At 49.3% G+C, this 70,638-nt stretch overlaps 2 protein-coding genes and 1 long non-coding RNA gene across 3 annotated transcripts in view; 1 reads left to right on the forward strand and 2 right to left on the reverse strand.

Moving 5' to 3' along the window:
- LOC148147435 (uncharacterized) overlaps window positions 1–3,785 on the reverse strand; it is a 6,858-nt gene extending 3,073 nt beyond the window's left edge. Inside the window, exon 1 of the long non-coding RNA XR_015760007.1 lies at window positions 2,636–3,785. This is a non-coding gene — a long non-coding RNA (uncharacterized LOC148147435). The remainder of the gene's footprint in view (window positions 1–2,635) is intronic.
- Window positions 3,786–11,688: 7,903 nt separating this feature from the next.
- LOC122558620 (C-C motif chemokine 7-like) lies at window positions 11,689–14,764 on the reverse strand. Its single transcript, XM_043707409.2, has 3 exons — window positions 14,348–14,764; window positions 13,460–13,568; window positions 11,689–13,357 (listed from the first exon to the last, which is right to left on the reverse strand). Exons 1-3 carry the CDS (start codon window positions 14,430–14,432, stop codon window positions 13,144–13,146), a joined length of 408 nt encoding a protein of 135 aa, XP_043563344.2. The 5' UTR covers window positions 14,433–14,764; the 3' UTR covers window positions 11,689–13,143.
- A 25,236-nt stretch (window positions 14,765–40,000) lies between these two features.
- On the forward strand, window positions 40,001–42,196 carry LOC148147436 (C-C motif chemokine 7-like). The gene is made up of 3 exons (XM_087995586.1): window positions 40,001–40,388; window positions 41,155–41,263; window positions 41,366–42,196. Exons 1-3 carry the CDS (start codon window positions 40,304–40,306, stop codon window positions 41,577–41,579), a joined length of 408 nt encoding a protein of 135 aa, XP_087851712.1. The 5' UTR covers window positions 40,001–40,303; the 3' UTR covers window positions 41,580–42,196.
- Window positions 42,197–70,638: the final 28,442 nt, after the last annotated feature.

Genomic DNA, 70,638 nt, shown 5'->3' on the forward strand with positions numbered 1-70,638 from the left:
AGGTAATTCAAATAAGATTTCATAGGGGGATAGTCCCAAATCTTTCCTCTGCCAAGGGACAAGCCCAAAAGGCATCCTTTAAATCTATCACACTAAACCATTTGTGATCATGAGGGATCTTACTTAATAATGTGTAGGGGTTTGGCACCGCTGGGTGCCTGACCTGTACTATCCGATTTAATGTTCTCAAATCCTGCACCAATCGATAAGTTCCATCAGATTTCCGCACTGGTAGAATTGGGGTATTATAAGGAGACATACATGGCTCCAACAGTCCATCTCTAATCAGTCCCTCAATTACTGGCTGCAGTCCTCGTTTACCTTCTATGGGAATAGGATATTGTCGTTCACAGATAACGTCTCCTTTTCGTTTTAAATTTATTGTAAGGGGAGGGATCTGTAGTTTTCCACGATTCCCTTCTCTAGCCCATACAATAGGGTCTATCTTTCTCTCAGCATCCTCTGTCAACATCGCCAGTTGTACAACTAATTCTTTTTCCTGAACTCCAATCTCCAGTCCTAAAAGGATAATTAAATCTCTCCCCAGTAAGTTACTTCCTATATCAGGGATATACAGCAGTTCCCCTGTGATCCTATCCTTAGGACCTTCTATCATCATAGGTTCAAATACTGGAACAGTAAATCCTTCCCCTTTTACCCCTGAAACAATAATTGACCGTGTTAACATTTCTACTTTCTTTGTTTTAAAATTCAGCGATGACTGTGCTGCCCCCGTATCTACTAGGAAGACTACCTCCTCCCTACACGGTCCCACCTTCAAGTTTATCAAGGGTTCCTGGTGGGCCCCCGAGGGCAGGAACCCCTGACACCCCTATTCTTCATCATAATTCATAAGCGGAATTGCCTTTTCTTCCCTTTGTAGATCAGGACACTCCCGCTTAAAATGCCCTATCTTTCCACAATAATAGCATCCTGCCTATAGCGACTTCCATCTCTGCCCCTGTCGCTCAAACCCTCTATCAAATGTTCCCCCTTGTCCTCTCCCTCTTCCTCTTCCTCTCTGTCCTACATGCTGCCACCCGCCACTCCGGTTGCTCACTATTGGTTCCATTCTCCCCTTAATTACCTCATCAACCGTAGCTACCATCATTTTCACCTTCTGTTTTTGTCTCTCATCCTCCCTCTTTACAAATACTTTCTGTGCCTCTCTCAACAATTCACCTAATGGTTTTTCGCTCCATCCTTCTATCTTCTGTATCTTTCTCTGTATGTCTGGCCATGCTTTTGTCACAAAATGTACTTTCAAAAGACCCTGTGCCACTGGGTCCTCAGGGTTCATTCCAGAGTAGTTCCGCATTGAGTCCCTTAATCTTTGCAAGAAAGCTGAGGGAGTCTCATCTTTCTCCTGTCTAATTTCAAAGGCTTTAATCAAATTCTGTGACTTCGGAACTGCCTCTCTTATTCCTTTTAGAATCAGGTCTTTCAATTCCCTCATTTCTTCTCTATGCTCCGGGTTTTGGTTTTCCCACTGGGGGTCTCTGAGGGGAATCTTCACCTCTCCCTGTCCAGCATCCCCATCTCCAATCGGATGTTCCCTGTCCCATATTTTAATGGCAGCTCCTCATATAAGTCCCCTTTCCTCCCCAGTAAATAGTATATTCAAAATAGACATTAATTCAGCCCAGGTATACAGACTGGGCCCCAAAAATTGATCAATTTGTTCAGACAACCCCACCGGATCCTCAACCAGGACCTTCATTTCCTTTTTAAATGTTCTGACCTCCCCACTGGTGAGGGGGGCACTTACAAACCCAATCTCTTTGTCCCCTATGGGTACCTCCCAAAGGGGATAAGTTGTTACGTTTTTCCCCTTTATCTTTTTTTTTAAAGAAATATTGCAATATTTCTAGCTCTCCATAACTTCAAACACCAATTCATCAATTCATGCTTGACTAACCTTCAAAGCCTGTTCCTAACTTATAAATATATTTATATATATTTACGTTCATTTCTTCAGTATTTAATAGTCAAAATGCAAAATGCATACAGTTCCCAATTTTGCAATTCACTGTAATTACCCAGTTTTAGTCCTTTAATTTAGATCCAAAATTAGTTTCCTTAAATAGTCCTGACCAATCATTGCTCAATTACAATACTATAAGTCGTAAAATAATCAGAGCTTGCCTTAAAAGAATTTGTCTACTCAAGTTTTTTTTAAAAAAAACTTCTAATGCATGAACAATGGCTGAATCCAAGGTCACAGATATTAACCATAGAATTTTGCTTTTACCACAATCTAATGTTGAACTGAAACTTCAACTGTCCTCCATAAATCGCTGTTATGTAAGGATAAAAGAGATTAGTTAGAAACTGATAGTAAGGCAGTCATGATCTGTAAAAAGAACAGGAGTTATCATTCCTTTTTTTTTAAATCTCAATAGAATCCTTAACCTTAAAAGAAATCATGTTAAGTTTCCATAATAAAAATCAGATTCAAAACAGTCCTGGAACTCAAGCTCCAGGGAATAAAACACAAACATTCAATCACCAACAAACAAATGTTCACTCAAACCAAATCACAAAGGGTTAAACTTCCTACCAGCTGTACAGCTCTTTACATTCTCTCTCTCTCTCTCTCTCGCACATTGACATATAAACTCAGATATTCACGAACCCAGTCTTCGTCCGATCTGTACTTTGGCCAGAAGACAGCGGGACGAAGAATGGAGTCCTTAGTCCATACAAAGCAACAATATTTAATCATCTTTCTCCCTCGTACAAGTATTATTTTGCCAATTTCCACAACATCCTGCCCAAAGGACTTTCCGGAGGAATGTTGTAAGGGACCCCGCCTCCATTTCCATTGCCGTGTCCTTACTTTGTTTCCCCGGAGGCTTTTTTCTTACCCAAAGCGCAAACCATAGTGAGTTCCTTCGTTAGTCCCTTATTAACTACTAAAACTCAATCCCGGCCACCAAGGCAATACTTAAAAGTCAATTTTCTTACCTTGGTCTGTGCACAGAGTTGCCTGGCCCCTTTTGTCACCGTATTTTCTATCGAGCTCCTATCACTGTCTGATTCAGATGTCTCTCTTATAGGATTCACATCAGTCACCCAAGGGAGCAGACCAAACCGGGACACGAGACCGCTCCTCAATGGGGAACGGGACGCGTCTTCCCAGTGTCCAAGGCCAGCCAGTCCCCCCGGGAATGGAAGAAAATCCCGGACATGAGCCCCCAATTGTGAGAAACAAAAGCTCACTCACTTTAATAATTTCAGTCCGAGACGAATATCTGAATCAGCCGTTTAATTGTACACCTATAGATGGGTGCTTTGTCTAATTACCTGGTAAGGCAATGACAAAATGCACACCAAATCCAACAAACTCTCGAAATTTATACAGTTTGAATCCCCATATTTTTCCTTATTCCATTGTTTGTTCCCTGCTTCGCTTACGTCACAGATTTCCTTAAGACTGATCCCACAACTTCTGTTTATCCTGTCTTGTCCGTGACAAACTCTTATCTCTGACTCCCATAAGGGTGTTTGACGTCAGTCTATTGTAGATTATTGATTAGGCATATCTTTTCTTCTATCAGCATCTATTTCCATCCAGAGGCCACTTTGACCTCTTTGATTAGGGTTTGTTCCTGTGTCCCCGTGTAAGGGGGAAACAGATGCTTTCCTGTTTGCCCATATATCCACCATTGTTCTGTATTCACGTCTCATGCTAACATATCCTTTCTTTTTGCTGAATATGTATTTTCTCATTCCTATTCTGTATCAGAATTTATACTTGCAGAAATAACATTAATTCATTTATATCCCACAAGGGGAATGGGACCTGGTGCAGTGTGAGGGGAATGGGACCTGATAAAGTGTGAGGGGAATGGGGCCTGGTGCAGTGTGAGGGGAATGGGGCCTGGTGCAGTGTGAGGGGAATGAGACCTGGTGCAGTGAGAGGGGAATGGGGCCTGGTGCAGTGTGAGGGGAATGAGACCTGGTGCAGTGTGAGGGGAATGAGACCTGGTGCAGTGTGAGGGGAATGAGACCGGGTGCAGTGTGAGGGGAATGAGACCTGGTGCAGTGTGAGGGGAATGAGACCTGGTGCAGTGTGATGGGAATGAGACCTGGTGCAGTGTGAGGGGAATGGGACCTGGTGCAGTATGAGGGGAATGAGACCTGGTGCAGTGTGAGGGGAATGGGACCTGGTGCAGTGAGAGGGGAATGGGGCCTGGTGCAGTGTGAGGGGAATGAGACCTGGTGCAGTGTGAGGGGAATGGGGCCTGGTGCAGTGTGAGGGGAATGAGACCTGGTGCAGTGTGATGGGAATGAGACCTGGTGCAGTGTGAGGGGAATGGGACCTGGTGCAGTGTGAGGGGAATGAGACCTGGTGCAGTGTGAGGGGAATGAGACCTGGTGCAGTGTGAGGGGAATGGGACCTGGTACAGTGCGAGGGGGAATGAGACTTGGTGCAGTGTGAGGGGAATGGGGCCTGGTGCAGTGTGTGGGGACTGAGACCTGGTGCAATGTGTGGGGAATGAGACCTGGTGCAGTGAGAGGGGAATGGGACCTGATAAAGTGTGAGGGGAATGGGACCTGGTGCAGTGTGAGGGGAATGGGACCTGGTGCAGTGTGAGGGGAATGGGGCCTGGTGCAGTGTGAGAGGAATGAGACCTGGTGCAGTGTGAGGGGAATGGGGCCTGGTGCAGTGTGAGTGGAATGAGACCTGGTGCAGTGTGAGGGGAATGGGACCTGATAAAGTGTGAGGGGAATGGGGCCTGGTGCAGTATGAAGGGAATGAGACTTGGTGTAGTGTGAGGGGAATGGGGCCTGGTGCAGTGTGAGGGGAATGAGACCTGGTGCAGTGTGAGGGGAATGGGACCTGGTGCAGTGTGAGGGGAATGAGACCTGGTGCAGTGTGAGGGGAATGGGACCTGATAAAGTGTGAGGGGAATGGGGCCTGGTGCAGTGTGAGGGGAATGGGACCTGGTACAGTGCGAGGGGGATTGAGACTTGGTGCAGTGTGAGGGGAATGAGACCTGGTGCAGTGTGAGGGGAATGGGGCCTGGTGCAGTGTGAGGGGAATGGGACCTGGTACAGTGCGAGGGGGATTGAGACTTGGTGCAGTGTGAGGGGAATGAGACTTGGTGCAGTGTGAGGGGAATGGGGCCTGGTGCAGTGTGAGGGGAATGAGACCTGGTGCAGTGTGAGGGGAATGGGGCCTGGTGCAGGAACAGGCCCTTTCACTGTCCAAGCCTGCACTGACACCATTTTCCCTTCTATACTAAACTGTCCTCACATACAGGTTCAATATCCCTTTATTCCCTTCCTATCTGCGTATTTCTCCAGGTGCTTCTTGAATGCTACTATTGCGTCTGCTTCCATCTCCTCTGGCAGTCACCACCCTTTGTGTGAAAAACCTGTTTCACACATTTCTTTAAACTTTCCCTCCTGCACCTTGAAACGTACTAATCCACGCCTCTATCCTGGGAAAAGGCCACATACCTTTTCCTCTTTCCATACCATTCACAATCTTATAAATACCTTTCAGGTCACCCCTCAATGTCCTGTGGTCCAGTGAAAACCAACCCAGTCTGTCCGACCTTTCTTCATCGCTAAAGTCCACCAGACCCGGTAACATTCTGATAAACGTTTTCTGAACCCTCTCCAAAGCAGTCACAGCCTTCTGGTAGTTTGGTGACCAGAACTGTGCGCAATATTCCAAGTGTGGCCCAACTAAAGTTCTATAAAGCTATAGCGCAACTTGTCTACCCTTATACTCAATGTCTTTCCTTCTTGAACGAGGGGTTACATGTGCAATTTCTAGTCCCCTGGGATCCTCCCTGACTCCAGTGATAACAGAGAGATCACTACTAAAAGCTCCACTATCTCTTCAACTAATGTTGTAATTGTAACCACCTCTACCATTTCCTGTGGCTGCTTGTACCATATATGTACCACATTCTGTGTGAAAAAGTTGCCTCTCAGGTCCCTTTTAAATCTTTCCCCTCACACCTTAAACCTACACCTTCTAGTTTTGGACTCCCCTACCCTGGGGAATCGACCTTGGCTATTCACCTTATCTATGCTCTGCATGAGTTTATAAATAATTATTAGGGGCCCCTTAGCCTCCTACGATCCAGGGATAATAAGCCCTTGCCTACCCAGTCTCTTCTGATAACTCGAACCCTTCAGTCTCAGTAACATCCATGTAAATCTTCTTCGGGCAAATCCCTCTGCTCACCTGCCTGTACTTTTGATGGGACATGTATCCCTTCCATCCATGATCCCCTTGCAACCATGTCCCAGTGACGCATATAACATCATACCCACCAATTTCAATCTGAGATACAAGCTCATTTCTCTTTCTAGTTTAATGACATCTTCCCTATAGCAGAGTGACCAGAATTGTACACAGTACTCTAAATGTACTCCGGGTTTGAGGCAGAACATAGAAATGGCAGGTAGGAATATCACTATGGCAATAATTACAAGGGATTTCAATATGCAGGTGGACTGGAAGAATTAGGTTGGCAGCGGATCTCAAGAAAAGGAATTTGTGAATTGTCTTCAGGATGGTGTTTTTGGAGCAGTTTGTAGTAGAGCCCACTAGGACACAGGCAATTCTGGATTTGGTGATGTGTGGTGAAGCAGACTCGATTAGGGAGCTTAAGGTGAAGGAATCCCTTGGTGCCAGTGACGGTAAAATGATAGAATTCACCCTGCAGTTTGAGATGGAGAAGATTGAATCAGATATTACAGTTGAGTAAAAATAACTGCAAAGACATGAGGGAGAGCAGGCCGGAGTTGGAAGAAGAGCCTAGCAGGGAAGATGGTGGAGCTGCAAGGCAGGAGTTTCTGGGATTAATTCAGGAAGCACAGCAGAAATTCATCCCGAGGAAGAAGAATGGGCTGAGAAGTGGCAGCTGGAGGTTAATTCAGATAAATGCGAGGTGCTGCATTTTGGGAAAGCAAATCAAAGGAGGACTTACACACTTAATGGTAAGGTCCTAGGGAGTGTGGCTGAACAAAGAGACCTTGGTTCATAGCTCCTTGAAAGTGGAGTTGCAGGTAGATACGATAATGAGGAAGGTGCTTGAAATGCTTTCTTTTGTTGGTCAAGAGTATTGAGTACAGGAGTCGTGTTGCAACTGTCCAGGGCATTGGTTAGGCCACTTTTGTAATATTGTGTGCAATTCTGGTCTCCTTCCTATCAGAAGGATGTTGTGAAACTTGAAAGGGTTCAGAAAAGATTTACAGGGATGTTGCCAGGGTTTGAGGATTTGAGCTATGGGGAGAGGCTGAACAGGCTGGGGCTGTTTTCCCTGGAGCGTCGGAGGCTGAGAGTTGACCATTTTGGGGTTTATAAAATCATGAGGGGCATGGATAGGATAAATAGACAAAGTCTTTTCCCTGGGTTGGTGGAGTCCAGAACTAGAGGGCATAGGTTTAGGGTGAGAGGGGAAAGATATAAAAGAGACCTAAGGAGCAACGTTTTCACACAGAGGGTGGTACATGTATGGAATGAGCTGCCAGAGGAAGTAGTGGAGGCTGGTACAATTGCAACATTTAAAAGGTATCTGGATTGGTATATGAAGAGGGAGGGTTTGGAGGGATATAGGCCGGGTGCTGGCAGGTGGGACTAGATTGGGTTGGGATATCTGGTCAGCATGGACGGGTTGGACCGAAGGGTCTGTTTCCGTGCTGTACATCTCCATGACTCTCTAACTCTAACAGACATCTGCAACCAAGGGCTAATGCCCGAAACGTCGATTCTCCTGTTCCCTAGATGCTGCCTGACCTGCTGCGCTTTTCCAGCAACACATTTCCATATCTGCAACCATGACTGACAAGGGACAGCATCAATGCAAAAGGAAAAGCATATAATGTGGTGAAGATTAGTGGGAAGGCAAGGGATTTGGAAGCCTTTAAAAGCTAGCAAAGGACATCTAGAAAAGCAATGAGCAGGGAGAAGATGAAAAATTGAGTGTAAGCCAGCTAGTGAGGAGGCAGGGAAGCTGCAGAACCTCAGGCTAGGAGCGTGGGCAAAGAAATGGTGGATGGAACTCACTCTGGGAAAGTGTGAGAGTATACACTTTGGCAGGAAGAACAGAGACATAAACTGTTTTCTAAATGGGGAAAGGCTTCAGAAATCTGGAGCACAAAGAGTCTTGGTATTCCTAGCTCAGGATTCTCTTAAGGTTAACATGTAGGTTCAGTTGGTAGCTTGGAAGGTTAGCATTCATTTCGAGAAGGCTAGAAAACAAAAGCGTGCGTGTATCGCTGAGGAGGTACAAGGCTCTGTTTGGACCTTGTGAGTAGTTTTAGGCCCTGTATCTAAGAAAAGATGCGCTGGTTGTGGGCGGCACGGTGGCACAGTGGTTAGCACTGCTGCCTCACAGCGCCAGAGACCCGGGTTCAATTCCCGCCTCAGGCGACTGACTGTGTGGAGTTTGCACGTTCTCCCCGTGTCTGCGTGGGTTTCCTCCGGGTGCTCCGGTTTCCTCCCACAGTCTAAAAGATGTTCCGTTCAGGTGAATTGGCCATGCTAAATTGCCCCTAGTGTTAGGTAAGGGGTAAATGTAGGGGTATGGGTGGGTTGCGCTTCGGCGGGGCGGTGTGGACTTGTTGGGCCAAAGGGCCTGTTTCCACACTGTAAGTAATCTTATCTAATGGTGTTGGGCATGGAAGGCCAGGGGGTGGGTGAGAGGGGCAGAGATGGTTTGCAAGAATGGTTCTGGGGATGAAGGGCTTGTCATTTGGGGAGTGGTTAGAAATCTGTGACTGTACTTGATGGATGAGGGTGTATCTCATTGAAAGTTACAGCATACTCAGAGAACAAAAACTGTAATTACTGGAAAAGCTCAGCAGCATATGTGGAGAGAAAGCAGCAGTAACGTTTTGAGTCCAGTGACCCTGTTTTAGTTGTTGATTTACAGCTTCCACGGTTCTTTGGCTTTTCTTTAGAGCCTAACAAATGTGGTGGGTAAGTTACTTGAGAAGATTCTGAGATAAGACAGCCATGCATTTGGAAAGACAGGGTTTGATGAGGAGTAGTCAGTATGACTTTGTGCGTGGGAGATCATGCCTCAAATGTTTGTTAGAGTTCTTTGATGAAGTGATCAGGAAGGTTGACAAGGGTTAGATGTAGTCTATATGGATTTCAGTAAGGCCTTTGATAAGGTTCCACATGGTAGGCTGCTCTGGAAGGTTAGATCACACGGAATCTGCGGGGTGGGGGGGGGGGAAGCTGGTAATTTGGTTCCACAATTGTCTTGATGCTAGGAAGCAGAGGGTATTGGTGGAAGGAGGCTTGTCAGACTGGAGACCTGTGACTTGTGGAGTGCCTCAGGAGGAGGTGCTGAGCCCATGACCTTTTGTTTTCTATATCAATTCTGTGGATGAGAATGTACAAGGCATGATTAGTAAGTTTGCTGATGACACTAAAATAGGTGATATCATGGGCAGTGAGGAATGTTCTCAGAAATTGCAGCAGGACTTTGATCAGCTGGGGAAGGGGGCCAAGAAATGGCAACTGGAGTTTAATGTAGATGAGTGTGAGGTGTTGTACTTTGGAAAGTCAAATTAAGGTAGAACTTTCATGGTGAATGGTAGGGCATTAAGGAGTATAGTGGAACAGAGGGATCTTGGAGTTGAGGTGCACGGTTCTCTGAGAGTGGAGTCCCAGGTAGACAGGGCAGTGAAGGAGGCTTTTGGCACACTGGCCCTCATCAGTCAGGGCACTGAGTATAGAAGTTGAGAAGTTATGTTGCAGTTTTACAAGACATTTGTGAGGCTGCACTTGGAGTATTGTGTTCAGTTTTGCTCACCTTGCTATAGGAAGGATGTTATTAAACTGGAAAGAGTGCAGAACAAATTTATAAGGATGTTGCCAGGACTCAAGGGTCTGAGTAATAGGGAGAGGTGGACAAGCTCGGACTTTTTTCTTTAGAGCATAGGAGACTGAGGGGGGCCCTTATAGAGGTGTATAAGATCATGAGAGGGTGGAAATGCTCAGTCTTTTACCCAGGGTTGGGGAATTGGGGACTGGAGGGCATCAGTTTAAGATTAGAGGGGAAAGAATAAAAGGGAACCTGAGGGGCAACTTTTTTATGCAGAGGGTAGTACGCATATGGAATGAGCTGCCAGAGGATGTGGCTGAGACGGTACATTAACAACATTTCAAAGGCATTTGGATGAATACTTGGATAGGAAAGGACTAGAAGAATATGGGCCAAGTGCAGGGAAATAGGGTTAGAGTGGATGGATGGGATTGGCTGGCACGGACCAATTTGGGTCAAAGGGCCTGTGTCCGTGCTGTCGGACTCTATGACTCTATGACACTGAGAGGCCTGGATATAGTGGAACTGTTTCTACACCCCTGATATACTTAGGTAAGGTATGATTTGTCTGGTTATCATGTAATACAATACATTTCATTGTAAGTCAGTACATGTGACAATAATAAATCAAATCAAATTGTACCCTCTATTTTATAATCTCTTCCAATGTTCTTCTGATCAAAGTGCACCATCTCTTTTCCTCTGCATTGAACCTTATCTTCCACTTTGAGAAGATTGTCAGTGTCTTGGTAATTCACACTCTCCCTTCCTTCAATCGGTTCGTTTGTTTGCTCCTTCTTTGTACCTCAGTTCCATCCATGTGCAGTCATAAGGTTCTCTGCTGAGCTGAACCCAACTCTCCTCACAGCTGGGACTGTTCATTTAGCCAATATTGTAATCACAGCTCTGTCAGCCAGCTCCTTCTCCACCCACTCTGTCCCATCCGAAATCCTGAAGCAAGAATTCAGGAGCTAATTTCAGCTGCCTTTCAGAATCTCTATATTATTAGATTGCCAAGTGTCTCTCAATATTCCCAGCTCATCAACCTGACTCACTTAACCTTCGGATTGGACAGTCCCTTCAAACTGAGGATGACTCTGTTCTGTTCTGGAGATTGGGGCCCTGAAGTCAGAGCAGACTTTGAGAAGGATTATTATATTGATCTTCTCTGTGGTAGACAGTCAGGAGGCCCTTTTGTAGTTACCAAATTAGTCTATCAAGACATGGAGGAAGAGATGGGAGAATCCAACTGGGCAGAGAGGGATAACAGGACACTTTGGTGATTGAGTTGAGGAGGGCAGTTTCTTGTAGATAGACACGTGCACACTCACAGTTTGGGTCAAATGGCCTGCTCCCATGGACTCAATGTGATGTAACTACAATGTAAATAAATACAAATAATATCTAATTTATATAAATGCAAATGAGCAGACTCTCCTCTGACTGTCCCTCCCAATTCTCGGCCAATCGGCTGACAGTATTTTACCCTCTGAATAGATCGTGACCAATGGAAGGTGATGGTGAAAACTGGTTGGAAATTCAAAGCAGTTTCTTTTGTGCAGAAAACTGAAAGTTCAAAAATGAAGATGCTCAGAGACTGGAAAACCAGAGAGAAACTTTCTTCAGAAACAACATTTATTTTATTGTCACAGTTTCAATGCATAAAGATCAAAAGCTCAGAATTCAGTGAGGTAATGAGGGAAAGGAAGGGGAAATATCACAACCATTCCGAGATTACCAATGGAATGAGAATGGCTTTTCAGGGAGTCCAAGAGAGAGTCCCAAACCCCAGATAAATCCCCACCTTAATTGTCTAACCTACAAACACTCCCACCCCCCTCCTCATAGATAGACCCACATACCACCCTCGGAGACTCTCCCACCCCACCCATATTGCCTGACTTACCCCCAGGAGGAGAAAGTGAGGTCTGCAGATGCTGGAGATCAAAGTTGAAACTTTATTGCTGGAACAGCACAGCAGGTCAGGCAGCATCCAGGGAACAGGAGATTCGACGTTTCGGGCACAGGCCCTTCTTCAGGACTTACCCCCAGCCCAGCCCAGCCACAGAGTCGTGCACCTCCCCAATACACAGACCTACACATGACCCCCAGAGACTGACACATCCCCACCAGGGATGGTAGCATGGTGGCTCAGTCTGTTCAATTTTTAAAAAAATATTTTAATATTTAATATTTTTCAGGCAGTCTGTTTACATGCACTACTGCCTCACAGTGCCAGGGACCTGGGTTCAATTCCAGCCTCGGGTGACTGTCTGTGTGGAGTTTGCACATTCTCCCAGTGTGTGCGTGGGTTTCCCCCAAATGCTCCAGTTTCCTCCCATGGTCCAAAGATGTGCAGGCTAGGTGGATTGGCCATGCTAAATTGTCCTTACTGTCCAGGGATGTGAAAATTAGGTGGATTAGCTGTGGGAAATGCAATGTTACAGGGATAGGATAGGGGGCTGAGTGTGGGTGGGATGTTCTTCAGAGAGTCAGTATGAACTTTAGATTAGATTACAGATTAGATTACAGTGTGGAAACAGGCCCTTCGGCCCAACAAGTCCACACCGACCCGCCGAAGCGCAACCCACCCATACCCCTACATTTGCCCCTTATCTAACACTACGGGCAATTTAGCAAGGCCAATTCACCTGACCTGCACATCTTTGGATTGTGGGAGGAAACCGGAGCACCCGGAGGAAACCCACGCAGACACGGGGAGAACGTGCAAACTCCACACAGTCAGTCGCCTGAGGCAGGAATTGAACCCGGGTCTCTGGCGCTGCGAGGCAGCAGTGCTAACCACTGTGCCACCGTGCCGCCCACAAACTTGTTGGGCTGAATGGCCTGTTTCCACACTGTAGGGACTCTTTACTGGCCCAACTCAAATTCCCTGGACACTGATCCACGCCAGCCTCCAGAGACCCATCTATAATCCCCACCCCCAATGTTTGACTCACAACCACATTCCCAGAGTCAGACTTATATCCTGCCATAAGACATCTACCTACTCCCAGTGTATGTCCACATCCCCAGCATAAAACACTGACCCCTACTGCCACCTCCAGTGACTGACCCACACACCCGCCCCTGTGCTGAGATCCACACTCTGGGATGATCCTGGGATCAGCCAGACAGTTGCTGGAATCTTGTCCAGTGTCAGACTGACTATTCCCTCTATCTGTCCCACTGGTGTCCAGTCATATTTCCCCTGTTCCATTAGCAATCTTCACTAGTTTGATGATTGGGCCACACACAGGGAAAGTGAGTTAGTTACCATTCACAGTCTTTCATGTTAATGAGCACAGCAACAGGAATATTGCAAGTGATCAGGGAATCAGGTTGTGGATCCACCTTCTCCATTCTGCCTGTCCCCCAGTGTAACACCAGTCAGTCCAACACTCCATGTGTTTCCAGTGGATTGAAAGATTGTGCTTTCAAAGGGTTCTTCTCTTCCAATCCCCAGTTTCTTCTCCAGAAATGCCACTGCATCTTGAACCCATTTCTCACTCGCTCTCGTACAAATTCTCATCTTCCTCCTATTTGTGAAGCTGAAAGAGTGAGATGAGATTATGATTATCAGAGAATCACAGGCACCAGCTCCAACCCTTTCATTTCCTCCGACTGTGATAAAAACACCTTGAAACACTCACATGATGGAGGGGGTGGAGCAGCCAACTGTCCTGGTGAAGCTTACGAGCCGTTTATGAGGAATGCGAGTGGTCTTAAAGTTCTCACAGCAATCGATAATCACAGAGCCAGCTGCAATGTGGAGGAGGAGACAGTGAAACCTTGAACACATTCACGGCACATTCTCACACAGTCACCGTATCCTACACGTCTTCACCTAGAAACACTTTGAGTGCAAACAGACCATTCAGCCCATCTGCTCCCTGCTGCAGTTTCCAGCCCTCTTTGCACAGGCCTTGTTCACCCCATCCACATATCCTACTATTCCTCTCTCCGTTGTGTGTATGTTAAGCTTCTCTTTAAAACATCTCAATGTTATTCAGGTTGACCACTCCTTTTGGTCTCAGAATCGACTGTTGAATCTGCCTCTGAGTGAAGGATATTCTGCTCAGTTCCCAATGGGATTGATTAGAGACTGTTTAAATGGATCATTCCAAGTTCTGCTCTCTGTCGCAAGTGGAAACATATTCCTCAAATCCAGCCTATCAAACCGCATGGGCATCTCCAAACCCTCATCAGGTCTCCTCTTAGACTTCAGCCATTTCCACACTAGGTGAAAATTGACAGGGACTGGACAGATAGAACAGAAAAGATTAACCAGTTGAATCACTCGATTAAAGAGCTAGTAGCAGCTTGATGGGCTGAGTGGTCTCTCTCTTTCTCTCTGTTATGTTTCTATTTGGAAACATTGGCCCACAGTCTCTGAATGGAGTCAGGAGGAATCATTACATTAACTCTAATAAGTAACACAAACAGTCGATGGAAACCAGCATGAGCTCTGGAAACTGTTCCTGTTTTCCTCATTCTCAGGTTCTGAGCAAAGATTGGGAAGAAGGAAGCCTCTCTCTTACCTGGAGCTGCAGCCACACCATCCTGGATCAAGCAGATTGCCAGTGCTCCTACCACAACGGCAGTTACACACAGTGCTGTCCTCATCCTGGCCCGGCTCACCTTGGGAGTGTTCAGTGTTGAAGAGGGAGTGTGGCTGATGAGGGAGCTGTCACCTCCTGCTTTATATCCTGGAGTAACTGCACCCAGTCAGCAATATGGACACTCCCTGAAACTTCCCCAGTGCCCCAGCAATGACAGCTCTCCCTGGAATTGGTCCTCCATGGCTGTTCTCCCTGAAATGGGAAGTTCATGTTGTTCTGTGAATGGGATTCTTGGAGACAGGAGCACGAGCAGCTGGATCCTCTGAGGTCAGTGTTTCTCAGCAAACTGTCATCTCGATTCCCTCAGCCCAACCCCAACTTCCCTCTCCGGGTGAGAGAGAGACAATGAGAGCAATCGAGCTTCCTGATTGACTGAATCCCCCTCGGGGAAGCAGCTCAGAGCAGGAAGTGAGATTAACATCAACATAACTCACTGCAGGAGGAAAAGGCAGAGACAGCTGCATTTACATAGCTTTCAATGACCAAGGCCCCAAACACAACTTGCAGATGAAGGTGTGTTCTGTTGTAGTTTAAGTCTTAACCACTATATTCACTGCTCACAGTGCGGTCTCCTTTACTACGGTGAGACCTAACATAAACTCTCCACTCTGTCTGTATGAGTGACCCTGATCTCCCAGTTCTTTACCATTTCAATAAATTATCTTAAACTCAGTTTAATGTTGCAATGTTCTGGAGAATCTCTCCACAAACTAAAGGAACAACCTAATTTTCCAATTAGGCGCTTTACTGCAAGTTTCCTGTTAAAAAGGATTATTGCATGTTAATGACCTCATTAAGACCTCTGCAGACTGTTGCCAAACAGAAAGATTTAGGGATGCAGGTACATAGTTCCTTGAAAGTGGTGTCCCAGGTAGACAAGGTGGTGAAGAAGGCATTTGGTATGCTTGTCTTCACATACTTCAGAGCATTGAGTACATGAGTCAGGACGTCAAGTTACAACTGCACATGGCGTTGGTGAAGCACTTTTGGAGTACTGTGTACAATTCGAGTCACACTGCTGTGGGAAGAGTCGAAATGGGTGGCACTGGAAAAGCACAGCAGGTCAGGCAGCAGGAGAATCAACATTTCAGGGATAAGCCCTTCATCAGGAGAGATAAAAAAGAGAGGGGCTGGGGGCAAGGTAGGTAGGAAGGCACTGGGTGGATGCAGTTAGGGGTAATTGTGATAATCGTTGAGGAGGGTGGAGCGGATAGATGGGAAGGAAGATGGACAGGTAGGACAGGTCAAGAGGGCAGTGCCAAGATTTGGAGGGGGGATTTGGAAACTGGTGATGTCGATGTTGATGCCATGTGGATGAAGGGTCCCAAGGCGGAATATGAAGCATCCTTCTTCTAGTTGGTGGGTGAATATGATTTGGCTGTGAAGGAGGCCCAGGACTTGCATGTCCTTGAAGGAGTAGGAGGTGGTGTGGGAGACAGAGTTGAAATGGTCGGCCACAAGGTGTTGAGGTTGTTTAGTGCATGTGTCCCAGAGATATTCTCTGAAGTGCTCCACAAGTTGGCACCCTGTCTCCCTGATGCAGAGGAGACCATATCAAGAGCAACAAATGCAGTAGACGAGGTGGGTGGATATACAGGAACATCTCTACCGGATGTGAAAAGATACTTTGGGGCCTTGGCCAGAGGTGTAGGGGGACGTGTGGGTGCAGGTTTTATACCTCCTCTGGTGGCAAGGGAAGGTGCTGGATGTAGAAGGTGGTTTGGTATGGGCGGAGGGGGGAAGGTGGACCTAACAAGAGAGTCGTGGAGGGAATGGTCTCTGTGGAATGCAAATAAGGGTGGGAAGGGAAATATTTCCCTGGTGGTGTAGTCTGTCTGTAGTTGGGGTAAATGGCGGAGGATAATGTGCTGTATCCAGAGATTACGGATATTGTGGCTATTACAGAGACATGGGTAGAACAGGGACAGGATTGGCTATTGCAGGTTCCAGGGTTTAAATGTTTTAGTAGGGTCAGAGGTGGGGGTAAAGAGGGGGAGGTGTGGCATTGCTTGTCAAAGATCGTATTACAGCGGTGGAAAGGATGATGGATGAAGACTCGCCATCTGAGGTAGTTTGGGCTGAGGTTAGGAATAGGAAAGGTGAGGTCACCCTGTTAGGAGTTTTTTACAGGCCTCCTAATAGTCCTAGAAACGTAGAAGAAAGGATTGCGAGGATGATTCAGGAGAAGAGTGAAAGTAATAGGGTGGTTGTTATGGGGGACTTTAACTTTCCTGATATTGATTGGGAAAGCTATAGCTCTAGTTCGTTAGATGTGTTGGTGTTTGTCCAATGTGTGCAGGAGGGTTTCCTGACACAATATGTAGACAGGCCAACAAGAGGTGAGGCCATACTGGATTTGGTTCTGGGTAACGAACCAGGCCAGGTGTTAGAATTAGAGGTAGGTGAACACTTTGGGGACAGTGACCACAATTCGGTGACTTTTACTCTAGTGATGGAGAGGGATAAGTGTGCACTGCAGGGCAAGAGTTATAGCTGGGGGTAGGGAAATTATGATGCTGTGAGGCATGACTGAGGATGCGTGGCTTGGAAAAGTAGGCTTCAAGGCAAGGGCGTAATTGATATGTGGAGCTTGTTCAAGGAGCAACTATTGAGTGTCCTTGATAAGTATGTACCCGTCAGGCAGGGAGGAAAGGGTCGTGTGAGGGAGCCATGGTTTAATAAAGAATTGGAATCCCTTGTTAAATGGAAGAGGGCGGCCTATGTAAAGGTGAGGCGTGAAGGTTCAATTGGGGCGATTGAGAGTTATAAGGTAGCCAGGAAGGACCTGAAGAGAGAGCTAAGAGCAGCAAGGAGGGGACATGAAAGGTCCTTAGTTGGTCGGATTAGGGAAAACCCTAAGGCTTTCTATAGGTATGTCAGGAATAAAAGAATGACTAGGGTAGGAATAGATCCAGTCAAGGATAGTAGTGGGAAGTTGCGTATGGAGGCTGAAGAGATTGGGGAGACACTGAATGAATACTTTTCGTCAGTATTCACTCAGGAACAGGACATTGTTGCCGATGTGAATACTGAGTCACAATTAAGTAGAATGAATGGCTTTCAGGTATGGAGGGAAGAGGTGTTGGAAATTCTGGAAAGGGTGAAAATAGATAAGTCCCCTGGGCCTGATGGCATTTATCCTAGGATTCTCTGGGAAGCAAGGGAGGAGATTGCAGAGCCATTGGCCTTGATTTTTATGTCCTCATTGTCGACAGGAGTAGTGCCAGAAGATAGGAGGCTAGCAAATGTGGTTCCCTTGTTCAAGAAGGGGAGTAGGGATAACCCTAGTAACTATAGGCTGGTGAGTCTCACTTCTGTTGTGGGCAAAGTCTTAGAGAGAATTGTAAGGGATAGGATTTATGAACACCTGGATAGGAATAATGTGATCAAGGATAGTCAGCATGGTTTTGTGAAGGGCAGGTCGTGCCTCACAAACCTTATTGAATTCTTTGAGAAGGTGACTAAGGAGGTGGATGAGGGGAAAGCGGTAGATGTGGTGTATATGGATTTTAGTAAGGCGTTTGATAAGGTTCCCCATGGTACGCTACTTCAAAAAATACGGAGGTATGGCATTGAGGGTGAGTTGGAGGTTTGGATTAGGAGTTGGCTGGCTGGAAGAAGACAGAGGGTAGTAGTTGATGGTAAAGGTTCATCTTGGAGTGCCGTTACTAGTGGTGTTCCGCAAGGATCTGTTTTGGGACCATTGCTGTTTGTCATTTTTATAAATGACCTGGAGGAGGGGCTAGAAGGTTGGGTGAGCAAGTTTGCGGATGATACGAAAGTCGGAGGAGTTGTTGACAGTGAGGAAGGATGTGGCAGGTTACAGCGGGATATAAATAAGCTGCAGAACTGGGCAGAAAGGTGGCAAATGGAGTTCAATGTAGCTAAGTGTGAGGTGATTCACTTTGGTAAGAGTAACAAAAAGATGGGGTACTGGGCTAATGGTCGGATACTTGGTAGTGTGGATGAGCAGAGGGATCTTGGCGTCCATCTACACAGATCTTTGAAAGTTGCCACCCAGGTAAATAGTGCGGTGAAGAAGGCATATGGCGTACTGGCTTTTATTGGTAGAGGAATTGAGTTCCGGAGTCCTGAGATCATTTTGCAGTTGTATAAGACTCTGGTGCGGCCGCACCTGGAGTATTGTGTGCAGTTTTGGTCGCCATACTATAGGAAGGATGTGGAGGCACTGGAACGGGTGCAGAGGAGGTTTACCAGGATGTTGCCTGGTATGGTAGGAAGATCGTATGAGGAAAGGCTGAGGCACTTGGGGTTGTTTTCATTGGAGAAAAGAAGGTTTAGGGATGACTTGATAGAGGTGTACAAGATGATTAGGGGGTTAGATAGGGTCGACAGTGAGAATCTTTTTACACGTATGGAGTCAGCTATTACAAGGGGGCATAGCTTTAAATTAAGGGGGGGTAGGTATAGGACAGATGTTAGGGGTAGGTTCTTTACTCAGCGAGTCGTGAGTTCATGGAATGCCCTGCCAGTAGCAGTGGTGGACTCTCCCTCATTATGGGCATTTAAACGGGCATTGTATAGGCATATGGAGGATAGTGGGCTAGTGTAGGTTAGGTGGGCTTGGATCGGCGCAACATTGACGGCCAAAGGGCCTGTACTGCGCTGTATTCTTCTATGTTCTATTAGTGGGGTGGAAGGTGAGGACCAGGGGGAGTTCTATCCTTGTTGGGTTGGCAGTGATGGAGGTGCGGGAAGTGGAAGTGCTGAAGAGCACTGTTGATCACGTGGGAGGGGAAATTACGGTCCCTGAAATAGGAGGCCATCTGGGTTGTCCTGGAGTGGAATTTTTCCTCCTGGGAGCAGATATAGTGGAAGCAAAGCAACTGGGAGCAAGGTGTTTTTCCAGGGAAGCTGTTATCAACTGGAAAGGGTGCAACAAAGATTTCCAGGATGTAACTGAGGGTTTGAGTCATAAGGAAAGGCTGGATAGGCTAGGACTTCTTTCTCTGGAGCATCAGAGGCTGAGGGGTGATTTTATAGAGGTTTGTAAAATCATAAGGGGCATGGATAAGGTGAATAGCCAAGGATTTCTCCCCAGTGTAGGGGAGTCCAAAGCTAGAGGGTGTAGGTTTAAGGTCAGCGAGGCAAGATTTAAAAGGGACCTGAGGGGCAACATTTTCACACAGATGGTCTACGGAAAAAACTGCCAGATGAAGTGGTAGAGGCGAGTCCAGTTATAAAATTGAAAAAAAACATTTGGACAGGTACATGGATAGCTGAGGTTTAGAGGGATATGGGTCAAATGCAGTTTGGGGCGTAGGACTTATTCAGTTTAAGAAATGTGGATGAGTTGGACTGATCTGTTTCTATGCTACGTCTATGACTGGGTGACTCACTAAGTGAACAGCTCACCTCATTAATATATAGCGTCCCATCCTGCTTCCCGTTATGAGCAGTCCCAACGTCGAGAATTCTTGCCATGGATTCCAGGTGGGTGCCCTGTTGACATCAGCTCACTGCTGGCTAGTCAGCACCAAACAGCTCTGGGCATGATCCACAGGCACCAGCCCTAAGCAGATCTCATCCAACAACATTGGTACCTGACATCTGCCAACCTCTCGCGAAAAACAGGGCACCTCCCTTATCCACATGTAGGCTGCTTCGGAAGCTCACAGCTTGATTGCAGGGGCACCAGCATTGAGAGGCTGCAGCAGGAGCTCCCTGTGTAGGGGCATCTACTAGCTCACAGACTAGACCAGGCTGCACCTCAGGGCTGCTCACTTATTCTCTGAGCACTCACTCACTCACTCTCCCTGCACTCTGGCAGCATCCCTGCTTGTCAACGGGGATCTGTCCGGGGAGTGGGAAACAGCTTGGTGAACAGCACACTGGCAACGTCGGCTTAACACTGAAAGCATGCGGCAAACTCACTGCACATTTATTCAAGTGGCCCTCTTACAAAGTGGGTGGACACTAGTCTTTAGCCTATATGGGAAGGAGGTCTACTGCCAGTCAGATGGTCCTGGTACCATCGGTCACAATTGTTTGGCCACGGTCAGTCGTCCATGCGGAGCTGGTCAGGGGATGTGTCTGACGACAGTGAGGGCATTGTGCAGCAGTCAGCCATGTAGATCCAGCAGCAGTCACTGGGAATTGTATCCCATCAGCCAATGAGCTGCAAACATAGCCATCGGAGAGGCGTCTGCTCCTTCATGTCAAGGGGCTGCTTGAAGTCAGCCAGAATCTCGAGCCAGAGTGCAAGGGGGAGCTGTAGGGGCAAGAAGACTCCTTGTCAAAAGTCAATACTGGGCAAAGGAGAAACAGAGGCATCTGTCGGGTTGGGTCAAGGATGATGAGGGGGGTATTGGGGGGTGGTACACTATGGGTGATTTGATTTGATTTATTGTTGCCACACATACCTGAAAAGTACAGTGGAAAATTTTGTTTTGCGTGCAGTACAGGCAGATCATACCAAACAAGGTTTATTAGGACAGTGGAACCGAGTAAAGAATACAACGTTACGTCCGCAGAGAAGGTGTACAAAGAAGAAAATCAACATTAAATTTAACATTTGAGAGGTCCATTAAAAAGTCAAATAATTATGGGGAAGATGTTTTTGAATCTGTTGGTGCGTGTGTTTTGATACATGTGGTGCGTTATTAGCAGTGACCAGCTCTGTCACCTCCATTGGTGGAGTCTGGAGGGCGATGGTGGGCATCATGAAGGTGTAATGTCAGAGTTCAGAGTGCAGGAAGGGCAGCTGGAGGTCAGGTTAAACTGGTGGGACTTTGCATGGGGGCATGGATAGAAATGGGCCGTTAGTCTTGTGCAGTCAAAGGGTACATGGGGGCCCCGGGGAGCAGGGGTGGATGCTGATGTCCCATCACTTTCTATTTTCTACATGTGAAATACAAATGGACAATGGCTATTTGATGAGCAACAGCATAGGCCCCCTGTTTGCTGGACATTGAGACATTGAAGGAGCAAATACAGGTGTTTGAAACACAACTAAGTCTAATTTCCAGGCTGTCCACAGTTTGCAAATGGGTTCATTCTCGAGTCCAAGTCGGAACCCATTACAAGACAATATAAGGTCATAAGTTTTCATAATGGATCTTTAAGATTATACTCCTGCATGGTATTGCAGTCATAGGTACAAGTGCTCATAAGCTGATGTTCATGAATCGGGGACCCGCTGTACAATCATTATATCATCAATTTGTAATGCAGAGTGAAGGTGTTTAAGGATCAGATGCAGGTCAAAGATGATACTGGTCCTTAGAAATTGAATGTAAGCATCTCAGTGAAGGTAATGCCAATGATTGAAGACCCCATAGTAAGACCATACGAAATAGGAACAGAAATCCAGCCCTTCCATCCTGCACCATCATTCAACAGAATCATGGCTGGTCCAACATTCCTCATGTCTTCCTTGCTGCATTTCTCTGTAACCTAAGATTCCCATATTGATCAAAAACCAGAAACACTGTTATAACCCTATCAGTTCTAATTTCTCCTTCTATAACTAACTTCTAACATTAATGTTTAAAGAACTTTATCAGAAAAGACTGGGGATCTGTATAAGGCTCATGATTGAGTCAGTGAGATGGTCCTCCAGCATATTCTGGACCCTGAGTGCCACAGCACCCTGGCATGCTATACTCGGCAAAAAAGGAGCAGACTTCCAGTCAATGTGCTGAATTCTGAGGAACTGAGGAATGGGAGTAGTCCTCCAAAGAGGAGATGGTAATGCCATTGACATGAGGAGGAGGCTTTTCTTGTCAATGAGAATGTTCAGATGTGCTGGGCACTCCAGGGCAGACAGGAGCTGATTGACACCCAGTTCCAGTCGATGACAGCTGGCTATGGAAGATCATCATGGAATGTACAATATTCATTGGTCCTGGCATCAGTGTTTGGATTGCAGCGTGGGGGTGAACTGCAGCTTCTTTTGATTTTGTTTGTGTTCCCTTTTGTTGTCTAAATAAAAGCTCATGTTTGAACTGTCTGTTTGCTTGTCTGTATATGATGTTCCCTTATCAATGACATGATGAGGGTCTTCAGTGGGCACTAGGAACAGAAAAGTAGTGATGTAGAGAGGGTGCATAGACAGAAGGTAGCTAAGTGTAGCTAAACTGTAAGGCCTGCTGGTTGTACAGTGAAAGGCTGGGAGAATGGGGTTGTGTGTATGAGGGAGTGTAATCCATACACTGTGGGAAGTGTGGCTTTGTGGCTTCAGTGCCAGTACACCAGATTGCTAACACTTGCCCAGGTGAACAATTGCCTTTTAAAGATGGTGCAGGTAGAAGACATACTGAAAGAAACAAACACAAAGAACTGAGGATGTTAGAGATCAGAAACAAAGCCAGAAGTCACTTGAAGGTTTGGCAACATCTGTGGAGCCAAAGCAGAGTTGGGTCCAATTCTTTGGAATTGACTGTAGCTGGGAAAAGATTGTTGTATATGTTGAAGATGGGGTGGGGGCGAGTGGGGAGGAGTAAACAATAAGGGGAGAAGGAACTCAGAGAGAGAACAACAGTTGTGTAGACAAAGGATTAGTTAAAGGATTGGGAGAATCAGTAGCTGCTAAAGGAGACCAATGGGATGGTTGTGGTAGGAGCCCATGTGAAAAGGCCTGGTATTGAGGAGTTGATGGTGACACTGGGTAGACTGCTTCACTGCTTTGCGGAGCACTTACGGAGCCCCTGAGTTTCCTGTTGCCTGTGACTTCAACGCACCACAGTGTTCCCTGGCCAACATCTCTGTTTCAGGTTTGCTGTAATGCTCCAGCAAAGCTCAGCATAAGCTGGAAGAACAGTGTTTTATTTTCAGGTTGGGGACCCTGCAGCCTTCTGGACTTGATATCAAGCTCAATAATTTTAGGGTCTGAGCACCTTTTCCCATGCACTTACCCCAAACCCTCATATACCAGGCCACATGAGCTCCTATCACAAATGACCCTTTGTCAGCTACTAACAGCCCCCATAGCAACTACCGATTCTCCCATTCCTTTGTCCAACTGTTTCTTTTTCTATGGGCTTCTTTTCCATCTACTGTTTACTCATCCCCCCACCCCTTGTGTAGAATATATATCAACCTTCTCTGAGCTATGTTCAGTTCTGAAGGAAGGTCACTGGACCCAAAACATTAACTCTGCTTTCTCTCCACATATGCTGCCAGACCTGCTGAGGTTTTCCAGCGATTTCTGTTTTTGAACAAGATATGCTGGTCTTTTGGCGGATGTCAAGTGAATGGTGAATTCTTTTGGGATAGGCGGTTGGAAGAATGAGGTTAAACTCAGGTGAGGGGATCCTCAAGAGGGCTGGGGGAGTGAGTGTATGAGGTGAGTTTGGTAGAACAGGCTGAGACCACACTAGGCCTTGCAGAGAGAAAGCCTCCATTAAATCGGACAAAACTGACTTGTCGCCAAAAAAAGAAGCCCGAAGCTTCAGGTCCATGTGACAGTAACTACGCTCAGAAAATAAGAACAAAAAACTTGTGAAATATGAGGCAATGTTTCATTCTGGATTGCACTGTTCCAATCAAACCATGGGCTGTGACCATTACACTAACCGATCTCCTGTTATCTATGGAGACAGGAGAGTGTAGGGACAGAAGACCTGGCCTGTACTGCCCCAGTCACTGACCTGAGGCCAGTTTAAACAGCTTACTGTCTCTCTGTGGGAGAGTGGACAGACCAGACTGAGATCTGTACTATTTACTCACTGCTCACAACCAGCTGCTTCAACCACTTGAAGACAGTTTTGTGTACAAACTGTTCGGAAACAGAGAGAGTGAGAGAGAGTTCCTATGATTTCAGAGCTAATGGAAATCTCCCTACATTTATAATTAACGTCCCTCTCACTCACTGAGTAACAGGAACAGCCCTTCAGAGAATCAGCCCTAGAGAAATACAGCAATGTACTAGAAAGAGGAAAGGGAATCAGTTCAAACTGTGCCTGAAGATCACAAGCTGCAGCTTTCACTTCCCCACCTGAGGCAGTCAGAGTTTCTGATCCAGGAATTCCGAGAGTTCAGGAGCAGAGCAGCTCCAGGAAATAATCCCCAGATTTAGCACAGCTCAGACGTTCTGAGCTCACAGATCCAGCCAGAATGGAGAGGGGACACAAAATGGAGTAATTCAACTTCATCACCTTGAACTCAGGAGAGGCGACGGTCTCTAATTGTATGATCACTGGACTGGTATTCCAGAGACCCAGGCGATGTTCTAGAAGCCCAAGCAAGAATGGAATTTGAATTTGATAAAGTTAAGATTCTAATGATGACTGTGATACCATTGTCAATCATATTGAAAAGACCCATCTGGGTCAGAATGACATGCATTCTCTTCACAACACAGCTCTCAAATCAGATTCTGAATGTATTACTGATCCATATCCAACCCACTATTAACACAGTCTAGTGCCTCTACCACAGTGTCAATCCACTGTCCCCTAGTCCCAGCTCCTCTGCTGGGCACTCCACTTTCCAAACCCATCTCACCTCTTAACTCCACGTCCCAGTTGTCGAAAAGTTCTGCTCATCCAAAGCCCTGCTGCCTGTATCCGAACTCTCACCAATCCCATTTCGCCATCACTCCCTTTGCTCTTGTTCTTTTTGATCCCAGGAAGGGGGCGTCCCTGGGCAATCAGTGTTTATGAGCCCTCACTAATTACCGTGAGCCCTTGGCCATTTCGCAGTCGACAGCATCACTGTGGGCTTGAGTCATGTATAGGTCAGAATGGGGAAGGATGGCAGCTTCCCTTTCCGAGAGGATATTAATGATCCAGGTGGATGTATACAATAAATTTAATGGTCACCATTGCTGTGACTAGCTTTTTATTGTCAATTAATTAATGTAATGAGCTCCTTCAGAGGAGCTGGTGGGAGCTCATAGAATTCCCACAGTGCAGAAACAGGCCATTTGGCCCATCAAGTCCACACTGACCCTCCTAAGAGCATCCCAGCTAGACCCACCCCTTCTCTGTAACCCTGCAATTCCAATGGTTAACCCACTTAGCCTACACATCCCTGAACACTCTGGGCAATTTAGCATGACCAATCCACCCAAACCTGCACATCTTTGGACTGTGTGGGAAACCAGAGCACCCGGAAGAAACCCATGCAGACACGGGGAGAATGTGCAAACTCTGCACAGACGGTTGCCTGACGGTGGAATCAAACCTGGATCCCTGACACTGTGATGGAGCAGTGCTAGCCACCATGCAACCTAAAGCTTCTGCAGAAGTCAGGTCCTCCGGGTCACAGGTTTAATTCTCAGGGTCAATTCTACTAGGGTCAATTCAAAAGCCCTACTAGGCACACGTAGAAACAAAAGAAACGACTGTAACTATTGTTCCTGTTCCCTGTGCCAGTTGGTTGACGCACATTTCCATTGGCCATTAGTCTCTCACTGGGAAACTGTTAAAGTTTAGTCTAAAGGATGTAATAGTAGAGCATTTAGAAATACGTGATCACGCAGGGGGATTGAAGATGGCGGCGATCTAACAGGTCTGCTTTGCTGAGCTCTGCACCACAACTCAGGCAAAATAGTCCTTTTACCCTCCCCTTACTAGCTGCTTTGGTAAAAGTTGGTAGTTTTAAGTTCCTAGAATCTTTATATATTCTTTTTAGTGAGTAGGGAAGATGACTAAAGGGAAAGGGCCATGTGGATTGCAATGTGTAGGGCATGCCCCTGCAGCAACAGACACACCCACAGCCCCAGGATTCACCTCCATGGAAGCCCCTTTGGACTTAGCTGCTCAGCAGAGTCTGGCTTCAGAGTTCGTCAAATTCCAAGAAAAGATTGAGTCAGTGATGGTGGAGTCCCCGACCAGGCTGGAACCGATCTCGGTCATGCTGCAAAAGCATGAGCAGGAGAAACAGCGTCTCGGTCAGTGGGAGGAGGAGCTTGAGCGATGGACCGCAGCATTGGAGACTGTGGCCTTGGCAGATGGATCCAGGCACTGGAGAAGTAGATACACGCCTCGAGAATCAAGGTCGGGGGATGGATACCCATGTGATTGGGCTGCCGGAGCGAGAAGAAGGGGATCAGTCAGTCAACTTATTTGAGCAATGGCTGCCGCAGTTCTTGGGATGGGAAGCTGAGGCAGGCTGGCTGCAGATCGAGCGAGCTCACCAGGTTGTGGTGTGCCTGGGTCGGACCGGTACCCCAATCCGGAGCGAGTGTGATTCCAGTTTTATAGAGGCAAGCAGAAGTTTCCAGAACAATGGGGAAGGATCCACAGGCCCTGAAGTACAAGGGATCGAAGATTATGTTTTTTCAGGACTTTTCTGCAGCTGTGATCTAGAAGTAAAGGCGAGGTTGAGGAATTTGGATATTCAGTACTCTGTAAGGTATCCACCAGTGCTACGTTTCAGCCATGGAAGGGTTGTGCTTGTTTTTGATTCGTCAGAAAAGGCAAAGGACTTTTTGGACACTTTAAAATAGACTGGCTGGTACAAGCAATATGGACAATAATGGTTCCTTTTGTTTCCTGTTGTTTGTTCTGTTCGTCTGGTTTTGTCCCTTTACTGTTTGTTTTCTCTTCCCTTCTTACTTTTTTAGGGTTTGGGAAGCATAGTCAGAGTTTCTTTTGTTTTTGATTAGATTAGATTCCCTACAGTATAGAAACGGGCCCTTCGGCCCAACCAGTCCACACTGACCCTCAGAAGAGTAACCCACCCAGACCCATTTCCCTCTAACTAATGCACCGAACACTACGGGCAATTTAGCATGGCCAATTCACCCCATACCTGCTGTGGGGTGTAACTGGAGCACCCGGAGGAAACCCATGCAGACACGGGGAGAATGTGCAAACTCCACACAGAAATTGAACCTGGGACCCTGGTGCTGTGAGGCAGCAGTGCCGCCCCTCAGCATGGTTGCCCTTTCTCAGGATCCTGTGAACACGGCTCACCAAGAACTGCAGGCCAGCCCGGGATGACCGAGACTTCACCTTGGCGCGAGTTTTCCCACTGCCCTTTCCTCTTCCAGTCATCGTCACAAGCACTTTCACAGAGAATGCTGTAGTTTGATGAATTTTGGTTTAATTTTTACCAGTAATAACGGTGGTCGATGTATGGGTGGGATGGGTGTAATACCAACTTGTAATTTCTTAGTTTGAATGATTTATGTATTCTTTACTTTTGGTTTGTCTGGGTCTGGGCCGTGGCTTCAGCGAAAAGGAGACATGGAGGTGTTTGTGAGTAAGTGTGAGTGCCCCCTATGGGCAAGGGGTAAGTCTCCTATTCTCTGTTTTTTGTATTGGTTTATTGTAGGTGTAGTTTTTGGATGTTTTGTTTTGGTAGTTTCTGTAGTGGTGTTTTTTAGACTCTATGAGTCCTTCATTGTTTCTGCTCGGTGCGTTGTGAGTAGGGTTCTTCCTCTTGGGGGATCACAGGCTGTTTCAGATGGCTATGGCTAGTTGTTTGTTTAAATGGTGCACCTGGAATATTAAGGGGAGTCACTCACTCACAGATTAAGAGAAAGAAAGTATTTTCGAGCCTTAGAAGTGTTCTTGGATATCAATTCAGGTATGGCCAATATGCTGTCAGTGCTTTGGGATACTGCCAAGGCCTATGCAAGGGGTATAATTATCTCTTCTTCAACAAGTTGGAAATGACAGAGGGGAGAACAGCAGCATACGCTTGAGGGCTGGCTGAAGGCAGCTGAGACTGTGTACTTTGACAGTCCATCTGTGATTAGGTTACAGCAGATCACAGCTCTTCAGGCTGCTCTGAACTCCGTGCTTACTCAGACAGCGAAGAAAGGGATCTCTTTCGTGAAACAAAAGTTATTTGAGTTTGGTGAAAAGCCAGGTGATTACCTGGTATATCTGGCTAGGAAGAAGAGCACCCCCCAGTCTATTACATCTATTAGAGAGGGTACTGGTACTTTTACTTATGATTCCAAAAAGGTCAACTTATTACAAAAATAGGAATTGCTGGAGAAGCTCAGCAGGCCTGGCAGTATCTATGGAGAGAAATCAGAAAGTCCCACTGGCGTCAGGCTCACCCGTCTACAGTCCGCTGACTTTTCTTGACAGCCTTTCTTTAATAATGGCACCATGTCAATAAACCTCCAGTCTTCTGGAACCTCACCCGTTGCTTTTGATGATACAAATATCTCAGCAAGGGGCCCAGAACTCATTTCCCTAGCTTCCTACAAAGTTCCAGGGTACATTGGATCAGGTCCCGGGGATTTATCCACTTTTATGCATCTTAAGACATCCAGCACCTCCTCTTCTGTAATATTTCATTTTTCAAGATATCACAATTTATTTTCTCAAGATCTCTCGTTTCCATGTTCTTCTCCAGAGTAAATGCTGCCACAAAATACTTGTTTAATACCTCACCTATCCCCTGTGCATAGATGGCTTTGTTGATCATTAAGAGGCCCCACTCTCTCCCTCGTTGCTTTTTTGCTCTTAACGTATTTGTGGAATCTTTTTGGATTCTCCTGACCTCACTTGCCAAAGCTGTCTCATGTCACCTTCTTTCCCTCTTGTTTTCCATCTTAAGTATAATCTCTATCCTATACGTATCAGGTGCAGTGATTGTCGGATTAGTAAATACATTACATAAAGAGGGAATATACTTATTCCTGGGTAATGAGTTTTATGTTTCAGCATTCACTAGAGAGAGGGACTTTGTTCATAGTGAGAACACCATGGACCAGGTGAATAGGCTTGAACAGATTGATATTAAGAAAGCGGATGTTCTGATAATTCTGGGAAGCATCAAGATAGATGAGTGCCCAGGGCTTGACTGGATATATCCAAGGTTACCACGGGAAGTGAGGAATGAGATTGCTATGCCTGTGGTGATGATCTTTGCATCCACACTCTCCACGGGAATAGTACCAGATGATTGGAGGGAGGTGAATGTTGTTCCTCTGTTCAAGAAAGGGAATAGGTAAATCTCTGGGAATTACAGACCTGCCAGTCTAACATCTGTGGTAAGCAAGGCACTGGAAAGGAATCTGAGAGATAGGATTTATGACAATGTTGAAAAACATCGTTTGATTAAAGATTGTCAGCATGGCTTTGTGAGGGGCAGGCCATGCCTCACCAGCCTGATTAAGTTCTTTGAGGATGTGATGAGACAAGTTGAAGGTCCTCAACCCACAAGCACTTCCATCTCGAAGGACAGGGCAGCAGATACATGTGAGCACCACCACCTCAAGTTCCCTTCTGAGCCAGTCACTGGTTATATATCACTTGGAAATATATCACCGTTCTTTCACTGTCGCTGGGTCAAAGTCATGGAATTCTCGCCCTAAGAGCATTGTGGGTCAACTCACAGCATGTGGCAGACAGCTCACCACCACCTTAAGGGCAACTCGGGACAGGCAATAAATGCTGGCCACCCACATTCATGAGTGCCATTGTGGGTCGACTCACAGCAGGTGGACTGCAGTGGTTCAGATTGGGAGCTCATCACCACCTTCTCATGGGCAGCTAGGGTTGGGCCATAAATGCTGACCAGTCAGAGGCACTCACATCCCACAAATGATTAAAAAAAGATGGTTGCGCACTCCCTGCCTTCACTTATTTTGAGCACCTTGAAAATATCTAAAAAAAAATTAGGTTTATGTAGGAACACTGTTAACTTACTTCCCTTATGCTAACTGTGCTTCCTTTACCCTAGTTTGCTTACTTAGTTTCCTTTATAATATTGGCCGTAACTTTGACTGTGTAGCCAAATTCTGAATGAATGCCATCTCCAAGTCTGATGATGATACAACCGTGGTGGGATGGATATCAAACTATGATGAGTCAGGATATAGGAAGGAGCTAAAGGGCTTGGTGATATGGTGCAATGATAACAACCTCTCTCTCTTTCAGTGTCAGCAACCTAAAGAACTGATCATTGATTTCAGAAAGAAAGGAGGAGAACACGCCCTCATTGATATCAATGGAGCGGAGGTTCAGAGGGTGGAGAGCATCAAGTTGACAATAACTGACAAACTCACCCCTTAGATGCAATGGTCAAGATGGCATAACAACGCCTCTTCCTCCTTTGGTGGCTCAGGAATTTGGCATGTCCATAAAGACTCTCACCAACCTTTATAAAAGATACTGTCTGGGTAAGGCAAATGCTCTGACCATTTCTGTAAGAAACTACAGAAGGTTGTGTGCACCGCCCTGACCATCACAGAAGCCAACCTCCCATTTTTGGACTCCATTTACACCTCTCATTGCCATGGAAAGGCTGCCACTCTCAACAAAGACCCATCCCACCCTGATAATGCTCTCCTATGACCTCGTCAGTCAAGCAGAAGATATCGAAGATTGAACATGTGCACCAGCAGATTCAAGGAAAGCTTCTTCCCAGCCATTATTAGACTGATTAATGTCTAAATTTGAATCTCTAAATTCAAATAATGTTGATCTTGCTAAAGTTGATCTTGCCTTGCGTATGTTCTATGTGGTGTAACCTATAAGCCTCACTCTGTCCAAGTTTTTTCACCCCATGATCTGTATGTCCTTACTTACTGTAATCTGCCTGTACTGCTCACAAACAAAGTTTTTCGCTGTACGTAGGTACATGTCACAATAAATCATTTAAAATCAAATTGGAATTCGCATGTTTTAGAGTGATTAATTTGGTGCAAACTCAATGGGCTGAAAGGCCTTTTCTGTGCTATATGAATCTATAAAATATGAGGTGATGAATTTTGTCAAAAACAACAGAGCAAGGCAAATTGGGAAGACTTCAGAGTTACTCAGTAAAAGATAATTGTTTTTGAACAGAATTCAAGTCCACAATTTCATGTAAGAGCTAAATTTGAGTTAGCCACTGTTCATAAAATTCAAACCCACTGATTAGTAACTCCCTACATTTATATAATTCAAATCCATTAACTCCCTACATTTATACAACCAATGCATATCATAGAATCCCTACAGTGTGGAAACAGGCCATTTGGCCCAATGGATCCAAACTGACCATCCCCCTACCCTATCACTGCATTTCCCATGGGTAATACACATAACCTACACATCCTTGAACACTGGCCAATCCACCTAACATGCACATCTTTGGACTATGGGAGGAAACTAGAGCACCTGGCAGAAAACCACAAAGACACAGGGACAATGTGCAAAGTCCACACAGACAGTTGCCTAATGTTGGAATTGAACTTGTGTCCCTGGCACTGTGAGACAGCAGTGCTAACCACTGAGCCACCATGCCACCCTTAATTCACATCCAGTTAACTCTTCATTAATATATCTGTCACCTGTTTCCTTGTCTGTTATGTCCTAGGCATTCCTTCAGACCATGTTAGGTAATAATTGTGGATGTGGTACCAATCCACCGCTTTGTTCTGGATGGTGTCAAGCTTCTTGAGTGTTGTTCGAGCTGCACCCATCCAAGCAGGTCGAGAGTATTTCATTGCATTCCTGACTTGTGTCTTGTCGATGATGGACAAGCTTTGGAGAGTCAGGAGGTAAGTTACTCACCATAGTATTCCTAGCCTCTGAGCTGCTGTTGTAGCAACTGCACTTATGGGGTGAGTTCAGTCGAGTTTCTGATCCATGCTAGCCATAGTGGGGTATTCAGTGATAGTAATAAATACCCAAGGGTGATGGTTAGATTCTGCCTTATTGAAGTTCCTCATTGTCTGGCATTCTGTGGCATTAATGTCACTTTCCACTTGTATATTGTCCAGATCTTGCTACATTTGAACATGGACTGCTTCAGCACCTGAGGAGTTGTGAACAGTGCTGAACACTGCCCAATCATTGGCAAGCATGCTCACTTCTGACCTTATGACAAAGGCAAGGTCATTGATGAAGCATGTGAAGCATTGATGAAGATGGTTGGGCCTAGGATACTATCCGGAGGAACTCCTGTAGAGATATCCTGCAGCTGAGATGACAAACCTCCAACAACAGCAAACACCTTCCTATGTGCCACATATGGCTCCAACCACCAGAGAGTTTGCCCACTGATTCTCATTGATTCGGATTTGCTAGGGGATCCTTGATGCTGCACTCAGTGGAATGCAGCCTTGATGTTAAGGGCAGTCACTCTCACCTCACCTCGCCAATTCAGCCCTTCTATCCATGTCTGAACCAAAGTTATAATGAGGTCAGGAGCTGAGTGGCCCTGGAGGAAGCCAAACTCAGCACATTGCTTGGACGATCCCAGTGTTGTTACTGTACTGAAACAGATTGACCAGAGGCTTGGGTAGTTCTCAAGTATAGGCCTTCAGTAATGTTGGCAGGGTACTATGTAGTTTCCAGTGTCTTCAGACATTTCTTGATATAAGTGGATTGAATTGAATTTAATCTGTGACATTTTTATTCATTTGCAGAACATAGGCATTGTTGGCAGTGCCATCTTTTATTGCCCATCCATGGTTGCCCTGGAGATGGTGGTGATGAGTTGTCTTCTTGAACCTCAGCAGGCTCTGGGATGTGATGCTCCAGCCACTGTCCCGAGGCCACATTATAGAGCTCACTAACTCTCTGAGGGAGAATGGACTCACTGCTCAAAACAAGCTGATTCAACCTCTTGAAGACAGTTTGTGTATATGATCTGCTCAGAACCACAGAGGGAGAGAGAGAGTTGCTGTGATTTTAGAGCTAATGGAAATCTCCCTACATTTATGTTTAATGTCCATCTCACTCACTGAGCTACAAGAACAAACCTCAGGGAAGCAGTCGCACAGAAATACAGCTATGAAGCAGAAAGAGGAAAAGGAATCCAACAGTGGGGAGTCTGACAGTGGGGAGTCCGACAGTGGGGAGTCTGACAGTGGGGAGTCTGACAGTGGGGAGTCCGACAGTGGGGAGTCCGACAGTGGGGAGTCTGACAGTGGGGAGTCCGACAGTGGGGAGTCTGACAGTGGGGAGTCTGACAGTGGGGAGTCTGACAGTGGGGAGTCCGACAGTGGGGAGTCTGACAGTGGGGAATCTGACAGTGGGGAGTCCGACAGTGGGGAGTCTGACAGTGGGGAGTCTGACAGTGGGGAATCTGACAGTGGGGAGTCTGACAGTGGGGAGTCTGACAGTGGGGAGTCTGACAGTGGGGAATCTGACAGTGGGGAGTCTGACAGTGGGGAGTCTGACAGTGGGGAGTCCGACAGTGGGGAATCTGACAGTGGGGAGTCTGACAGTGGGGAGTCTGACAGTGGGGAGTCCGACAGTGGGGAGTCTGACAGTGGGGAATCTGACAGTGGGGAGTCCGACAGTGGGGAGTCTGACAGTGGGGAATCTGACAGTGGGGAGTCCGACAGTGGGGAGTCTGACAGTGGGGAATCTGACAGTGGGGAGTCCGACAGTGGGGAGTCCGACAGTGGGGAATCTGACAGTGGGGAGTCTGACAGTGGGGAGTCTGACAGTGGGGAGTCTGACAGTGGGGAGTTCGACAGTGGGGAGTCCGACAGTGGGGAATCTGACAGTGGGGAATCTGACAGTGGGGAGTCCGACAGTGGGGAGTCTGACAGTGGGGAGTCCGACAGTGGGGAATCTGACAGTGGGGAGTCCGACAGTGGGGAGTCTGACAGTGGGGAGTCTGACAGTGGGGAGTCTGACAGTGGGGAATCTGACAGTGGGGAGTCCGACAGTGGGGAGTCTGACAGTGGGGAGTCCGACAGTGGGGAATCTGACAGTGGGGATTCTGACAGTGGGGAGTCCGACAGTGGGGAGTCTGACAGTGGGGAGTCCGACAGTGGGGAGTCCGACAGTGGGGAATCTGACAGTGGGGAGTCTGACAGTGGGGAGTCCGACAGTGGGGAATCTGACAGTGGGGAGTCTGACAGTGGGGAGTCTGACAGTGGGGAGTCCGACAGTGGGGAGTTCGACAGTGGGGAGTCTGACAGTGGGGAGTCCGACAGTGGGGAGTCCGACAGTGGGGAATCTGACAGTGGGGAGTCTGACAGTGGGGAGTCCGACAGTGGGGAGTCTGACAGTGGGGAGTCTGACAGTGGGGAGTCCGACAGTGGGGAGTCCGACAGTGGGTAGTCTGACAGTGGGGAGTCTGACAGTGGGGAGTCTGACAGTGGGGAGTCCGACAGTGGGGAGTCTGACAGTGGGGAATCTGACAGTGGGGAATCTGACAGTGGGGAGTCCGACAGTGGGGAATCTGACAGTGGGGAGTCTGACAGTGGGGAGTCCGACAGTGGGGAGTCTGACAGTGGGGAGTCTGACAGTGGGGAGTCTGACAGTGGGGAGTCCGACAGTGGGGAGTCTGACAGTGGGGAGTCTGACATTGGGGAGTCTGACAGTGGAGAATCTGACAGTGGGGAGTCCGACAGTGGGGAGTCCGACAGTGGGGAATCTGACAGTGGGGAATCTGACAGTGGGGAGTCCGACAGTGGGGAATCTGACAGTGGGGAGTCTGACAGTGGGGAGTTCGACAGTGGGGAATCTGACAGTGGGGAGTCTGACAGTGGGGAGTCCGACAGTGGGGAATCTGACAGTGGGGAATCTGACAGTGGGGAGTCTGACATTGGGGACCTCGGGGGGAGGTGAAGATGGATATTTTCAGCACTCAGCTGAAAAATGCCACAAATGCTTCTGACTTGGAGCTGCTCTGCTTTTGAACTCTTGGAATTGCTGAAACTCTGACTGCCTCAGGTGGGGAAGTGAAAGCTGCAGCTTGAGATTTTCAGGCACAGTTTGTAGTGATTCCCTTTCCTCTTTAGCTTCATTGCTATATTTCTGTGTGACTGCTTCTCTGAAGGGTTGTTCTTGTAACTCAGTGAGTGAGAGGGACATTAAACATAGATGTAGGGAGATTGCCATTAGCACTGAAATCACAGCAACTCTCTCTCTCTCTCCCTTTGTGGTTCTGAGCAGTTCATATACACAAACTATCTTTAAGAGGTTGAATCAACTGGTTTTGAGCAGTGAGTTTGTTGTCCCTCAGAGAGTTAGTGAGCTCTATAATGTGGTCTCGGGACAGTGGCTGGAGCAGCACAGGACAAATCTCCTGTCCCTATACTCTCCTGACTCTGTAGACATGTTCAGCTGGAGGACATGCCTGCATATTGAGCTCCCACAGTTCAATATCCTGCCAGCTCTTACTGTCTTGGAGCCCAGGTCACCCTGACTAGTGGTCTGGAGGAGAGATAGAACATAGAATATAGAATAGTGCAACACAGGACCAGGCCTTTCAGCCCACCACACCTGGGTCGTCCATGATGCCATTCTAAACCTAATCCTATCTAACTGCATCTGGTTCATATCCCTCTATTCCCTGCTTGTCATGTGCCTTGCTAAATATTGCCTGTTAAATATCTGCTTTTACCCTGGCAGTGCATTCCAGGCACCTATCACCCTCTGTGTGAAAAACGTACTTTGCATATCTGTCTTTAATCTTACCCTCTAACCTTAAATCCTATGCCCCACAGCATTTGACATTTGGAAATTGAAAGTCATAGAGTGTGGACTGTCTCCTTTGGTTCTCGCTGAACTCCCTGAGCCACTCAGCTCTTTAGTCAGGAAGATCAGAAGTGGGGATGTTCGCTGATGATTATACAATGTTCAGCACCATTCACAACTCCTCAGATACTGAAATAGCCCGTGTTCAAATGCAACAAGATTGGGATACTTTCCAGGCTTGGGCTGACATATGGCAATGACATTCATACCACATAAATGCCAGACAATCACCATAAGAGACAATCTAAGTGCTGCCCTTTGACATTCAATGGTGTTACCATCACTGAATCCCCCGCAATTAACATCCTCAGAGTTAATGTTAACCAGAAACTCAACTAGACTAGCCATATAAATACAGCAGTTACAAGACCAGGTACAGAGGCTCAGAATTCTGCAGCAAGTAGCTCACCATCTGACCAGCATTGTCTTCCACTTTCTTTCCAGCTACACATTCCTTTGAGTCCAGTGTGAGGCAGCGACTTCCAGGACTGGCAATCAATGCTGCAATTAGTGTGCCAATCACTGTTCACAGAACCTCAGAGTGGCTGCACATGCAACTTTGAGGGAATGTTCCTCCTGACTCCCTGAAGATTGTTCACCATCTACAGGAGTCTGACTATCTACAAGATGCAGTACAGAAATTCAGCAAAGATCCTTAGATGGCGTCTTCCAAACCAATGGCCTCTTCCATTCAGGAGAACAAGAGCAGATATGTGGGAACACCACCACCTGCACGTTCCCTCCAAGCCACTCGCCATCCTGACTTGGAAATATATTAATGTTCTTTCACTGTCGCTAGGTTAAAATCCTGGAATTTCCTTTCTTAGGCATTGTGGATCAACCTACAGCACACAGACAGCAGAGGTTCAAGAAGGCAGCTCCTCCCCATTTATTAAGGGCATCTAGGGACAGGCAAAAAGTACTGAGACAGAGAAACTCTGTCTATATCTCCCCTGGATGAAAAATAGCCTTTGGGTGGATGATGAAGAAGAGCAAGGCAGCTCTTCCTGATTTCCTGGACAACATTTATCCCTCAATCCACATCATTAAAACTGATTCAGAGTATCCTACTGTACAGGAGAAGCCCTTCAGCCCATCAATCTGTGCTGCCAAAACTATGCTAACTTGGCAAACGTGAGGACTGCAGATTCTGGAGATCAGAGTCTAGATTAGAGTGATTTGGAGATGCTGGTGTTGGACTGGAGTGGTACAAAGTTAAAAATCACACAACACCAGGTTATAGTCCAACAGTTTTAATTGGAAGCACACTAGCTTTCGGAGTGACGCTCTGACTATCACCTGATGAAGGGGCGTCGCTCCGAAAGCTAGTGTGCTTCCAATTAAACCTGTTGGACTACAACATGGTGTTGTGTGATTTTTAGATTAGAATGGTGTTGGAAAAGCACAGCAGGTCAGGCAGCATTCGAGGAGCAGGAAAATCGACATTTCGGACAGGAGCAACTATACTAACATCTATATTAATCCCACTTTCCCCACATTAGGCCCATTGCCTGAATGCTATGAAATGTAAGTGTTCATCCAAGTACTTTTTAAAGATTGTGAGGTTTCCCACTTCCACTATCCTCCCAGGTAGGGCATTGCAGTCCCTTACCTTCCACTCTGTGAAAAATGTTTCCTCATATCCCTTCCATCTTAAAATCATTCCCCCTTATCATTGACCCTTCGATGAAGAGGAACAGTTATAGAGTCATAGACTCATAGAGATGTACAGCATGCAAACAAACCCTTCCATCCAACCCATCCATGCTGACCAGATATCCCAACCCAATCTAGTCCCACCTGCCAGCACCCGGCCCATATCCCTCCAAACCCTTCCTATTCATATACCCATCCAAATGCCTCTTAAATGTCGCAATTGTACCAGCTGCCACCACTTCCGCTGGCAGCTCATTCCGCTGGCACACATACCACCCTCTGTGTGAAAAAGTTACCCCATAGGCCTCTTTTATATCTTTCCCCTCTCACCTTAAACCTATGCCCTCTAGTTCTGGACTCCCTGACCCCAGGGAAAAGACTTTGTCTATTTACCCTATCCATACCCTTCATAATTTTGTCAACCACTATAAGGTCACCCCTCAGCCTCCGACGCTCCAGGGAAAACAGCCCCAGCCTGTTCAGCCTCTCCCTATAGCTCAAATCCTCCAACCCTGGCAACATCCTTGTAAGTCTTTTCTCAATCCTTTCAAGTTTCACAACATCTTTCCGATAGGAAGGAGACCAGAATTGCACGCAATATTCCAACAGTGGCCTAACCAATGTCCTGTACAGCCGCAACATGACCTCCCAACTCCTGTACTCAATACTCTGACCAATAAAAGGAAGCATACCAGACACCACCTTCACTATCCTACCTATCTGCGACTCCACTTTCAAAGGTCTCTTTGTTCAGCAACAATCCCGAGTACCTTACCATTAAGTGTATAAGTCCTGCTAAGATTTGCTTTCCCAAAATGCAGCACCTCGCATTTATCTGAATCAAACTCCATCTGCAACTTCTCAGCCCATTGGCCCATCTGATCAAGATCACAATCTGAGGTAACCCTCTTTGCTGTCCACTACACCTCCAATTTTGGTGTCATCTGCAAACTTACTAACTGTACCTCTTGTGCTCGCATCCAAATTATTTATGTAAATGACAAAAAGTAGAGGGCCCAGCACTGATCCTTGTGGCACTCCACTGGTCACAGGCCTCCAGTCTGAAAAACAACCCTCCACCACCACCCTCTGTCTTCTACCTTTGAGCCAATTCTGTATCCAGATGGCTAGTCCTCCCTGTATTCCACGAGATCTAACCTTGTTAACCAGTCTCCCATGGGGAACATTGTTGAATGCTGTAGTGAAGTCCATATCGATAAAAAGGTAAAAACAATGACTGCAGATGCTGGAAACCAGATTCTGGATCAGTGGTGCTGGAAAAGCACAGCAGTTCAGGCAGCATCCGAGGAGCAGGAAAATCGAATTTTTGGGCAAAAGCCCTTCATCAGGAATACAGGCAGAGAACCTGAAGGGTGGAGAGATAGTGAGAGAAGGATCACATCTACCGCTCTGCCCCCATCAATCCTCTTTGTTCCTTCCTCAAAAACTCAATGAAGTTTGTGAGACATGATTTCCCAATACATATACATCCTGTCCCTCAGGATTCCCTGCAAAAACTTGCCCACCACTGATGACAGACTCACTGGTCTATAGTTCCCTGGCTTGTCCTTACCACCCTTCTTAAACAGTGGAACCACGTTAGCCAACCTCCAGTCGTCCGGCACCTCACCTGTGACTATCGATGATACAAATTGCTTTCTATTTACCCTGTCAATGCCACTCATAATTTTACACACCTCCATCAGATCCACACTCAACTCTCACTCCTCCAAAGAAAGCTTATCCAGCCTGTCTTCATTGCTGAAATACTCCACCCAGGCAACTTCATCGTGAATCTCCTCTGCACTCCCTCCAGTGCAAACCTACAGTTTAGTGACCAGAATTGTACACAATGCTCCAGGTGTAGCCGAACCAAACTCCTATACAGCTCCAACATAACCTCCCTGCTCTTAGAATCCAAGCCTCAACTAATATAGGCACTTGCCAATGATTGAGTGTCAGGTGATGAGTACAAAGGTAAAAACAATGACTGCAGATGCTGGAAACCAGATTCTGGATCAGTGGTGCTGGAAGAGCACAGCAATTCAGGCAGCATCCGAGGACAGGCAAAATCGACGTTTCGGGCAAAAGCCCTTCATCAGGAATAAAGGCAGAGAGCCTGAAGCGTAGAGATCTCTCCACGCTTCAGGCTCTCTGCCTTTATTCCTGATGAAGGGCTTTTGCCCGAAACGTCGATTTTGCCTGTCCTCGGATGCTGCCTGAATTGCTGTGCTCTTCCAGAAGGTGATGAGTACAGTCTAGCTTGTGGGGTATTGCTGTGTACACAGTTCTTGCTGTCTCTCCTACAATATTGTCAATGACTTCTGTTGAAAATGTCCTCATTGCCTGTGAAGGATTTGAGAGGTCCTGAATTGGGAAAGGTGCTATGTAAATGCAGCTGTCTCTTGTCTCTGCCTTTTCCTCCTGCAGTGAGTTATGTTGATGTTAATCTCACTTCCTGCTCTGAGCTGCTTCCCCGAGGGGGATTCAGTCAATCAGGAAGCTCGATTGCTCTCATTGTCTCTCTCACCCGGAGAGGGAAGTTGGGGTTGGGCTGAGGGAATCGAGATGACAGTTTGCTGAGAAACACTGACCTCAGAGGATCCAGCTGCTCGTGCTCCTGTCTCCAAGAATCCCATTCACAGAACAACATGAACTTCCCATTTCAGGGAGAACAGCCATGGAGGACCAATTCCAGGGAGAGCTGTCATTGCTGGGGCACTGGGGAAGTTTCAGGGAGTGTCCATATTGCTGACTGGGTGCAGTTATTCCAGGATATAAAGCAGGAGGTGACAGCTCCCTCATCAGCCACACTCCCTCTTCAACACTGAACACTCCCAAGGTGAGCCGGGCCAGGATGAGGACAGCACTGTGTGTAACTGCCGTTGTGGTAGGAGCACTGGCAATCTGCTTGATCCAGGATGGTGTGGCTGCAGCTCCAGGTAAGAGAGAGGCTTCCTTCTTCCCAATCTTTGCTCAGAACCTGAGAATGAGGTTCCAGAGCCCCTGCTGCTTTCTATGGACTATTTGTGTTACTTATGCAATGCAATGATTCCTTTTCATTCCATTCAATGTGGGCCAATGATTCCAAATGGAAACATAATAAAGAGAGAGAGAGAGAGACCACTCAGCCCATCCAGCTGGTACCAGCTGTTTGCTAGAATGAATCAATGGGTTAATCTCTCCTGCTCTGTCTGTCCAATCCTTGTCAATTTCTACCTCCTTGTGTGGAAATGGTTGGGAGACTTTCCTCAAGTACATGGAAGTCTGATAAGAAACTTGATGGAGGGTTTGCAGGTGTCCAGGGGGTTTGATATGGAGAAGATGTTTCCACTTGTGATAGAGAGCAGAACTCAGAATGATCCAATTAAATGGTCCTGAATTAATCCCATTGGGATTTGAGGAGAACGTCCTTCACCTGACTAGAAAATATGCCATAAGTCCAGAAGGAGTGGTTGATGCGAATAACATTGAGATGTTTTAAAGAGCAGCTGGATAAACACATAACCGAGAGTGGAATAGCAGGATATGTGGATGGGGTGAACAAGGCCTGTGCAAGGGTTTGAAACTGCAGTAGGGAGCAGATGGGCTGAATGGTCTGTTTGCACTCAAAGTGTTTCGAGATGAAGACGTGTAGGATACGGTGACTGTGTGAGAATGTGCTGTGAATGTGCTCAAGGTTTCACTGTCTCCTCCTCCACATTGCAGCTGGCTCTGTGACTGTCGATTGCTGTGAGAACTTTAAGACCACTCGCATTCCTCATAAACGGCTCGTAAACTTCACCAGGACAGTTGGCTGCTCCACCCCCTCCATCATGTGAGTGTTTCAAGGTGTTTTTATCACAGTCGGAGGAAATGAAAGGGTTGGAGCTGGTGCCTGTGATTCTCTGATAATCATAATCTCATCTCACTCTTTCAGCTTCACAAATAGGAGGAAGATGAGAATTTGTACGAGAGCGAGTGAGAAATGGGTTCAAGATGCAGTGGCATTTCTGGAGAAGAAACTGGGGATTGGAAGAGAAGAACCCTCTGAAAGCACAATCTTTCAATCCACTGGAAACACATGGAGTGTTGGACTGACTGGTGTTACACTGGGGGACAGGCAGAATGGAGAAGGTGGATCCACAAACTGATTCCCTGATCACTTGCAATATTCCTGTTGCTGTGCTCATTCACATAAAAGACTGTGAACGGTAACCAATAAATTTTCTTCATGTGTAGTCCAATCGTCACACTGAGTGTGAAGACTCTTAATGGAACAGGGGAAATTTGACTGGACACCAATGGGACAGACTGAGGGAACAGTTAGTCTGACATTGGACAAGATTCCAGCAAATGTCCAGCTGATCCCAGGATCATCCCAGAGGCTGTCGGTCTCTACACTCAGTGGGGTTTGTTCAACCATTCCCTTCCACCTGAGGGCTAGGTGGGCACAACTGCAATCCCCACTCTCACCACAGTTAGGGTTTTTTCAGGGGTGGGGGTTAGGTCAGTCCCTGGAGTTGGGATTTGGATCAGACTCTGGAGGTGGGAATGTGTGTATACAGAGAATGGGGCTAATCTCTGAGGCTGGTGGTAGGTCAGTCTTTGCTGGTTGGGGACTGTCTGTCAGACTCCCTGAGAACTACTCTAATTCCATTAGTAATCACAGAATGATTGTGATTTTTCTCTTTCCTCTCCCTCATTGCCTTACTGAATTCCCACCTCCTGCTCTTTATCCATTGAAACTGTTACAATGAAATAAAGGTTGTTTCTGAAGAAAATTTCTCTCTGGTTTTCCTGTCTCTCAGCAGCTTATTTTTTCACCTTTCAGTTTTCTGCACAGGAGAAACAGCTTTGAATTTCCTGCCATTTTTCACTGTCACCTTCCATTGGTTGTTTTACGTTCAGAGACTAAGACTGCTGAGCTGATTGGCTGAGAATTGGGGGAAGAGTCAGAATAGAGCTTGCTCATTTACATACATTTCAATATATTTCCATCAAATTTAATCCATGAATCAGATCATTTTGCCCACGCTGTGGGTATACCCTGCTTATGCCCCAGTTGAGTATATCTGGGAAACACACCTTAGGAAGAATACAGTGGCCTTGGAGGGACCACAGGTTCGGCTTACAAGAATGATAACTTGACTTCAGCCATTCATTTATGAGGAAAGGTTGTACAAATGTGGCCATTTTCTCCACAATTCAGAAGTCTTTAAGATATTAACAGAAAAAGACAAAGTAGATAACGATAAATTATTGGGGATTCTAGAACTGGGATGCGTAGTCTGAGAATTCAGGCCAGGCCATTTATGACAGCTGTTAAAAGGCACTTCCACAGAACTTTGGAACTCTCTTCCACAAATGGGGGTGGGATTCTGGTTCAGTTGTTAATGTTAAATCTGAGAAGGATACAATTTTTGATCAGCAAAGATATTAAGGTTCAAGCACCAAAGGAAGTTAGGCCACAGATCATCCTTGAGCTTATTGAATGGTGGAACAGGCTTGAAGGGCTGAAGGCATACTCCTGCTCCTATGTTTCCATATACACATTTGAATCCACAACAAACTGGCCTCTTCATCTCAGCCAGACTCCTGTTATCAATAGGATGGTCCTGTCTTCTCCTCCATGTCTTTACAGACCAATTGTGGTAACTACAGAAGGGTCGCCCAACTATCTAACACAGGGAAGGTCATTATAAAAATCGTCATTGTTACACCTCCTGGGATGACTTGCAGCAGTCTGATTCCTAAATGAAATCTGGATTAATAAATCAAATGGGTTTTTAAAAATCTTGTTAATGTGATGGTAAGTTACTGAAACGGTCAGTCAAATTGGAGAATTTCCTCAATTACAGAACAGAAGTTTATGACATAAAGATAAAGAAAAAGAGGGTATCAGGATAGAGAACCACTGTAAAACAAAAACAACTTAAATATCAAATTAAACAAAATTTCTATCTATTCCCCAACACTGTGGACTGGAAAGGCCTGGGTAATTTCACACATTGTCAGGAAGATGTCAGTGTAACTATATTGCCAGGGGAGTGACAAGCTTTGGAACACTTTTGATAACATGCAGAGTGAATCAAACTGGCTGAAAACTGGCACTTGTGATGTTGGAGGCTGCGATCGATCACCCACTCGGCACTTCAGGCTGAAGATTGTTGCAAATGCTTCAGCCTTACCTTTTGCACTGATGTACAGGGCTCTTCATTATTGAGGATCGGGTATTTGTGGAGCTTCCTCCTGCAGTGAGTTGTTTAATCGTTCACCACTATTCATGACTGGACATCATAGGCTCATAGAATCATAGAGTTCTACAGCACAGAGACCCGCCCTTTGGCCCAAACTGGTCCGTGCCGACCAAAATGTTCATCCACGCACTTAGCCCACATCCTTCTAAATCATTCCTATCCATGTATTTGTCCAAATGCATTTTAAATGTTGTTAATGTACCCGCCTCAACCACTTCCACTGGCAGCTCATTCCATATGCGTACACATTCTGTGTAAAAAAGTTGCCCCTCCAGGTTCCCTTTTATTCTTTCCCCTCTCACCTTAAACTGATGCCCTCTAATCCTCGATTCCCCAACCCTGGGGAAAAGACTGAGTGCATTCACCCTATCCATGCCTCTCATGATCTTATTAACTTATGTAAGGACCCCTCTCAGTCTCCAATACTCTAAAGAAAAAAGTCCTAGTTTGTCCAACCTCTCCCTACAACGCAGAAATTTGAGACCTGGCAACATCCTTGTAAATTTCTTCTGCACTCGTTCCAGTTTAACAACATGCTTCCTATAGCAAGGTGATCAAAATTGAACACAATACTCTAAGTGCAGCCTCACCAATGTCCTCTATAACTGCAACATAACTTCTCAGCTTCTATACTCAGTGCCCTGACTGATGAAGGCCAATTTGCCAAAAGCCTCCTTCCCTGCCCTGCCTATCTTTGACTCCACTTTCAAGGAACCCTGAATTCCAAGGGCCCTCTGTTCCACTACACTCCTTAAGGCCCCACCATTCACCATGAAATACCTAAATTGATTTGACTTACCAAAATGAAACACCTCACACTTATCTACATTACACTGCATTTTCCATTTCTTGGCCCACTTCCCCAGCTGATCAATGTCCTGCTGCAATTTCTGATAAGCTGAACCCTTTGTTTATAAAGTTAAAAATCACAAAACACCAGGTTAGAATCCAACATGATTATTTGGAAGCACTAGCTTTCGGAGCACTCCTCCGACATCAGATGGTTGTGAAGAATAAGATTGTAAGACACAGTATTTATAGCAAAAGTTTACAGTTTGCTGTAACTGAAATTATATTTGAAATATTATATATTTCAATACATCATTTCAGTTACATCGCACTGTAAACATTTGCTATAAATTCTGTGTCTCACGACCTTTTACTCTATAACCACCTGATGAAGGAGCAGTGCTCCAAAAGCTAGTGTTTCCAAATAAACCCACTACACCACTATAATCTGGTGTTGTGTGATGTTTAACTTTGTACACTGGCACCTCTAAATCACGTTTTAGATTACTTACAGTGTGGAAACAGGCCCTTCGGCCCATCCCGACCCTCCAAAGAGGAACCCACCCAGACCCATTCCCCTAACACTACGAGCAACATAGCATGGCCAATTCACCTAACCTGCACATTTTTGACTGTGGGAGGAAACACAGGGAGAATGTGCAAACTCCACACAGTCAGTCGCCTGAGGCGGGAATTGAACCCAGGTCTCTGGCACTGTGAGGCAGCAGTGCTAACCACTGTGCCACCGTGCTGCCCATGTCATCTCTGGGCCATTTTCTTTTTCTGACCATACTCCCAGCTCAGTGGCTGCGAACAACATCATTTTGTGATCTTAGGTGACTCCCAAATGACTGTTTCCCTCCCCGGACCCCCTTTTAGAATCTTTTTTGAACATGAACATCTGACCCAACCCTGAACAAATACTCCAATACCTTCTGATGCGGAAAATTATGTTTTATTAACCTCTAGGAAGGGCTTCAGAAGTTTTCCTACAAGATGTGATGTAAAAGCAGGATGTTTTTGGTTTCATTGTAACCAAATGAGACAATGAAATCTATGATTAGGTTAGATATCACTCGTGAGGCTGTGGAATAGACTCATAGACCAAGCCATTTAACAGCCCATCATTTGAACAAATAGTTGACTACACTAATCTCATTTTCCAGCTCTCAGTGCTGGGTCATGAACACTAACCAGTTCATCATGCAGACCAGCTTTCCAACCATTGACTCCATCTGCGCTTCTTGCTGCTTCAGTAAAGAAACCATCAAAGATCTCTCACCTCAGTTACACTCGCTTCCACCCTCTTCCATCAGGTAGAAGATATAAATACTTGTATACACGTCGGAACAAATTCCCCTCTGTTATCAGACTTTTGAACAGATCTCTCAAATGTTAATGTTGATCTCTCTCTCTCTGTGCACCTTCTCTGTGGCTGTAACACTGTATTCTGCACTCTGTTCTATTACCCTGATGCACATTGTATGATACAATCTGCATGGACTGTATTGCATACAAAACAACATGTGACAATAATAAATCAAATCAAATCATATCCATGCAGGCTCAAACAATACAAGTGAATACCTCTCCGATCCTGTTGGATATCTCTCTGTCATAGAATCTTAGAGATGTACAACACAGAAACAGATCCTTCGGTCTAACTCTTTCCCCTCTCACCCTAAACCTGTGCCCTCTAGTTCTGAACTCCCCCAACCCCAGAGAAAATACCTCATCTATTTACCCTATCCATGCCCCTCATAATTTTGTAAACCTCTAAAAGGTCACCCCTCAGCCTCCGACGCTCCAGGGAAAACAACCCCAGCCTGTTCAGCCTCTCCCTATAGCTCAAATCCTCCAACCCTGGCAATATCCTTGTAAATCTTTTCTGAACCCTTTCAAGTTTCCTTCTGATAGGATGGAGACCAGAACTGCACACAATATTCCAAAAGCAGCCTAACCAATGTCCTGTACAGCTGCAACATGACCTCCCAACTCCTGTACTCGGTGTTCTGACCAATAAAGGAAAGCATACCAAATGCTTTCTTCACTATCCTATCCACCTGCAATCCACTTTCAAGGAGCTATGAACTTGCACTCCAAGGTCTCTTTGTTCAGTAACACTCTCTAGGACCTTACCATTAAGTGTATAAGTCCTGCTAAGATTTGCTTTCCCAAAATGCAGCACCTCGTATTTGTTTAAAATAAACTCAATTTGCCACTTCTCAGCCCATTAGCCCATCTGGTCCAGATCCTGTTGTACTCTGAGCTGACCTTCTTCGCTTGACTACACCTTCAATTTTGGTGTCATCTGCAAACTTACTAATTATATCTCCTATGTTCATATCCAAATCATTTATGTAAATGATGAAAAGCAGTGGACCCAGCACTGATCCTTTTGGCTCATTATTGGTCACATGCCTCCAGTCTGAAAAGCAACCCTCCACCACCACCTTTGAGCCAGTTCTGTATCCAAATGGCTAGTTCTCCAAGTATTCCATGTGATCTAATCTTGCTAACCAATCTACTATGAGGAACCTTCTCGAACGTCTTACTGAAGTCCATAAAGATAACATTCACATCACTGCCCCCATCAATCCTCTTCATTACTTCTTCAAAAAACTCAATCAAGGCAGTGAGACGTCAGTCCTTGCCTTTTCAAATACATGTACATCCTGTCCCCCAGGATTCCTACCAACAACCTGCCCGCCACCGATGTCAGACTCCGATCTATAATTCCCCGGCTTGTCCTTACCACCTTCCTTAAACAGTGGCACCACGTTAGCCAACCTCCAGTCTTCCGGCACCTCACCCATGAGTATCGATGATACAAATATCTCAGCAAGGGGCCAACAGTCACTTCCCTAGCTTCCACAGAGTTTTAGGGTACACCTGATCAGATCCTGGAGATTTATCCGCTTTTATGCGTTTCAAGACATCCAGCACTTTCTCCTCCGTAATATGGACATTCCCCATGTTCTATATCTTCCATGTCCTTCTCCACAGTAAACACTGATGCAAAATATTTGTTTCGTATCTCCCCCATCTCCTGTGGTTCCACACAAAGGCTGTCTTGCTGATCCTTGAGGGGCTTATTCTCTCCCTAATTACCCTTTGTCCTTAAAGTATTTATAAAACCTTTGGGATTCTCCTTAACTCTACCTGCCAAAGCTATCTCATGTCCCCTTTTTGCCCTCCTGATTTCCCTCTCAAGTATACTCCTACTGCCATTATACTCTTCTAAGGAATCACTTGATCTATCATGTCTATACCTGACATATGGTTCCTTCTTTTTCTTGACTAAACCCTCAATGTCTTTAGTCATCCAGCATTCCCTACATCAACCAATCTTGTCTTTCACTCAAACTGAGACACACTGCTTCTGAACTCATGTTATCTGAAGGCTTCCATTTTCCAGCTGTCCCTTTACCTGCTGAACATCTGCCCCCTATCAACTTTTGAAAGTTCTTGCCTAATACCATCAAAATTCCTTCAATTTAGAACTTTAACTTTTAGATCTGGTCTATCCTTTTCCATCATTATTTTAAAACTATTTTAAAATTCCCTACCATAGCCACCTTATTATTCTTACAGATAACTGAAATCTCCTTACAAATTTGTTTCTCAATTTCCCGCTGACTATGGGGGATGTATCGTACAGTCCCAATAAGGCAATCATCCCTTTCTTTTTTCTCAGTACCACTCAAATCACTCTCCTGGACATACTCCCAGGTATATCCTCCCTCAGTACTGCTGTAATGTCATCCCTTATCAAAAACGCCACGCCCTCTCCTCTCTTGCGCCCCCACCCCAACTTTCCATCCTTCCTATAGGATTTGTATCCTGGAACATTAAGCTGTCAGTCCTGCCCACCCCTGAGCCATGTTTCTGTAATTACTATGATATCCCAGTCCCATGTTCCTAACCATGCCCTGAGTTCATCTGCCTTCCCTGTTAGGCCCCTTGCATTGAAATAAATGCAGTTTAATTTATCAGTCCTACCTTGTTCTCTGCTTAGTTCCTGCCTACCCTGACTGTTTGACTTGCTCCCATTACCAATGCTATCAGTCTCAGATGGCTCTCTTTCCTCACTATCTTTCTGTGTTCTAATCTCCAACTTTACTAGTTTAAATCCTCCTGAGCAGCTCTAGCAAATCTCCCTGCCAGTATATTAGTCCTCTTCCAATTCAGGTGCAATCCGTCCTTCATATACAGGTGTCTTCGACCCCAGAAGAGATGCTAATGATCCAAAAATGTGAAACCATCTCTCCTGCACCAGCTCCTCAGCCACGTTCACCTGCTCTTTCCTCTTATTCCTGCCCTCACTAGCTTGCACCACCAGGAGTAATCCAGATATTACTACCCTCAAGGACCTCCTCTTTAAATTCCTGCCTAACTCTCTGTGTTCTCTCTTCAGAATCACATCTTTTTCCCTTCCTCTGTTGTTGGTTCCAATGTGTACAATGACCTCCTGCTGGTCCCTCTCCACTTTGAGAATATTCTGCATCTCTCTGAGATATCCTTGATCCTGGCACCAGAGAGGCAATGCACAATTCTGATTTCTCACTGTTGGCCATAGCAATGTCTGTTTGTGTCTCTGACCAGTGAGTTCCCTGTCACAATCGATCGCTTGGAACCTGACGTATACTGTGTTACATTATGTCAGTACCGGAAACCTGGCTATTCATGCTACATTCCCCTGAGAGTTACCACCCCTACAGTCATCCAATGGAAAATTATTTTGTAATCAATTCAGAGACTTATTGTGTACCTGGTCTCTATACATTATCACAATGGGATTGGACTGTCAATGGAACAATGACAGCTCTGGACAGATATGGTTGTTTAATGTCAGTGATGTAGCCCCAGTGGAGATGAGAGAGCCTCCAGGAATTTTGTTTTGCAGAAGAGGTTGGGAAATGAATTACAGAGGGAAGAAAAGAGACTGGCTATTAATTATGTCACAATATTTCCTCGAAGAGAAAACGTCATGAGGTCAGTTTGGATACTAGTGTTAAGAACGCTAACAACAGAGTAATGAGGGAGTGCCACACAGCAGAGGGTTAGAGCTGAGGAAGTGCTGCACTGTCAGTTAGGAAAAGTGAGGACTGCAGATGGAGATCAGAGTCGAGAGTGTATTGCTGGAAAAGCACAACAGGTCAGGCAGCATCCCAGGAGCAGGAGAATCGACTTTTCAGGCATAAAGCCCTTCATCAGGAATGAAGCTTGTGAGCTGAGGGGGTGGAGAGATAAATGGGAGTGGGGATGGCCTCGGGGGAAGGTAGCTGCGAATGCAATAGGTAGATGCAGGTGGGGGTAAAGGTGATAGGTTGGAGAGGAGGGTGGAGCGGATTGGTGGGAAGGAAGATGGACAGGTAGGACAGGTCATGAGGATGGTGCTGGGTTGGAGGGTTGGATTTGGGATAAGGTGGTGGGAGGGGAAACGAGGAAATTGGTGTGATCCCATGTGGTTGAAGATGAGGTTAACTTCCTCCAGGCGTCGGGTAGTTAGGGTTTGGTGATGGAGGAGGCCCAGAACCTGCATGTCCTTAGCGGATTGGGAGGGAGAGTTAAAGTGCTCGGCCACGGGGCGGACGGGTTGCGATGTGCATATGTCCTGGAGTGCCGCATTGTCGGTGAGTCAGTACTGAGGGAGTGCCGCACTGTCGGTGAGTCAGTACTGAGGGAGTGCCGCATTGCCGGTGAGTCAGTACTGAGGGAGTGCCGCATTGGCGGTGAGTCAGTACTGAGGGAGTGCCGCATTGTCGGTGAGTCAGAACTGAGGGAGTGCCGCACTGTCGGTGAGTCAGAACTGAGGGAGTGCCGCACTGTCGGTGAGTCAGTAGTGAGGGAGTGCCGCACTGTCGGTGAGTCAGTACTGAGGGAGTGCGGCACTGTCGGTGAGTCAGTACTGAGGGAGTGCGGCACTGTCGGTGAGTCAGTACTGAGGGAGTGCCGCACTGTCGGTGAGTCAGTACTGAGGGACTGCCGCACTGTCGGTGAGTCAGTACTGAGGGAGTGCCGCACTGTCGGTGAGTCAGTACTGAGGGAGTGCCGCACTGTTGGTGAGTCAGTACTGAGGGAGTGCGGCACTGTCGGTGAGTCAGTAGTGAGGGAGTGGGGCACTGTCGGAGGGTCAGTACTGAGGGAGTGCAGCACTGTCAGAGTGTCAGTACTGAGAAAGTGCGGCACTGTCGGAGGGTCAGTACAGAGGGAGTTTGGCATTGTCGGAGGGTCATAACTGAGGAAGTGTGGCACTATTGGAGGGTCAGTACCGAGGGAGTTCCGCACTGTCAGAGGGTCAGTACTGAGGGAGTGCAGCAAAGTCGGTGAGTCAGTACTGAGGGAGTGTGGCACTGTCGGAGGGTCAGTACTGAGGGAGTGAAGCAAAGTCGGTGAGTCTGTACTGTGGGAGTGCCGCACTGTCGGCGAATCAGTACTGAGGGACTGTTGCACTGTCGGAGGGTCAGTACTGAGGAAGTGCCGCACTGTCGGTGAGTCAGTACTGAGGGAGTGTGGTACTGTCAGAGGGTCAGTACTGAGGGAGTGCTGCACTGTTGGTGAGTCAGTTATGACGGCGTGCAGCACTGTCAGTGACTCAGTACTGAGGGAGTGCCGCACTGTCGGTAAGTCAGTACTGTGGGAGTGCAGCACTGTCGGTGAGTCAGTACTGTGGGAGTGCAGCACTGTCGGTGAGTCAGTACTGAGGGAGTGCAGCACTGTCGGTGAGTCAATAGTGAGGGAGTGGGGCACTGTCGGTGAGTCAGTACTGAGGGATTGCGGCACTGTGAGTAAGTCAGTACTGAGGGAGTGCTGCACTGTCGGTGAGTCAATACTGAGGGCGTGCTGCACTGTCGGTGAGTCAGTACTGAGGGAGTGCCACACTTCAGGGGGTCTGTCCTGAGGGAGTGCCGCGCTGTTGGTGAGTCAGTACTGAGGGAGTGCCGCACTGTCAGTGAGTCAGTACTGAGGGAGTGCGGCACTGTCAGTGATTCAGTACAGAGGGAGTGCGGCACTGTCGGTGAGTGTGTACTGAGGGAGTGCAGCACTGTTGGCGAGTCAGTCCCGACGTCGTGCAGCACGTCGTGAGTCAGTACTGAGGGAGTGCAGAACTGATGGTGAGTCAGTACTGAGTGAGAGCAGAAAGGCCGGTGAGTCTGTACTGAGGGAGTGCTGCACTATTGGTGACTCAGTACTGAGGGAGTGCAGCACTGTCGGTGAGAAAGTATTGAGGGAGTGCCGCAAAGTCTGTGAATCAGTACTGAGGGAGTGCCGCACTATTGGTGAGTCAGTACTGAGGGAGTGCTTCACTAACGGTAAGTCAGTACTGATGGAGTGCCACACTGATGGTGAGCCAGTACTGAGGGAGTGGGGCACTGTCGGTGAGTCAGTACTGAGGGAGGGCAGCACTATCGGTGAGTCAGTACTGAGGGAGTGTCGCACTGTCGGTGAGTCAGTACTGAAGGAGTGCAGTACTGATGGTGAGTCAGTACTGAGGGTGTGCCTCACTGTCAGTGAGACAGAACTTGGGAGAGCAACACTGTCGTTGACTCAGTTCTGAGGGAGTGCCGCGCTGTCAGTGACTCAACTGAGGGAGTGCAGCACTGTCCGTGACTCTGTATTGAGGGAGTGCAGCACTGTCGGCGATTCAGTACTGAGGGAGTGCGGCACTGACGGTGAGTCAGTACTGAGGGAGTGCCTGACTGTCAGTGAGACAGCACTGAGGGAGTGTCGCACTGTCGGTGAGTCAGGACTGAGGGAGTGCGGCACTGTCAGTGAGTCAGTACTGAGGGGGAGCAGCACGGTCAGTGAGTCATAACTGATGGAGTGCCACACTGATGGTGAGTCAGTAGTGGGGGAGTGCCAAAGTGTCGGTGAGTCAGGACTGAGGGAGTGCAGCAGTGTCGGTGCGTCTGTACTGAGGGAGTGCCGCACTGTCAGTGAGACAGTACTGTTGGACTGCGGCACTGTTGGTGAGTCAGTACTGAGGGAGTGCTGCACTGTCGGTGAGTCTGTACTGAGGGAGTGCCGCACAGTCGGTACGTCAATACTGAATGAGTTCCGCACTGTCAGTGTGTCAGTACTGAGGGAGTGCGGCACTGTCAGCGAGTTAGTACTGAGGGAGTGCCTCACTGTCAGTGAGTCAGTACTGTGGGAGTGCCTCACTGTCAGTGAGTCAGTACTGAGGGAGTGCCGCAAAATCGGTGAGTCAGTACTTGGGGATTGCGGCACTGTCGGAGAGTCAGTACTGAAGGAGTGCAGCACTGTCGGTAAGTCAGTACTGAGGGAGTGCAGGACTGTCGGTAATTCAGGACTGAGGGAGTGCGGCACTGTCGGTGAGTCAGTTCTGAGGAAGTGCAGCAGAGTCAGTGAGTCAGTACTGAGGGAGTGCAGCACTGTCGGTGAGTCAGTACTGAGGGAGTGCCGCACTGTCGGTGAGTCAGTATTGAGGGAGTGCAGAACTGACGGTGAGTCAGTACTGAGGGAGTACCTCACTGACGGTGAGTCAGTACTGAGGGAGTGCCGCACTGATGGTGAGTCAGTACTGAGGGAGTGCAGCACTGACGGTGAATCAGTACTGAGGGAGTGCCGCACTATCGGTGAGTCAGTACTGAGGCAGTGCAGCACTGTCGGTGAGTCAGTACTGAGGGAGTGCAGCACTGTCGGTGAGTCAGTACTGAGGGAGTGCAGCACTGACGGTGAGTCAGTACTGAGGGAGTGCCGCACTGATGGTGAGTCAGTACTGAGGGAGTGCAGCACTGATGGTGAGTCAGTACTGAGGGAGTGCTGCACTGTCCGTGGGTCAGTACAGAGGGAGTGCGGCACTGTCGGTGAGTCAGTACTGAGGGAGTGCAACACTGACGGTGAATCAGTACTGAGGGAGTGCCGCAAAATCGGTGTGTCAGTACTTGGGGATTGCGGCACTGACGGTGAGTCAGTACTGAGGGAGTGCAGCTCTGTCGGAGAGTCAGTACTGAGGGAGTGCAGCTCTGTCGGAGAGTCAGTACTGAGGGAGTGCCGCACTGTCGGTGAGTCAGTACTGAGGGAGTGCCGCACTGTCGGTGAGTCAGTACTGAGGGAGTGCCGCACTGACGGTGAGTCAGTACTGAGGGAGTGCTGCACTGTCCATAGGTCAGTACAGAGGGAATGCGGCCCTGTCGTTGAGTCAGTACAGAGGGAGTGCGGCACTGTCGGTGAGTCAGTACTGAGGGAGTGCAGCACTGTTGGTAAGTCAGTACTGAGGGAGTGCAGCACTGTTGGTAAGTCAGTACTGAGGGAGTGCAGCACTGTTGGTAATTCAGGACTGAGGGAGTGCGGCACTGACGGTGAGTCAGTACTGAGGGAGTGCCTGACTGTCAGTGAGACAGCACGGAGGGAGTGTCGCACTGTCGGTGAGTCAGGACTGAGGGAGTGCGGCACTGTCAGTGAGTCAGTACTGAGGGGGAGCAGCACGGTCAGTGAGTCATAACTGATGGAGTGCCACACTGATGGTGAGTCAGTAGTGGGGGAGTGCCAAAGTGTCGGTGAGTCAGGACTGAGGGAGTGCAGCACTGTCGGTGAGTCAGTACTGAGGGAGTGCCGCAGTGTCGGTGCGTCTGTACTGAGGGAGTGCCGCACTGTCAGTGAGACAGTACTGATGGATTGCGGCACTGTCGCTGAGTCAGTACTGAGGGAGTGCAGCACTGTCCATAGGTCAGTACAGAGGGAGTGCGGCCTGTCGGTGAGTCAGTACTGAGGGAGTGCAGCACTGTCGGTGAGTCAGTACTGAGGCAGTGCAGCACTGTCGGTGAGTCAGTACTGAGGGAGTGCAGCACTGACGGTGAGTCAGTACTGAGGGAGTGCCGCACTGATGGTGAGTCAGTACTGAGGGAGTGCAGCACTGTCCGTGGGTCAGTACAGAGGGAGTGCGGCACTGTCGGTGAGTTAGTACCGAGGGAGTGCTGCACTGACGGTGAGTCAGTACTGAGGGATTGCAACACCGTTGGTAATTCAGGACTGATGGAGTGCGGCACTGTCGGTGAGTTAGTACCGAGGGAGTGCTGCACTGACGGTGAGTCAGTACTGAGGGAGTGCTGCACTGTCGGTGAGTCAGTACTGAGGGAGTGCAGCTCTGTCGGAGAGTCAGTACTGAGGGAGTGCAGCACTGTCGGTGAGTCAGTACTGAGGGAGTGCCGCACTGTCGGTGAATCAGTACTGAGGGAGTGCTTCACTGTCGGTGAGTCAGCACTGAGGGAGTGCAGCACTGACGGTGAGTCAGTACTGAGGGAGTGCTGCACTGTCCATAGGTCAGTACAGAGGGAGTGCGGCCCTGTCGGTGAGTCAGTACTGAGGGAGTGCGGCACTGACGGTGAGTCAGTACAGAGGGAGTGCAGCTCTGTTGGTGAGTCAGTACTGAGGGAGTGCAGCTCTGTCGGTGAATCAGTACTGAGGGAGTGCCGCACTGTTGGTAAGTCAGTACTGAGGGAGTGCAGCTCTGTCGGTGAATCAGTACTGAGGGAGTGCCGCACTGTCAGTGAGTCAGTACTGGGGGAGTGCCGCACTGTCAGTGAGTCAGTACTGGGGGAGTGCCGCACTGTCAGTGAGTCAGTACTGTGGGAGTGCGGCACTGACGGTGAGTCAGTACTGAGGGAGTGAAGCACTGTTGGTAAGTCAGTACTGAGGGAGTGCAGCTCTGTCGGTGAATCAGTACTGAGGGAGTGCCGCACTGTCAGTGAGTCAGTACTGGGGGAGTGCCGCACTGTCAGTGAGTCAGTACTGGGGGAGTGCCGCACTGTCAGTGAGTCAGTACTGTGGGAGTGCGGCACTGACGGTGAGTCAGTACTGAGGGAGTGAAGCACTGTTGGTAAGTCAGTACTGAGGGAGTGCAGCACCGTCGGTAATTCAGGACTGAGGGAGTGCGGCACTGTCGGTGAGTTAGTACCGAGGAAGTGCAGCAGAGTCAGTGATTCAGTACTGAGGGAGTGCAGCACTGTCGGTGAGTCAGTACTGAGAGTGTGCCGCACTGACGGTGAGTCAGTACTGAGGGAGTGCGGCACTGTCGGTGAGTCAGCACTGAGGGAGTGCAGCACTGTCGGATAATTCAGGACTGAGGGAGTGCAGCACTGACGGTGAGTCAGTACTGAGGGAGTGCTGCACTGTCCATAGGTCAGTACAGAGGGAGTGCGGCCCTGTCGGTGAGTCAGTACTGAGGGAGTGCAGCACTGTCGGTGAGTCAGTACTGAGGCAGTGCAGCACTGTCGGTGAGTCAGTACTGAGGGAGTGCAGCACTGACGGTGAGTCAGTACTGAGGGAGTGCCGCACTGATGGTGAGTCAGGACTGAGGGAGTGCAGCACTGTCCGTGGGTCAGTACAGAGGGAGTGCGGCACTGTCGGTGAGTTAGTACCGAGGGAGTGCTGCACTGACGGTGAGTCAGTACTGAGGGATTGCAGCACCGTTGGTAATTCAGGACTGATGGAGTGCGGCACTGTCGGTGAGTTAGTACCGAGGGAGTGCTGCACTGACGGTGAGTCAGTACTGAGGGAGTGCTGCACTGTCGGTGAGTCAGTACTGAGGGAGTGCAGCTCTGTCGGAGAGTCAGTACTGAGGGAGTGCTGCACTGTCGGTGAGTCAGTACTGTGGGAGTGCGGCACTGACGGTGAGTCAGTACTGAGGGAGTGAAGCACTGTTGGTAAGTCAGTACTGAGGGAGTGCAGCACCGTCGGTAATTCAGGACTGAGGGAGTGCGGCACTGTCGGTGAGTTAGTACTGAGAGTGTGCCGCACTGACGGTGAGTCAGTACTGAGGGAGTGCGGCACTGTCGGTGAGTCAGCACTGAGGGAGTGCAGCACTGTCGGATAATTCAGGACTGAGGGAGTGCAGCACTGACGGTGAGTCAGTACTGAGGGAGTGCTGCACTGTCCATAGGTCAGTACAGAGGGAGTGCGGCCCTGTCGGTGAGTCAGTACTGAGCGAGTGCAGCACTGTCGGTGAGTCAGTACTGAGGCAGTGCAGCACTGTCGGTGAGTCAGTACTGAGGGAGTGCCGCACTGATGGTGAGTCAGTACTGAGGGAGTGCAGCACTGTCCGTGGGTCAGTACAGAGGGAGTGCGGCACTGTCGGTGAGTTAGTACCGAGGGAGTGCTGCACTGACGGTGAGTCAGTACTGAGGGATTGCAGCACCGTTGGTAATTCAGGACTGATGGAGTGCGGCACTGTCGATGAGTTAGTACTGAGGGAGTGCTGCACTGTCGGTGAGTCAGTACTGAGGGAGTGCTGCACTGTCGGTGAGTCAGTACTGAGGGAGTGCGGCACTGACGGTGAGTCAGTACTGAGGGAGTGAAGCACTGTTGGTGAGTCAGTACTGAGGGAGTGCAGCTCTGTCGGTGAATCAGTACTGAGGGAGTGCAGCTCTGTTGGTGAGTCAGTACTGAGGGAGTGCAGCTCTGTCGGTGAATCAGTACTGAGGGAGTGCCGCACTGTCAGTGAGTCAGTACTGGGGGAGTGCCGCACTGTCAGTGAGTCAGTACTGTGGGAGTGCGGCACTGTTGGTGAGTCAGTACTGAGGGAGTGAAGCACTGTTGGGAAGTCAGTACTGAGGGAGTGCAGCACCGTCGGTAATTCAGGACTGAGGGAGTGCGGCACTGTCGGTGAGTTAGTACCGAGGAAGTGCAGCAGAGTCAGTGATTCAGTACTGAGGGAGTGCAGCACTGTCGGTGAGTCAGTACTGAGGGAGTGCCGCACTGACGGTGAGTCAGTACTGAGGGAGTGCTGCACTGTCGGTGAGTCAGCACTGAGGGAGTGCAGCACTGACGGTGAGTCAGTACTGAGGGAGTGCCGCACTGTCCATAGGTCAGTACAGAGGGAGTGCAGCCCTGTCGGTGAATCAGTACTGAGGGAGTGCCGCACTGTCAGTGAGTCAGTAATGAGGGAGTGCCGCACTGTTGGTGAGTCAGTACAAAGGGAGTGAAGCATAGTCAATGAGTCAGTACTGAGGGTGTGCCACACTGTCGGTGAGTTAATACTGAGGGAGTGCAGTACTGTTGGTGAGTTAGTAGTGAGGGAGTTCCACACTGTCGGTGAGTCAGTGCTGAGGGAATGACACTCTGTCGGTGAGTCAATATTGAGGGTGTGCAGCACTGTCGGTGATTTAGTACTGAGGGAGGGCCACACTGTCGGTGAGTCAGTGCTGAGGGAGTGCAGCACTGTCAGTGAGTCAGTACTGATGGAGTGCCACACTGACGGTGAGTCAGTACTAGGGGAGTGCAACACTGTCGGTGAGTCAGTACTGAGGGAGTGCAGCACTGTCTGGAATTCAGTACTGAGGGAGTGCGGCACTGTCGGTGAGTCGGTACTGAGGGAGTGCAGCACTGTCGGTAATTCAGGACTGAGGGAGGGCCACACTGTCGGTGAGTCAGTGCTGAGGGAGTGCAGCACTGTCAGTGAGTCAGTACTGAGGGAGTGCAGCACTGACGGTGAGTCAGTACTGAGGGAGTGCAACACTGTCGGTAATTCAGGACTGAGGGAGTGCGGCACTGTCGGTGAGTTAGTACCGAGGGAGTGCCGCACTGACGGTGAGTCAGTACTGAGGGAGTGCTGCACTGTCGGTGAGTCAGCACTGAGGGAGTGCAGCACTGACGGTGAGTCAGTACTGAGGGAGTGCAGCTCTGTCGGAGAGTCAGTACTGAGGGAGTGCAGCTCTGTCGGAGAGTCAGTACTGAGGGAGTGCCGCACTGTCGGTGAGTCAGTACTGAGGGAATGCTGCACTGTCCGTGGGTCAGTACAGAAGGAGTGCAGAACTGTCGGTGAGTCAGTATTGAGGGAGTGCAGAACTGACGGTGAGTCAATATTGAGGGAGTACCTCACTATCGGTGAGTCAGTGCTTGGGGAAGGCGGCACTGTCGGTGAGTCAGTACTGAGGGAGTGCGGCACTGTCGGTGAGTCAGTACTGAGGGAGTGCGGCACTGTCGGTGAGTCAGTACTGAGGGAGTGCAGCACTGTCGGTAATTCAGGACTGAGGGAGTGCAGCACTGACGGTGAGTCAGTACTGAGGGAGTGCTGCACTGTTCGTGGGTCAGTACAGAAGGAGTGCGGCACTGTCGGTGAGTCAGTATTGAGGGAGTGCGGCACTGTCGGTGAGTCAGTCCTGAGGGAGTGCCGCACGGTCGGTGAGTCAGTATTGAGGGAATGCCACACTGTCGGTGAGTCAGTACTGAGGGAGTGCAGCACTGACGGTGAGTCAGTACTGAGGGAGTGCTGCACTGTCCATAGGTCAGTACAGAGGGAGTGCGGCCCTGTCGGTGAGTCAGTACTGAGGGAATGCAGCACTGACGGTGAGTCAGTACTGAGGGAGTGCAGGTCTGTTGGTGAGTCAGTACTGAGGGAGTGCAGCTCTGTCGGTGAATCAGTACTGAGGGAGTGCCGCACTGTCAGTGAGTCAGTAATGAGGGAGTGCCGCACTGTTGGTGAGTCAGTACAAAGGGAGTGAAGCATAGTCAATGAGTCAGTACTGAGGGAGTGCCACACTGTCGGTGAGTTAATACTGAGGGAGTGCAGTACTGTTGGTGATTTAGTAGTGAGGGAGTTCCACACTGTCGGTGAGTCAGTGCTGAGGGAATGCCACACTGTCGGTGAGTCAATACTGAGGGAGTGCAGCACTGTCGGTGAGTTAGTACTGAGGGAGGGCCACACTGTCGGTGAGTCAGTGCTGTGGGAGTGCTGCACTGTCGGTGAGTCAGTACTGATGGAGTGCCACACTGACGGTGAGTCAGTACTGGGGGAGTGCAACACTGTCGGTGAGTCAGTACTGAGGGAGTGCAGCACTGTCTGGAATTCAGTACTGAGGGAGTGCGGCACTGTCGGTGAGTCAGTACTGAGGGAGTGCAGCACTGACGGTGATCAGTACTGAGGGAGTGCAGCTCTGTCGGTGAGTCAGTACTGATGGAGTGCCGCACTGTCAGTGAGTCAGTACTGATGGAGTGCCACACTGACGGTGAGTCAGTACTGGGGGAGTGCAACACTGTCAGTGAGTCAGTACTGAGGAAGTGCAGAACTGACGGTGAGTCAATATTGAGGGAGTAACTCACTGTCGGTGAGTCAGTACTTGGGGAAGGCGGCACTGTCGGTGAGTCAGTACTGAGGGAGTGCGGCACTGTCGGTGAGTCAGCACTGAGGGAGTGCAGCACTGTCGGATAATTCAGGACTGAGGGAGTGCAGCACTGACGGTGAGTCAGTACTGAGGGAGTGCTGCACTGTCCGTGGGTCAGTACAGAAGGAGTGCGGCACTGTCGGTGAGTCAGTATTGAGGGAGTGCGGCACTGTCGGTGAGTCAGTCCTGAGGGAGTGCTGCATTGTCGGTGAGTCTGCACTGAGGGAGTGCAGCACTGTCGGTGAGTCAGTACTGAGGGAGTGCAGCACTGTCGGTGAATCAGTACTGAGGGAGTGCCGCAAAATCGGTGTGTCAGTACTGAGGGTGTGCCGCACCGTCGGTGAGTCGGCACTGAGGGAGTGCCGCACCGTCGGTGAGTCTGCACTGAGGGAGTGCAGCACTGTCGGTGAGTCAGTACTGAGGGAGTGCAGCTCTGTCGGTGAGTCAGTACTGAGGGAGTGCAGCACTGTCGGTGAGTCAGTACTGGGGGAGTGCCGCACTGTCGGTGAGTCAGTACTGAGGGAGTGCCGCACTGACGGTGATCAGTACTGAGGGAGTGCCGCACTGTCGGTGAGTCAGCACTGAGGAAGTGCAGCACTGACGGTGAGTCAGTACTGGGGGAGTGCCGCACTGTCGGTGAGTCAGTACTGACGGAGTGCCGCACTGTCGGTGTGTCAGTACTGAGGGAGTGCCGCACGGTCGGTGAGTCAGTATTGAGGGAGTGCCGCACTGTCAGCGAGTCAGTACTAAGGGAGTGCCTCACTGTCAGTGAGTCAGGACTGAGGGAATCCCGCACTGTCGGTGAGTCAGTATTGAGGGAGTGCCTCACTGTCGGTGAGTCAGTAATGAGAGAGTGGCGCACTGTCGGTTAGTCAGTAATGAGGGAGTGCAGCACTGTTGGTGAGTCAGTACTGAGGGAGTGCGGCACTGTCCGTGATTCAGTACTGAGGTAGTGCTGCACTTTTGGTGAGTCAGTACTGAGGGAGTGCCGCAAAATCGGTGAGCCAGTACTGAGGGAGAGCCTCATTGTCGCTGAGTCAGTACTTGCGGATTGCGGCACTGTCGGTGAGTCAGTACTGAGGAAGTGTATCAAAGTCAGTGAGTCAGGACTGATGGAGTGCAGCACTGTCCGTGAGTCAGTACTGAGGGAGGGCCTCACTGTCAGTGAGTCAGTACTGAGGAAGTGCAGCACTGTCCTTGAGTCAGTACTGAGGGAGCGCAGCACTGACGGTGAGTCAGTACTGAGGGAGTGCCGCAAAAACGGTGAGTCAGTACTGACGGAGTACCGCACTGTCGGAGTGTCAGTACTTAGGGATTGCGGCACTGTCGATGAGTCAGTACTGAGGGAGTGCAACCCTGTCGGCGAGTCAGTCCTGAGGGAATGCGGCACTGTCGGTCAGTCAGTGCTGAGGGCGTTCCGCACAGTCAGTGAGTCAGTACTGTGGGAGTGCCACACTATCGGTGAATCATTACTGATGTAGGGCAGCACTGCCGGAGCGTCTGTACTGAGGGAGTGCGGCACTGTCGATGAGTCAGTACTGAGGGAGTGCCGCACCATCGGTGAGTCAGTATTGAGGGAGTGCAGCACTGTCGGAGAGTCAGTACTTACGAATTGTGGCACTGTCGATGAGTCAGTACTGAGAGAGTGCAGCCCTGTTGGCGAGTCAGTACTGATGGAGTGCCACACTGCCGGTGAGTCAGTTTTGAGGGAGTGCCGCACTGTCAGTGAGTCAGAACTGAGGGAGTGCCGCATTGTCGGTGAATCAGTACTGAGGGAGCGCTGCACTGACAGTGAGTCAGTACTGAGGGAGTGCAGCACTGACGGTGAATCAGTACTGAGGGAGTGTCGCAAAATCGGTGAGTCAGTACTGACGGAGTGCCGCACTGTCTGTGAGTCAGTAGTGAGGGAGTGCAGCACTGTCGGAGAGTCAGTACTTAGGGATTGCGGCACTGTCGATGAGTCAGTACTGAGGGAGTGCAGCCCTGTCGGCGAGTCAGTACTGATGGAGTGCCACACTGCCGGTGAGTCATTATTGAGGGAGTGCCGCACTGTCAGTGAGTCAGAACTGAGGGAGTGCCGCATTGTCGGTGAATCAGTACTGAGGGAGTGCCGCACTGTCGGTGAGTCGGTACTGAGGGAGTTCAGCACTGATGGTGAATCAGTACTGAGGGAGTGCCGCAAAATCGGTGTGTCAGTATTGAGGGAGTGCATCACTGTCGGTGAATCAGTACTGAGGGAGTGCCGCAAAATCGGTGTGTCAGTACTGAGGGAGTGCAGCTCTGTCGGTGAGTCAGTACTGAGGGAGTGTCGCACTGTCTGTGAGTCAGTACTGAGGGAGTGCAGCACTGACAGTGAGTCAGTACTGAGGGAGTGCAGCACTGACGGTGAATCAGTACTGAGGGAGTGCCGCAAATCAGAGTGTCAATACTGGGGGAGTGCCGCACTGTCGGTGTGTCAGTACTGAGGGAGTGCAGCACTAACGGTGAATCAGTACTGAGGGAGTGTCGCAAAATCGGTGAGTCAGTACTGACGGAGTGCCGCACTGTCTGTGAGTCAGTACTGAGGGAGTGCAGCACTGTTGGAGAGTCAGTACTTAGGGATTGCGGCACTGTCGATGAGTCAGTACTGAGGGAGTGCAGCCCTGTCGGCAAGTCAGTACTGATGGAGTGCCACACTGCCGGTGAGTCATTATTGAGGGAGTGCCGCACTGTCAGTGAGTCAGAACTGAGGGAGTGCCGCATTGTCGGTGAATCAGTACTGAGGGAGTGCCGCATTGTCGGTGAATCAGTACTGAGGGAGTGCAGCACTGACAGTGAGTCAGTACTGAGGGAGTGCAGCACTGACGGTGAATCAGTACTGAGGGAGTGCCGCAAAATCAGTGTGTCAGTATTGGGGGAGTGCCGCACTGTCGGTGAGTCGGTACTGAGGGAGTGCAGCACTGACGGTGAGTCAGTATTGATGGAGTGCAGCACTGACGGTGAATCAGTACTGAGGGAGTGTCGCACTGTCTGTGAGTCAGTACTGAGGGAGTGCAGCTCTGTCGGTGAGTCAGTACTGAGGGGGTGCAGCACTGATGGTGAATCAGTAATGAGGGAGTGCCGCACTGTCGGTGAGTCAGCACTGAGGGAGTGCAGCACTGACAGTGAGTCAGTACTGGGGGAGTGCCGCACTGTCGGTGAGTCAGTAGTGACGGAGTGCCGCACTGTCGGTGTGTCAGTACTGAGGGAGTGCCGCACGGTCGGTGAGTCAGTATTGAGGGAGTGCCACACGGTCAGCGAGTCAGTACGAAGGGAGTGCCTCACTGTCAGTGAGTCAGTAATGAGGGAATCCCGCACTGTCGGTGAGTCAGTACTGTGGGAGTGCAGCACGGTCGGTGAGTCAGCACTGAGGGAGTGCGGCACTGTCGGTGAGTCAGTACTGAGGGAAAGCACCACTGTTGGTGACTCAGTACTGAGGGAGTGCTACACTGTCGGGGAGTCAGTACTGAGGAAGTGCAGCACAGTCAGTGAGTCAGTACTGTGGGAGTGCGGCACTGTCGGTGAGTCAGCACGGAGGGAGTGCAGCACTGACGGTGAATCAGTACTGAGGGAGTGCCGCACAGTCGGTGAGTCAGTACTGAGGGAATGCAGTACTGTTGGTGAGTCAGTAATGAGAGAGTGCCGCACTGTTGGTTAGTCAGTAATGAGGGAGTGCAGCACTGTTGATGAGTCAGTACTGAGGAAGTGCAGCACTGTCGGTGAGTCAGTACTGAGGGAGTGCGGCACTGTCCGTGATTCAGTACTGAGGGAGTGCGGACGTGTCGGTGATTCAGTACTGAGGAAGTGCTGCACTTTTGGTGAGTCAGTACTGAGGGAGTGCGGCACTGTCGGTGAGTCAGTGCTGAGGGGGTGCAGCACTGTCGGTGAGTCAGTACTGAGGGAGTGCGGCACTGTCGGTGAGTCAGTACTGAGGGAGTGCAGCCCTGTCGGCGTGTCAGTACTGATGGAGTGCCACACTGCCGGTGAGTCAGTATTGAGGGAGTGCCGCATTGTCAGTGAGTCAGAACAGAGGGAGTGCCGCATTGTCGGTGAATCAGTCCTGAGGGAGCGCAGCACTGACGGTGAATCAGTACTGAGGGAGTGCCGCAAATCAGAGTGCCAATACTGGGGGAGTGCCGCACTGTCGGTGTGTCAGTACTGAGGGAGTGCAGCACTGTCGGAGAGTCAGTACTTAGGGATTGCGGCACTGACGGTGAATCAGTACTGAGGGAGTGTCGCAAAATCGATGAGTCAGTAATGACGGAGTGCCGCACTGTCTGTGAGTCAGTACTGAGGGAGTGCAGCACTGTCGGAGAGTCAGTACTTAGGGATTGCGGCACTGTCGATGAGTCAGTACTGAGGGAGTTCAGCCCTGTCGGCGAGTCAGTACTGATGGAGTGCCACACTGCCGGTGAGTCAGTATTGAGGGAGTGCCGCACTGTCAGTGAGTCAGAACTGAGGGAGTGCCGCATTGTCGGTGAATCAGTACTGAGGGAGTGCAGCAATGACAGTGAGTCAGTACTGAGGGAGTGCAGCACTGACAGTGAGTCAGAACTGAGGGAGTGCCGCACTGTCGGTGAGTCGGTACTGAGGGAGTGCAGCACTGATGGTGAATCAGTACTGAGGGAGTGCCGCAAAATCGGTGTGTCAGTACTGAGGGAGTGCATCACTGATGGTGAATCAGTACTGAGGGAGTGCCGCAAAATCGGTGTGTCAGTACTGAGGGAGTGCAGCTCTGTCGGTGAGTCAGTACAGAGGGAGTGCCGCAAAATCAGAGTGTCAATACTGGGGGAGTGCCGCACTGTCGGTGAGTCAGTACTGAGGGAGTGCAGCACTGACAGTGATCAGTACTGAGGGAGTGCCGCACTGTCGGTGAGTCAGCACTGAGGGAGTGCAGCACTGACGGTGAGTCAGTATTGAGGAAGTGCCGCACTGTCGGTGAGTCAGTCGTGACGGAGTGCAGCCCTGTCGGTGTGTCAGTACTGAGGGAGTGCCGCACGGTCGGTGAGTCAGTATTGAGGGAGTGCCACACTGTCAGCGAGTCAGTACTAAGGGAGTGCCTCACTGTCAGTGAGTCAGTAATGAGGGAATCCCGCACTGTCGGTGAGTCAGTATTGAGGAAGTGCCGCACTGTCGGTGAGTCAGTACTGAGGGAGTGCAGCACGGTCGGTGAGTCAGTACTGAGGGAGTGCAGCACTGTCGGTAATTCAGGACTGAGGGAGTGCAGCACTGACGGTGAGTCAGTACTGAGGGAGTGCTGCACTGTCGTGGAGTCAGTACTGAGGAAGTGCAGCACAGTCAGTGAGTCAGTACTGTGGGAGTGCGGCACTGTCGGTGAGTCAGCACGGAGGGAGTGCAGCACTGACGGTGAATCAGTACTGAGGGAGTGCCGCACAGTCGGTGAGTCAGTACTGAGGGAATGCAGTACTGTCGGTGAGTCAGTAATGAGAGAGTGCCGAACTGTCGGTTAGTCAGTAATGAGGAAGTGCAGCACTGTTGATGAGTCAGTACTGAGGGAGTGCGGCACTGTCGGTGAGTCAGTACTGAGGAAGTGCAGCAGAGTCAGTGAGTCAGTACTGATGGAGTGGCGAACTGTCGGTGAGTCAGTACTGAGGGTGTGCGGCACTGTCCGTGATTCAGTACTGAGGTAGTGCGGACGTGTCGGTGATTCAGTACTGAGGAAGTGCGGACGTGTCGGTGATTCAGTTCTGAGGAAGTGCTGCACTTTTGGTGAGTCAGTACTGAGGGAGTGCGGCACTGTCGGTGAGTCAGTGCTGAGGGAGTGCAGCACTGTCGGTGAGTCAGTACTGAGGGAGTGCGGCACTGTCGGTGAGTCAGTACTGAGGAAGTGCAGCAGAGTCAGTGAGTCAGTACTGCGGGAGTGCAGCACTGTCGGTGAGTCAGTATTGAGGGAGTGCTGCACTCTCCGTGGGTCAGTACAGAAGGAGTGCGGCACTGTCGGTGAGTCAGTCCTGAGGGAGTGCCGCACGGTCGGTGAGTCAGTACTGAGGGAATGCTGCACTGTCGATGAGTCAGTACTGAGGGAGTGCCGCACCGTCGGTGAGTCTGCACTGAGGGAGTGCAGCACTGCCGGTGAGTCAGTACTGAGGGAGTGCAGCACTGACGGTGAGTCAGTACTGAGGGAGTGTCGCAAAATCGGTGTGTCAGTACTGAGGGAGTGCAGCTCTGTCGGTGAGTCAGTACTGAGGGAGTGCAGCACTGATGGTGAATCAGTACTGAGGGAGTGCCGCAAAATCGGTGTCTCAGTACTGGGGGAGTGCCGCACTGTCGGTGAGTCAGTACTGAGGGAGTGCGGCACTGTCGGTGATTCAGTACTGAGGAAGTGCTGCACATTTGGTGAGTCAGTACTGAGGGAGTGCGGCACTGTCGGTGAGTCAGTACTGAGGGAGTGCAGCACTGTCGGTGAGTCAGTACTGAGGGAGTGCGGCACTGTCGGTGAGTCAGTACTGAGGGGGTGCAGCCCTGTCGCCGAGTCAGTACTGATGGAGTGCCACACTGCCGGTGAGTCAGTATTGAGGGAGTGCCGCACTGTCAGTGAGTCAGAACTGAGGGAGTGCCGCATTGTCGGTGAATCAGTACCGAGGGAGCGCAGCACTGACAGTGAGTCAGTACTGAGGGAGTGCAGCACTGACGGTGAGTCAGTACTGAGGGAGTGCAGCACTGATGGTGAAACAGTACTGAGGGAGTGCCGCAAAATCGGTGTGTCAGTACTGAGGGAGTGCATCACTGTCGGTGAATCAGTACTGAGGGAGTGCCGCAAATCAGAGTGCCAATACTGGGGGAGTGCCGCACTGTCGGTGTGTCAGTACTGAGGGAGTGCAGCACTGACGGTGAATCAGTACTGAGGGAGTGTTGCAAAATCGGTGAGTCAGTACTGACGGAGTGCCGCACTGTCTGTGAGTCAGTAGTGAGGGTGTGCAGCACTGACAGTGAGTCAGAACTGAGGGAGTGCCGCATTGTCGGTGAATCAGTACTGAGGGAGCGCCGCACTGTCGGTGAGTCGGTACTGAGGGAGTGCAGCACTGACGGTGAGTCAGTACTGAGGGAGTGCAGCACTGATGGTGAATCAGTACTGAGGGAGTGCCTCAAAATCGGTGTGTCAGTACTGAGGGAGTGCAGCTCTGTCGGTGAGTCAGTACTGAGGGAGTGCCGCAAAATCGGTGTGTCAGTACTGGGGGAGTGCCGCACTGTCGGTGAGTCAGTACTGAGGGAGTGCAGCGCTGACGGTGATCAGTACTGAGGGAGTGCCGCACTGTCAGTGAGTCAGCACTGAGGGAGTGCAGCACTGACTGTGAGTCAGTACTGGGGGAGTGCCGCACTGTCGGTGAGTCAGTAGTGACGGAGTGCCGCACTGTCGGTGTGTCAGTACTGAGGGAGTGCGGCACTGTCCGTGATTCAGTACTGAGGCAGTGCGGACGTGTCGGTGATTCAGTACTGAGGAAGTGCGGACATGTCGGTGATTCAGTACTGAGGAAGTGCTGCACTTTTGGTGAGTCAGTACTGAGGGAGTGCGGCACTGACGGTGAGTCAGTGCTGAGGGAGTGCGGCACTGTCGGTGAGTCAGTACTGAGGAAGTGCAGCAGAGTCAGTGAGTCAGTACTGCGGGAGTGTAGCACTGTCGGTGAGTCAGTATTGAGGGAGTGCCGCACTGTCGGTGAGTCAGTACTGAGGGAGTGCCGCACTGTTGGATAATTCAGGACTGAGGGAGTGCAGCACTGACGGTGAGTCAGCACTGAGGGAGTGCGGCACTGACGGTGAGTCAGTATTGAGGGAATGCCGCACTGTGGGTGAGTCAGTACTGAGGGAGTGCCGCACCGTCGGTGAGTCTGCACTGAGGGAGTGCAGCACTGCCGGTGAGTCAGTACTGAGGGAGTGCAGCACTGACGGTGATTCAGTACTGAGGGAGTGCAGCTCTGTCGGTGAGTCAGTACTGAGGGAGTGCAGCACTGTTGGTGAGTCAGTACTGAGGGAGTGCAGCACTGACGGTGATCAGTACTGAGGGAGTGCCGCACTGTCGGTGAGTCAGCACTGAGGGAGTGCAGCTCTGTCGGTGAGTCAGTACTGAGGGAGTGCAGCACCGACGGTGAATCAGTACTGAGGGAGTGCCGCAAAATCAGTGTGTCACTACTGGGGGAGTGCCGCACTGTCGGTGAGTCGGTACTGAGGGAGTGCAGCACTGTCGGTGAGTCGGTACTGAGGGAGTGCAGCACTGTCGGTGAGTCGGTACTGAGGGAGTGCAGCACTGACGGTGAGTCAGTACTGATGGAGTGCAGCACTGTCGGATAATTCAGGACTGAGGGAGTGCAGCACTGACGGTGAGTCAGTACTGAAGGAGTGCAGCTCTGACGGTGAGTCAGTACTGAGGGAGTGCAGCTCTGCCGGTGAGTCAGTACTGAGGGAGTGCCGCACTGTCGGATAATTCAGGACTGAGGGAGTGCAGCACTGACGGTGAGTCAGTACTGAAGGAGTGCAGCTCTGTCGGTGAGTCAGTACTGAAGGAGTGCAGCTCTGCCGGTGAGTCAGTACTGAGGGAGTGCAGCACTGTCGGTGAGTCAGTACTGAGGGAGTGCCGCACTGTCGGATAATTCAGGACTGAGGGAGTGCAGCACTGACGGTGAGTCAGTACTGAAGGAGTGCAGCTCTGTCGGTGAGTCAGTACTGAGGGAGTGCAGCACTGACGGTGATCAGTACTGAGGGAGTGCCGCACTGTCGGATAATTCAGGACTGAGGGAGTGCAGCACTGACGGTGAGTCAGTACTGAGGGAGTGCAGCTCTGTCGGAGAGTCAGTACTGAGGGAGTGCAGCACTGTCGGTGAGTCAGTACTGAGGGAGTGCAGCACTGACCGTGAATCAGTACTGAGGGAGTGTCGCAAAATCGGTGAGTCAGTACTGAGGGAGTGCAGCTCTGTCGGTGAGTCAGTACTGAGGGAGTGCAGCTCTGTCGGTGAGTCAGTACTGAGGGAGTGCAGCACTGATGGTGAATCAGTACTGAGGGAGTGCCGCAAAATCGGTGTGTCAGTACTGGGGGAGTGCTGCACTGACGGTGATCAGTACTGAGGGAGTGCCGCACTGTCGGTGAGTCAGCACCGAGGGAGTGCAGCACTGTCGGTGAGTCAGTAGTGACGGAGTGCCGCACTGTCGGTGTGTCAGTCCTGAGGGAGTGCCGCACGGTCGGTGAGTCAGTATTGAGGGAATGCTGCACTGTCGGTGAGTCAGTACTGAGGGAGTGCCGCACCGTCGGTGAGTCTGCACTGAGGGAGTGCAGCACTGCCGGTGAGTCAGTACTGAGGGAGTGCAGCACTGACGGTGAGTCAGTACTGAGGGAGTGCAGCACTGACGGTGAGTCAGTACTGAGGGAGTGCAGCTCTGTCGGTGAGTCAGTACTGAGGAAGTGCAGCACTGACGGTGATCAGTGCTGAGGGAGTGCCGCACTGTCGGTGAGTCAGCACTGCTGGAGTGCAGCTCTGTCGGTGAGTCAGCACGGAGGGAGTGCAGCACTGACAGTGAATCAGTACTGAGGGAGTGTCGCAAAATCGGTGAGTCAGTACTGAGGGAGTGCAGCTCTGTCGGTGAGTCAGTACTGAGGGAGTGCAGCTCTGTCAGTGAGTCAGTACTGAGGGAGTGTCGCAAAATCGGTGAGTCAGTACTGAGGGTGTGCAGCACTGATGGTGAATCAGTACTGAGGGAGTGCCGCAAAATCGGTGTGTCAGTACTGAGGGAGTGCAGCTCTGTCGGTGAGTCAGTATTGAGGGAGTGCAGCACTGATGGTGAATCAGTACTGAGGGAGTGCCGCAAAATCGGTGTGTCAGTACTGGGGGAGTGCCGCACTATCGGTGAGTCGGTACTGAGGGAGTGCAGCACTGACGGTGATCAGTACTGATGGAGTGCAGCACTGACGGTGAGTCAGCACCGAGGGAGTGCAGCACTGACGGTGAGTCAGCACCGAGGGAGTGCAGCACTGACGGTGAGTCAGTACTGGGGGAGTGCCGCACTGTCTGTGAGTCAGTACTGAGGGAGTGCTGCACTGTCGGTGAGTCAGTACTGAGGGAGTGCAGCACTGACGGTGATCAGTACTGAGGGAGTGCCGCACTGTCGGTGAGTCAGCACCGAGGGAGTGCAGCACTGACGGTGAGTCAGTACTGGGGGAGTGCCGCACTGTCGGTGAGTCAGTAGTGACGGAGTGCCGCACTGTCGGTGTGTCAGTACTGAGGGAGTGCCGCACGGTCGGTGAGTCAGTATTGAGGGAGTGCAGCACGGTCGGTGAGCCAGCACTGAGGGAGTGCGGCACTGTCGGTGAGTCAGTACTGAGGGAAAGCACCACTGTTGGTGACTCAGTACTGAGGGAGTGCTGCACTGTCGGGGAGTCAGTACTGAGGAAGTGCAGCACAGTCAGTGAGTCAGTACTGAGGTAGTGCGGACGTGTCAGTGATTCAGTACTGAGGGAGTGCAGCACTGACGATGAGTCAGTACTGAGGGAGTGCCGCAAAATCGGTGTGTCAGTACTGGGGCGGTGCCGCACTGTCGGTGAGTCAGTACTGAGGGAGTGCAGCACTGACGGTGAGTCAGTACTTGAGGATTGCGGCACTGTTGGTGAGTCAGTACTGAAGGAGTGCGGCACTGTCGGTAAGTCAGTACTGAGGGAGTTCAGCAAAGCCAGTGAGTCAGGACTGATGGAGTGCGGCACTGTCGGTGAGTCAGTACTGAGGGAGGGCCTCACTGTCCGTGAGTCAGTACTGAGGGAGGGCCTCACTGTCGGTGAGTCAGTACTGAGGAAGTGCAGCAAAGCCAGTGAGTCAGGACTGATGGAGTGCGGCACTGTCGGTGAGTCAGTACTGAGGGAGGGCCTCACTGTCCGTGAGTCAGTACTGAGGGAGGGCCTCACTGTCGGTGAGTCAGTACTGAGGAAGTGCAGCACTGTCCTTGAGTCAGTACTGATGGAGTGCGGCACTGTCGGTGAGTCAGTACTGAGGGAGCGCAGCACTGACGGTGAGTCAGTACTG

Source organism: Chiloscyllium plagiosum, unplaced genomic scaffold (genome assembly GCF_037043375.1).
Source record: "Chiloscyllium plagiosum isolate Xiang-an unplaced genomic scaffold, Cpla_swu_hap1 HiC_scaffold_17, whole genome shotgun sequence".
NCBI classification, from domain to species: Eukaryota; Metazoa; Chordata; class Chondrichthyes; order Orectolobiformes; family Hemiscylliidae; genus Chiloscyllium; species Chiloscyllium plagiosum.

Coding starts and splice junctions, on each gene's coding strand:
- LOC122558620 (XM_043707409.2), bottom strand. CDS start 14,432: ATGAGGACAGCACTGTGTGTAACTGCCGTTGTGGTAGGAGCACTGGCA. Junction 13,569..14,347: donor TGGTGTGGCTGCAGCTCCAG/GTAAGAGAGAGG, acceptor TCCACATTGCAG/CTGGCTCTGTGATTATCGAT. Junction 13,358..13,459: donor TGCTCCACCCCCTCCATCAT/GTGAGTGTTTCA, acceptor TCACTCTTTCAG/CTTCACAAATAGGAGGAAGA.
- LOC148147436 (XM_087995586.1), top strand. CDS start 40,304: ATGAGGACAGCACTGTGTGTAACTGCCGTTGTGGTAGGAGCACTGGCA. Junction 40,389..41,154: donor TGGTGTGGCTGCAGCTCCAG/GTAAGAGAGAGG, acceptor TCCACATTGCAG/CTGGCTCTGTGACTGTCGAT. Junction 41,264..41,365: donor TGCTCCACCCCCTCCATCAT/GTGAGTGTTTCA, acceptor TCACTCTTTCAG/CTTCACAAATAGGAGGAAGA.